The sequence below is a fragment of the Mus musculus genome, chromosome X (genome assembly GCF_000001635.26).
Source record: "Mus musculus strain C57BL/6J chromosome X, GRCm38.p6 C57BL/6J".
Lineage (NCBI taxonomy): Eukaryota > Metazoa > Chordata > Mammalia > Rodentia > Muridae > Mus > Mus musculus.
Genome location: NC_000086.7, coordinates 136,326,231 through 136,398,319, shown reverse-complemented (window position 1 = coordinate 136,398,319; position 72,089 = coordinate 136,326,231). Strand labels below are relative to the sequence as shown.

The following is a 72,089-nucleotide window of genomic DNA, read 5'->3' as shown; positions in this document are numbered from 1 at the left end:
ACAGCAGATGCTGGCAAGGATGTGGAGAAAGAAGAACACTCTTCAATTGTTGGTGGGATTGCAAGCTTGTACAACCAACCACTCTGGAAATCAGTCTGGCGGTTCCTCAGAAAATTGGACATAGTACTACTGGAGGATCCCACAATACCTCTCCTGGGCATATATCCAGAAGATGTTCTAACTGGTAAGAAGGACACATGCTCCACTGTGTTCATAGCAGCCTTATTTATAATAGCCAGAAGCTGGAAAGAACCCAGATGCCCCGCAACACAGGAATGGATACAGAAAATGTGGTGCATTTACATGATAGAGTACTACTCAGCTATTAAAAAGAATTAATTTATGAAATTCCTAGGCAAATGGATGGACCTGTAGGGCATCATCCTGAGTGAGGTAACCCAATCACAATAGAACTCACATGATATGTACTCACTGAGAAGTGGATATTAGCCCAGAAACTTAGAATACCCAAGATATAAGTTACAATTTGCAAAACACATGAAACTTAAGAAGAATGAAGACCAAAGTGTGGACACTTTGCCCCTTCTTAGAATTGGGAACAAAACACCCATGGAAGGAGTTACAGAGACAACGTTTGGAGCTGAGAGGAAAGGATGGACCATCTAGAGACTGCCATACCCTGGGATCCATCCCATAATCAGCCTCCAAACGTTGACACCATTGCATACACTAACAAGATTTTGCTGAAAGGACCCTGATAGAGCTGTCTCTTGTGAGGTTATGCCAGGGCCTAGGAAACACAGAAGTGGATGCTCACAGTCAGCTATTGGATGAATCACAGGGCCCCCAATGGAGGAGCTAGAGAAAGTACCCAAGGAGCTGGGGGAATCTGCAACCCTATGGGTGGAACAACAATATGAACTAACCAGTACCCCCCGGAGCTCGTGTCTCTAACTGCATAAGTATCAGAAGATGGCCTAGTCGGCCATCAGTGGAAAGAGAGGCCCATTGGTCTTGCAAACTTTATATGCCTCAGTACAGGGGACGGCCAGGGCCAAGAAGTGGGAGTGGGTGGGTAGGGGAGTGCGAGGGAGGTCATGGGGGACTTTGGGGATAGCATTGGAAAAGTAAATGAAGAGAATACCTAATAAAAAAAGAGCCAAAATTGGTGAATTAGAGAAGGTGAAATCATTAAAAGAATAAAAACTCACCAGACTGTGGAGGTCTCCATGGGAATATCGTCAAGGCTATGGAGGAACATTGTTGTCATGGTCATAGATGAGCCCTCTTATTATCCTCAGGATCCTATGGAGGTATCCATGGAAACGCGTTCTAGGTTATAGCATTCTAGGTCCCAAGAGACCCAGAAGAGAAGAAAAGCTGTGGAGATGCCGGGAATCGAACCCGGGACCCCATACATGCAAAGCATGTGCTCTACCGCTGAGCTACATCCCCAGCTCTAGTAGCAGTCTGATTTCAACCTATATCAAGACACAATGATTGAAGCAACATCTATAGCGCCTGAAAGGATTCGCATCGCATCTTTGAGCATGATTTATCACTTCTAGTTTACTATTTTGATGCGATGTTTAGATTATTTGCTCGATGAGAAAAAAAACCCGTTTTCAATGGAGATTAAGTGATATCAATAACAAGAAATTTTGTGCTCTGGAAAACATCACAGCCTTACTCTAAATTGAGGGTATTATGCCAAACTTATTATAATGTGTTTCTGCAGGCTTAGGAAGGTCATACCAAGGTGGGGCAGAGTTTGGGAAGATGGTATTGCAAGGTTGGTACAGTGAGGCTGGGGCTGCCTTTAGGCCTGTGTGCCTCCCTTCAGAGCTGCCTACCAGGAGCTCTCTGAGTCCCAGCACCCACGACAGCTGGAATGAAGGATAAAACTATTTCTTCAGCAAAAATGTACATTTATAAAGGTACCGACGAAGAATAACCCTTGAAATCAGTCAGTGTCATGGGGACAAGCATACAGAAGTGCCTTGATCCAGTCCCTGAAGGAACCAGTCTTTTGTCCTCCCCCTAGCTCATAAGAACTCCTGTGAAGCCTTTTCTTTCACTACTGTGTTTACTGTCTGTTCATTTGGCAGTTGAGTCGCTGACATCCAGGGTGTGGAGTTATGCTGATGGCATTAATGCTATCTGGTTGGATAGCACAGGGCCACAAAAGGAAGGGCATCTCAGAGAGGAGATGGCTGTGACAGGCGTCATAGTTGCAAACATCCTCTTATTGGGCGTTTGGAGACTGGGGTCCCTGCATTGGTACCTTTATAAATGTAAATTTTTGCTGAAGAAATAATTTTATCCTGCAATCGAGCAGCCGTGGGGTCTGGGACTCAGAGAGCTCCTGGTAGGCAGCCCTGAAGGGAGGCACACAGGGCTAAAGGCAGCCCCAGCCTCACTGAACCAACCTTGCAATTCCATCTACCCAACCTCTAACGCCACCTTGGCCTGACCTTCCTAACCCTGCAGTAACACATTGTAATTAATTTGACATAGTACCCTCAATTCATAGTAGGTCTGCCATGTTTTTCAGAGCACCAAATTTCTTCTTATTGATATCATTTTCTTTCCAACGAAGATAGATTGTTTTCTCATAGAGTAAATAACATAAGATCCAATAAAAATCCTAAACTAGAGGCCATAAATCATACAGAAAGTTGTGCTCCAGGTCCTTTCGGGCTCTATAGATGTTGCTTCAGTCATTGTATGTTGATATAGGCTGAAATCAGACAGCTGTTAGGGCTGGGGATGTAGCTCAGAGGTAGAGCACATGCTTCGCATGTGTGTGGTCCCGGGTTCGACTCCCGGCATCTCCAGAGCTTTTCTTTTCTTCTGGGTCTCTTGGGACGTAGACTGTCATAACCTAGAACACATTTCCATGGATACCTCCATAGGATCGTGAGGATAATAAAAGGGCTCATCTATGACCATGACGACAATGTTCCTCTATAACCTTGACGATATTTCCTCCATAGTCTGGTTAGTTCAGCCTGGTCATGCCTCAAACAAGTCGGTTTTTTTTTTTGTTTTGTTTTTTTGTTTTGTTTTTTTAAGCTATGGTAGCTTTTGTTCTCTTAATGATTTCACCTTCTCTAATTCACCAGTTTTTGTTTTTATTTGGTGTCTTGTCTGTGAAATCTTCACCTAGAACTCAGTGACAGAGATTTCCCTTTGTACATTCTATTAGAAAGTCTCTAAGCATACACAATGATCGGTATATGATACATAGATTTTAACTTATGTTTGTTTTAAAATATTTATTAGTTCATTTTATGTGAGTGCTCTCCCTTCATGTGCACCACTATGCCAGAAGAGTGAACCAGATCCCCTTATAGAAGGGGTGAACCACCAAGTGGTTGCTGGGAATTGAACTCAGGACCTCTGAGAAGAGCATGCAGTACTCTTAACCACTGAGCCATCCTCCAACCCACAATATATATTTGTAGGTATGCATATATGCTTACCTGAGTACTGTTCTCTGACACATAATCCTTACTGCACAAGTTTGATTTGAGCGTGGGATGCACAGAGAAATATTGGGTACAAGTTGGCAGTTGTCTGTACATGTGTGAGTGTCTGTAGGACTGCTGATTTCTGTCTTTCCTGACTTGTCAACCTTGATTCCAATACCATTCTGGCTCAGACACCTTAGGTCTTTATGGAGGTCTCTCTTCACACAATCTTCTTCTCGGACTTTGCTTTGTTTCTTGCTTATTTTCTCTATCTATTTATCTGTGAAGTTTGTAATTAGACACCCAAGTAAAATAAACATTATAGCATTTATTCATGTTACATTGAATATGTAGAACAGTTTTGAAAGAATAGATATCACAGCAATAATGAACACTCAGACCCATGAACAGGTACATTCTGCATTTATGTATGTAGTAACTCAGCAATGTTCTGAGCCTTTCTTATGTATAGTCAATATAGGTATAAACATCCAGGTTGCTCACAAATAGTTGACAATTTTCATTCAAGTGTTCCTGGTATTATTTTTAAACTACAAGTACTATTTGTGGCCTTCTCTGTGATGCGAAAATTCAATTTTCTGTGAACTGTCAGAAACCAAATGTCAATGATACTCATGAATGATCTGCATGGATTACTCGATGATGGAGACTTTACTTGATTGATGTTCATTGCAGTTTGCCCCTGTTCCTTAAGAACATGTAGAGGCTACTGAGTCTACTGAAGGAAATGAGAGACATGTCCCAGAGACAAGTACACAGGCCATTTCACCAGACTCCCCCTAAAAGAACATGATTGAGTAGCTTTCAGCATCCTGTGTATAACACTCATTGGTGAATTTGTTACAGGATGTGGTTTGCCTTCTTGGCCCCTCAACCAACACCTTATTGGATACCAGGGAGCTAGAGTAGAGAGAGGGAGAGACATTGTGTATGTGGGAACAGGGATTCCTAGAAAGAAGCTGGGTCTGCAAAGATTGATTGTCTGATTGGAACTTCAGTGGTGTGGATACAATGCAATGTTGCAGTCCTAACTACAGTTTATGTGTGCTTTCTTTAGCTCAGAAGAACCCCTTCCCTGGCCCCTCTGTGTTGGAATAACCTAGGACCTTGTCACTTTCATATAAAGTTGGACATGTCCTACTGTCAGAAATTTTTCTTTTAATTGCACATAATATTACCTAAACAAAACCACAGTTTTCTACCTAACAAAAGAGGACAAGTGTCATCAGATAGCAGCTAATGCCAACAGCATAGTTTGGGCCTGCTTAACACTTGCATCAATGTATACAAGAAGTGATTGATTTGTAGCTAATTTGCTCTGTGACTATAATTACTTCCTCATATAATTGCTTCCATATTGTACCATGGAATTTGTAATAACCTACATCTGTCTCACTCATAATTTCTCCCTCATATTTGACTCCAGAATAAACTTTTCCTTTGAGCTGAGAGCTGTGTTTTGCATCAGCATTTGTAGGTGTGTGATTGCTCACATTATTGTGTGTGTGTGTGTTTGTGTGTGTGTGTGTGTGTGTGTGTGTGTTTGTGTGTGTTTGTGTGTGTGTGTGTGTGTGTGTGTGTGTGTGTGTGTGTATGTGTCTAAGGTTTCCAGGAACATTCCCTATGTGGGACATAAAGGGTTAAATGATGACCTAATGGCATTCACAGTTAGCTGTAAGCTTATAAGAGGACCACATGTTGCATAGTGTTCTCTTCCCTCTGTATTACTTAGCCAATGTCATTACCTTGATTCCTCACTGACTCCAGTGGTGTTTGGAAGAGATAATAATATCATCATGAAAGTTATTTAGAACATGTATTGCTTTAATTATAGATTTTTAATGTTATAGTACTGCGTCTTAAATGCTGATCTTATATTACTGCATCTTAAATGGTGATCTGGCCTTTGGTAAACTGCTTGTTTATTCTACATAATGATTTAGAGCATGATGATTCAGAGTGCCCACTTTTCCATACAATTATCTCCTCATTTTGGCATTCTATATTTTGATGTTGAATTTGTCCCAGTACTGTCCAATGGAATTCATCCAATTTTCACCAGATACCTCTGGAGAATTTCATGAGTTTGAAAGTTGCACTCTGAGCCTGTGTATAGGATACAGACAGGGAGGGTACCAGGAAAAGAAAAGGTCTCATTTCCACTGTATGTTTCATTCCCTGGCATTGCTGTGTGTCTCTGCAGGGTTGTGTGATGAGCTAGGAAGAGAAAGGCATCGTGTATACCTTCCACTGAAATAGTCTGCTGCGACAAGACACCATCATTCCCTCCTCTGGGTTTTAGATGCTTTTTCCTCCTGATTTCCTCTACGTCATGTGTTTATTTCTCTGTGTATTACCATCCAGTGTGACAGAGAACGGTTTGATCTCTGCATCCCAGAAGCAGGAGCTCATTGGGGAGAATGCAGCATCCTATACAGTCTCCCAGCCAGATAGAGTGAAAAGAAATGTGGATGCAGGTTACTTTCCTTCCACCATACTTATCTACTCAATAGGTTAACTATATCTTTAATGCTCATCTGAAGACTTTTGAGGTTCAGTGGGATTCCATGTGTAAAAACACCCTGCCATCTCAAACAGATGGAGGGGCCAATGCACTTGGAATTAATTTTATTATATCATGATTCCCAAAACTCATAGATGTTAGATTAGTGGTCCTCACATGTGGTGCATGTGTGCTGCATTCCCAGGTCTTTCTGGTGTCATTGTCACTATTGTTCTTTCACAATCCTCCCATGGAGAGGTGAGTTTGTGCTACACAGGCTTATGCCCCAGGAGGGTAGCACTTCCAACAACTTCCTTAGGGAACTTTTGAAAATGCTAAAGTAACACACACACACACACACACACATACACACACACACACTAACACACACACTAGTTAATTTGAAATTGACCTGGCTACTTCAAAGTCTAGACACTCCTAAACCTTCCCCTGCTGCCCTGGCCCAATCAGGGAAGTAGCCAGTTGACACCCAAAATTATACATGGCTGGTTGGCTTTATCTCCTGAACCTCCTATGTCCATACATACATCCTTCTCTTTTCCCCCTAAGTCATGGTAATTCCTTTCTTCTCCCTCCTACTTCCTAGCCCTGACAACACTATGGCTGATGACCAATTTCCATCAATTTGTCGCTGGCATCTATATTGATCAATTAAAACCCAACTGGAGACAAGGACATGTAATTTTTTGACACACATATTCCTGATTGAGCCAAATAATTAGATTAAATCTCTAATACCCAGCATAATAGTAAAGCCTCCAATTTATATAATCTGTAGGTTTAGAGGATTACATGAGCCTTCAACAAAGTTACTCTACATCTATAGATGGCCACACCACATCACATTACATCACACCACACAGCACCACACCATAGCATACCACACCACACCAAATCATATCATAACACATTACACCGTAACACTCCACAGCACAGCACAATCACACCCCTGCATATCACAACACAATACAACACAACACACCAACTCACATTGAAACACAACACAGAACACCACACCACACCATACCACATTATACCAATCACATCACAACACAACACAGTACACAAAAGCACTTATACTTCTTGCCCAAGCACCACACACATTGATACAAAGAGGAAATAATATTTGCAGATTGTTTATGCTTTTCCTTCTTTCTTTATTTGGTACTATCATCCAAATGTTTCTCTTTTCCCTCTATGCACTTGACTCCTTTTTGTGAACTTCCTTTAGTCCTGTTTACCAGTATGTGCCATGTTAGCAAACAGGTTTTCCCAGTGATTTTGTCTTTTTATCCCATTATAATCCTACAGAACAATTTATCTACACATAGACACAAGTTTGATAGCTGTTTTATCTCAACAACTACAGTGCCACATTCTGTAGACTATGTGACATCTTGAAATAAATTGGTTGTCGTGTGTGTTTTGTGTGTGTGTGTGTTTCTTCTACAAAAAACAGAGTGCTGCTTTCAATATGATTTCAATATGTTTTTCTTTGATTCCATTTTCTGGAGTTTGACTCTGTTATCCATATCTTTTCAAAGATTTCTTTGGGTTCATACTGTATCTGATTTACTCAAAAATTTTAGACTTATCTCTTTTATTCTGTTGTGTGTTCTTCCACAAATAGATGCAGCTTCTGCTTTCATGTTACATTCTTTTAGAGAAATTTTTTATACATTTTATACGAGTACACTGCAGCTGTCTTCAGACACACCAGAAGAGGGCAACAGATCCCATTACAGATATTTTTGAGCAACCATGTGGTTGCTGGAAATTGAACTCAGGACTTTTGGAAGAACAGTCATTGCTCTTAACCACTGAGCCATCTCTCCAGCTCATGTCATGTATTTTATTGACCTCTCTGTTTTCATCCTCCTCAAACCTTCTATTCTTTTGTTTATGAGCCATTTTCTGGATTCATGCCCTGCACACACACACACACACACACACACACACACACACACACACATACACACACATATGCACACATACATAGGCACAAACACAGCCACACTCACAATGCACATATAGTACTTGATTCAATAAATGAGAGAAAACATGGGAGAGTTTACCTTACTTACTGTGTTTGTTTCATTGAGCTTCTTGAAAGGGTAGGCCTTATGCTACATTTATTTGTGTGTAAGATGATTATTCTTTGAATATCTCTCAGGTTTTTCCTTATATAGAGTTTCTGCCGCTGTGACGAAAACACAGTGGTCAAAAGCATGTGGGAAGGAAAGGTTTTGTTTGGCTTAGTCTTCCATATCACTGTTCTTCATCCAAGGATGTCTGGGCAGGAAATCACACACAGCAGGAACTTGGAGACAGGAGCTGATGCAGAAGCCATAGAGGGGAGCAGCTTACTGGCTGAATCACATGGCTTGCTCAGTCTGTTTTTCTTTTCTTTTTTTTTTATTACATATTTTCCTCAATTACATTTTTAATGCTATCCCAAAAGTCCCCCCCCCACCCCCACTCCCCTACCTACCCATTCCCATTTTTTGGCCCTGGCGTTCCCCTGTACTGGGGCATATAAAGTTTGCCTGTCCAATGGGCCTCTCTTTCCAGTGATGGCCGACTAGGCCATCTTTTGATACATATGCAGCTAGAGTCAAGAGCTCCAGGGTACTAGTTAGTTCATAATGTTTTTCTATAGAAGCCAGGACCACCTTCCATCAGTCACTCATTAAGCAAATGCTCTAGAGGCCTGCCTACACAATGTTCTTAGGGGAAGCATGTTCTCAGTTGAGGCTCTGCCCTCTGTGATGACTCTACCTTGTATTCAGGTGACACAAAACCAGCCAACACACTTGTGTATGCTTTATCTCTTCCTTTAGTGTGTATCCTTCTGTGGTTTGGTTTTCTTTTAAATCTTCTTCTAGCTGGCCCAGAACTTAGTATGGAGACCAGGCTCACTTTGAATATTTTATGATCTTCCAGCCTCTGCCTCCTGGTGGTTGAGGTCACTATAGCCACACACCATACTTGGGGTATATTCTTTTTGAGGTGTTTTATTCTAACACACTCATTTCCACTTTTATATTTATATTGTTTCTTATTACATATAGTGGATAACTTGGTTTTCTTTTAATCTTAAGAGTACCCTATCATTTTGTAAAGAAGAGCTTATTAAGTAGACAAGTGTAAACTATGTTTGATGTCAGGAAGGAGGGAAGAGAGGGGTAAGAGGAACAGAGAATGTTGGAGTTAGGGTCCAAGCAAGCAGGAAGGTGCAACAAATGAGTCAGTAAGTGGCTGTGCTGGAGGTAGATGAGGGCAGTCTGATGCCCTTCATGATAGGAAGGAGAACTCCAGAGTGACAGAACAGGCAGGCTCAGGTTTTTCACTGGTATCTGAAAAAAAAGAAAGGGATAAAAATCCTTTCCCAATCTGATGGTGGCCTTTTTGTCTTGTTGACAGTGTCTTTTGCCTTACAGAAGCTTTGCAATTTATGAGGTCCCATTTGTCAGTTCTTGATCTTACAGCACAAGCCAGTGCTGTTCTGTTTAGGAATTTTTTCCCTGTGCACATATCTTTGAGGCTATTCCCCACTTTCTCTTCTATTAATTTCAGTGTCTCTGGTCTTATGTGGAGATCTTTGATCCACTTAGACTTGAGCTTTGTACAAGGAGATAAGAATGGAACAATTCGCATCCTTCTACATGATAACTGCCAGTTGTGCCAGCACCATTTGTTGAAAATGCTGTCTTTTTTTTTTTTTTTTTACAGGATGGTTTTAGCTCCCTTGTCAAAGTTCAAGTGACCATAGGTGTGTGGGTTCATTTCTGGGTCTTCAATTCTATTCCACTGATCTACCTTTCTGTCACTGTACTAGTACCATGCAGTTTTTATCACAATTGCTCTTCAGTACATCTTAATGTCAGGCATGGTGATTCAACCAGAGGTTCTTTTATTGTTGAGAATAGTTTTTGCTATTCTAGGTTTTTTTTTTCCAGATGAATTTGCCAATTGCCCTTTCTATCTCAGTGAAGAATTGAGTTGGAATTTTGATGGGGATTGCATTGAATCTGTAGATTGCTTTTGGCAAGATAGCCATTTTTACTATATTGATCCTGCCAATCCATGAGCATGGGTGATCTTTCCATCTTCTGAGATCTACTTCAATTTCTTTCTTCAGAGACTTGAAGTTCTTGTCATACAGATCTTTCACTTCCTTAGTTAGAGACACACCAAGGGATTTTATACTATTTGTGACTATTTTGAAGGGTGTTGTTTCCCTAATTTCTTTCTCAATCCATTTATCCTTTGTGTAGAGAAAGGGGTAATATCCAATATATACAAAGAGCTCATGAATCTGGACTCCAGAAATTCAAATAACCCCATTAAAATGGGGTTCAGAGCTAAACAAAGAATACTCAACTGAGGAATATTGAATGGCTGAGAAGCAACAGAAAAAATGTTCAACATCCTTAATCATCAAGGAAATGCAAATCAAACCATCCTGAGATTCCATCTCACAGCAGTCAGAATGGCTAAGATTAAAAATTCAGGTGACAGCAGATGCTGGCAAGGATGTGGAGAAAGAGGAACACTCCTGCATTGTAGTGGGATTGCAAGATTGTACAACCACTCTGGAAGAAAGTCTGGCAGTTCCTCAGAAAATTGGACATAATTCTACCGGAAGATCCAGTAATATGTCTCCTGGGCATATATCTAGAAGATTTTCCAACTGGTAATAAGAACAAATGCTCCGCTATGTTCATAGGAGCCTTATTTATAGTATCCAGAAGCTGGAAAGAACACAGATGTCCCTCAACAGAAGAATGGATACAGAAAATGTGGTACATTTACACAATGGAGTACTACTCAGCTCTTAAAAACAATGGATTTATGACATTCTTGGGCAAGTGGATGTATCAGGAGGATATCATCCTTAGTGAAGGAACCCAATCACAAAAGAAGTCACTTGACATGCACTCACTGATAAGTGGATATTAGCCCAGAAACATAAAACACCCAAGATACAATTTCCAAAACACAAGAAATTCAAGAATAGGGAAGACCAATGGGTGGATACTTCATTCCTCCTTAGAATAGGGAACAAAATAACCATGAGCCCTTCCAGCCCACTCCAGCACTGGGGTGCCTTACCCGCGGAGTCTCTGGACACCCGCAAGGAACCACACAGGATTCCCCATGGGATGCTAAGACCTCTGGTGAGTGGAACACAGCGTCTGCTCCAATCCAATCTCGCAGGACCTGAGACTGCATTAATTAAGGAAGCAGATAACCCAGCCTGATCAGGGGCACAAGTCCCTTCCAGTTCACTCCAGCAGCGGACTTCATTGTGCGTGGAGTTTCTGGACACCCCCAAGGTCCTCACAGGAAACTTCACGGGATCTTAAGACCTCTGGTGAATGGAACACAACTTCTGCCAGGAGGCAGGTTTGAACACCAGATATCTGGGCACCTTCCCTGCAAGAGGAGAGCTTGCCTGCAGAGAGTACTCTGACCACTGAAACTAAGGATAGAGCTAGTCTCCCAGGTCTGCTGATAGAGGCTAACATAATCACCTGAGGAACAAGCTCTAACCAGAGACAACTATAACAACTAGCTCCAGAGAATACCAGATGGCGAAAGGCAAACGTAAGAATCCTACTAACAGAAATCAAGACCACTCACCATCATCAGAACGCAGCACTCCCACCACACCTAGTCCTGGGCACCCCAACACACCCGAAAACCTAGACCCGGATTTAAAAGCATATCTCATGATGATGGTAGAGGACATCAAGAAGGACTTTCATAACTAACTTAAAGAAATACAGGAGAACACTGCTAAAGAGTTACAAGTGCTTAATGAAAAACAGGAAAACACAACCAAACAGGTAGAAGTCCTTAAAGAAAAATAAGAAAACACATCCAAACAGGTGATGGAATTGAACAAAACCATACTAGACCTAAAAGGGGAAGTAGACACAATAAAGAAAACCCAAAGTGAGGCAACACTGGAGATAGAAATCCTAGGAAAGACATCTGGAACCATAGATGCGAGCATCAGCATCAGAATACAATAGATGGAAGAGAGAATCTCAGGTCCAGAAGATTCCATAGAGAACATCGGCACAACAATCAAAGAAAATACAAAACTCAAAAGGATCCTAACTCAAAACATCCAGGAAATACAGGACACAATGAGAAGACCAAACCTATGGATAATAGGAGTTGATGAGAATGAAGATTTTCAAATAAAAGGACAGCAAATATCTTCAACAAAATTATAGAAGAAAACTTCCCAAACCTAAAGAAAGACATGCCCATGATCATACAAGAAGCCTACAGAACTACAAATAGACTGGATGAGAAAAGAAATTCCTCCCGACACAAAATAATCAGAAGAACAAATGCACTAAAGAAAGAATATTAAAAGCAGTAAGGGAGAAAGGTCAAGTAACATATAAAGGCAGGCCTATCAGAATTGCACCAGACTTTTCACCAGAGACTATGAAAGCTAGAAGAGACTGGACAGATGTTATACAGACACTAAGAGAACACAAATGCCAGCCCAGGCTACTATACCCGGCCAAACTCTCAATTACCATAGATGGAGAAACCAAAGTATTCCACGACAAAACCAAATTCACACATTATCTTTCCACGAATCCAGCCCTTCAAAGGACAATAACAGAAAAAACCAATACAAGGACGGAAATCACGCCCTAGCAAAAGCAAGAAAGTAATCCCTCAACAAACCAAAAAGAAGACAACCACAAGAACAGAATGCCAACTCTAACAACAAAAATAAAAGGAAGCAACAATTACTTTTCCTTAATATCTCTTAATATCAATGGACTCAATTCCCCAATAAAAAGACATAGACTAACAGACTGGGTACACAAACAGGACCCAACATTCTGCTGCTTATAGGAAACCCATCTCAGGGAAAAAGACTTTTACTACCTCAGAGTAAAAGGCTGGAAAACAATTTTCCAAGCAAATGGTCTGAAGAAACAAGCTGGAGTAGCCATTCTAATATTGGATAAAATCGAGTTCCAACCCAAAGTTATCAAAAAGACAAAGAGGGACACTTCATACTCATCACGGGTAAAATCCTCCAAGAGGACCTCTCAATTCTGAATATCTATGCTCCAAATGCAAGGGCAGCCACATTCATTAAAGAAACTTTAGTAAAGCTCAAAGCACACATTGCACCTCACACAATAATAGTGGGAGACTTCAACACACCACTTTCACCAATGGACAGATCATGGAAACAGAAACTAAACAGGGACACATGAAACTAACAGAAGTTATGAAACAAATGGATTTAACAGATATCTACAGAACATTTTATCCTAAAACAAAAGGATATACCTTCTTCTCAGCACCTCATGGTACCTTCTCCAAAATTGACCATAGAATTGGTCACAAAACAAGCCTCAACAGATACAAAAATATTGAAATTGTCCCATGCATCCATCCTATCAGACCACCATGGACTAAGGGTGATCTTCAATAACACCATAAATAATGGAAAGCCAACATTCACGTGGAAACTGAACAACAATCTTCTCAATGATAACTTGGTCAAGGAAAGAATAAAGAAAGAAATTAAAGACTTTTTAGAGTTTAATGATAATGAAGCCACAACATACCCAAACCTATGGGACACAATGAAAGCATTTCTAAGAGGAAAACTCATAGCTCTGAGTGCATCCAAAAAGAAACTAGAGAGAGCACACACTAGCAGCTTGACAACACATCTAAATATTCTTGAAAAAAAAGGAAGAAAATTCAACCAAGAGGAGTAGACAGCAGGAAATAATCAAACTCAAGGGCGAAATCAACCAAGTGGAAACAAGAAGAACTATTCAAAGAATTAACGAAAGGAGGAGTTGGTTCTTTGAGAAAATCAACAAGATAGATAAACCCTTAGCTAGACTCACAAGAGAGCACAGGGACAGCGATCTAATTAACAAAATCAGAAATGAAAAGGGAGACATAACAACAGATCCTGAAGAAATCCAAAACACCATCAGATCCTTCTACAAAAGGCTATACTCAAGAAAACTGGAAAACCTGGATGAAATGGACAAATTTCTAGACAGATACCAGGTACCAAAGTTAAATCAGGATCAAGTTAACGATCTAAAGAATACCATATACCCTAAAGAAATAGAAGCAGTCATTAATAGTCTCCCAGCCAAAAAAAAGCCCAGGACAGATGGGTTTAGTGCAGAGTTCTATCAGACCTTCAAAGAAGATCTAATTCCAGTTCTGCACAAACTAATCCACAAAATAGAAGTAGAAGGTACTCTACCCAACTCATTCTATGAAGCCACAATTACTCTGATACTTAAACCACAGAAAGATCCAACAAAGATAGAAAACTTCAGACCAATTTCCCTTATGAATATCGATGCAAAAATACTCAATAAAATTATCGCTAACTGAATCCAAGAACACATTAAAGCAATCATCCATCCTGACCAAGTAGGTTTTATTCCAGGGATGCAGGGATGGTTTAATATATGGAAATCCATCAACGTAATCCATTATATAAACAAACTCAAAGACAAAAAACACATGATAAAAGTCTTGAAAAGATCAAGAATTCAAGGCCCATACCTAAACACGATAAAAGCAATCTACAGCAAACCAGTAGCCAACATCAAAGTAAATGGTGAGAAGCTGGAAGCAATCCCACTAAAATCAGGGAGTAGACAAGGCTGTCCACTTTCTCCCTACCTCTTGAACATAGTACTTGAAGTCCTAGCCAGAGCAATTCGACAACAAAAGGAGATCAAGGGGATACAAATTGGAAAAGATGAAGTCAAAATATCACTCTTTGCAGATGATATGATAATATATGTAAGTGACCCTAAAAATTCCGCCAGAGGACTCCTAAACCGGATAAACAGCTTCGGTGAAGTAGCTGGATATAAAATTAACTCAAACAAGTCAATGACCTTTCTCTACACAAAGAATAAACAGGCTGAGAAAGAAATTAGGGAAACAACACCCTTCTCAATAGTCACAAATAATATAAAATACCTTGGCGTGACACTAACTAAGGAAGTGAAAGATCTGTGTGATAAGAACTTTAAGTCTCTGAAGAAGGAAATTAAAGAAGATCTCAGAAGATGGAAAGATCTCCCATGCTCATGGATTGGCAGGATCAACATTGTAAAAATGGCTATCTTACCAAAAGCAATCTACAGATTCAATGAAATCCCCATCAAAATTCCAACTCAATTCTTCAACGAATTAGAAAGAGCAATCTGCAAGTTCATCTGGAATAACAAAAAACCTAGGAAAGCAAAAACTCTTTTCAAGGATAAAAGAACCTCTGGTGGAATCACCATGCCTGACCTCAAGCTGTACTACAGAGCAATTCTGAAAAAAAAAAACAAAAACAAAAAACTACATGGTACTGGTATAGCGACCAATAAGTAGACCAACGGAATTGAATTGAAGACCCAGAAATAAACCACACACCTATGGTCACTTGATCTTTGAGAAGGGAGCTAAAACCATCCAGTGGAAAAAAGACAGCATTTTCAACAAATGGTGCTGGCACAACTGGCAGTTGTCATGTAGAAGAATGTGAATTGATCCATTCCTATCTCCTTGTACAAGGACAAATCTAAGTGGATCAAGGAACTCCACATAAAACCAGAGACAGTGAAACTTATAAGGAAGAAAGTGGTGAAAACCCTTGAAGATGTGGGCACAGGGGAAAAATCCTGAATAGAACAACAATAGCTTGTGCTGTAACATCGAGAATTGACAAATGGGACCTCATAAAATTGCAAAGCTTATGTAAGGCAAAAGACACCGTCAATAAGACAAAAAGGCCACCAACAGATTAGGAAAGGATCTTTACACATCCTAAATCAGATAGGGACTAATATCCAATATATATAAAGAACTCAAGAAGGTGGACTCCAGAAATTCAAATAACCCCATTAAAAATGGGGCTCACAGCTAAACAAAGGTTTCTCAACTGAGGAATACCGAATGGCTGAGAAGCACCTGAAAAAAATGTTCTGCATCCCTAATCATCAGGGAAATGCAAATCAAAACCACCCTGAGATTCCACCTCACACCAGTCAAAAGGGCTAAGATCAAAAATTCAGGTGACAGCAGATGCTGGCAAGGATGTGGAGAAAGAAGAACACTCTTTGATTGTTGGTGGGATTGCAAGCTTGTACAACCACTCTGGAAATCAGTCTGGCGGTTCCTCAGAAAATTGGACATAGTACTACTGGAGGATCCCACAATACCTCTCCTGGGCATATATCCAGAAGATGTTCTAACTGGCAAGAAGGACACATGCTCCACTGTGTTCATAGCAGCCTTATTTATAATAGCCAGAAGCTGGAAAGAACCCAGATGCCCCGCAACACAGGAATGGATACAGAAAATGTGGTGCATTTACATGATAGAGTACTACTCAGCTATTAAATGAATTAATTTATGAAATTCCTAGGCAAATGGATGGACCTGGAGGGCATCATCCTGAGTGAGGTAACCCAATCACAATAGAACTCACATGATATGTACTCACTGAGAAGTGGATATTAGCTCAGAAACTTAGAATACCCAAGATATAAGTTACAATTTGCAAAACACATGAAACTTAAGAAGAGTGAAGACCAAAGTGTGGACACTTTGCCCCTTCTTAGAATTGGGAACAAAACACCCATGGAAGGAGTTACAGAGACAAAGTTTGGAGCTGAGACTAAAGGATGGACCATCTAGAGACTGCCATACCCTGGGATCCATCCCATAATCAGCCTCCAAACGTTGACACCATTACCTACACTAACAAGATTTTGCTGAAAGGACCCTGATAGACCGGTCTCTTGTGAGGCTATGCTAGGGCCTAGGAAACACAGAAGTGGATGCTCACAGTCAGCTATTGGATGAATCACAGGGCCCCCAATGGAGGAGCTAGAGAAAGTACCCAAGGATCTGGGGGCATCTGCAACCCTATAGGTGGAACAACAATATGAACTAACCAGTACCCCCCGGAGCTCGTGTCTCTAACTGCATAAGTATCAGAAGATGGCCTAGTCGGCCATCAGTGGAAAGAGAGGCCCATTGGTCTTGCAAACTTTATATGCCTCAGTACAGGGGACGGCCAGGGCCAAGAAGTGGGAGTGGGTGGGTAGGGGAGTGCGGGGGAGGGCATGGGGGACTTTGGCGATAGCATTGGAAAAGTAAATGAAGAGAATACCTAATAAAAAAAAGAGCCAAAATTGGTGAATTAGAGAAGGTAAAATCATTAAAAGAATAAAAACTACCATAGCTTTAAAAAAAAAACAAAACAAAACAAAAAAAACTTGCTTGAGGCGTGACCAGGCTGGACTCACCAGACTGTGGAGGTCTCCATGGAAATATCGTCAAGGCCATACAGAAACATTGGAACATTGTTGTCATGGTCATAGATGAGCCCTCTTATTATCCTCAGGATCCTATGGAGGTTTCCATGGAAACGTGTTCTAGGTTATGGCACTCTAGGTCCCAAGAGACCCAGAAGAGAAGAAAAGCTGTGGAGATGCCGGGAATCGAACCCGGGACCCCATACATGCAAAGCATGTGCTCTACCGCTGAGCTACATCCCCAGCTCTAGTAGCAGTCTGATTTCAACCTATATCAAGACACAATGATTGAAGCAACATCTATAGCGCCTGAAAGGATTCGCATCGCATCTTTGCGTATGATTTATCACTTCTAGTTTACTATTTTCATGCGATGTTTAGATTATTTGCTCGATGAGAAAAAAACCCGTTTTCAATGGAGATTAAGTGATATCAATAACAAGAAATTTTGTGCTCTGGAAAACATCACAGCCTTACTCTAAATTGAGGGTATTATGTCAAACTTATTATAATGTGTTTTTGCAGGGTTAGGAAGGTCAGGCCAAGGTGGGGCAGAGTTTGGGAAGATGGTATTGCAAGGTTGGTACAGTGAGGCTGGGGCTGCCTTTAGGCCTGTGTGCCTCCCTTCAGAGCTGCCTACCAGGAGCTCTCTGAGTCCCAGCACCCACGACAGCTGGAATGAAGGATAAAACTATTTCTTCAGCAAAAATGTACATTTATAAAGGTACCGACGAAGAATAACCCTTGAAATCAGTCAGTGTCATGGGGACAAGCATACAGAAGTGCCTTGATCCAGTCCCTGAAGGAACCAGTCTTTTGTCCTCCCCCTAGCTCATAAGAACTCCTGTGAAGCCTTTTCTTTCACTACTGTGTTTACTGTCTGTTCATTTGGCAGTTGAGTCACTGACATCCAGGGTGTGGAGTTATGCTGATGGCATTAATGCTATCTGGTTGGATAGCACAGGGCCACAAAAGGAAGGGCATCTCAGAGAGGAGATGGCTGTGACAGGCGTCATAGTTGCAAACATCCTCTTATTGGGCGTTTGGAGACTGGGGTCCCTGCATTGGTACCTTTATAAATGTAAATTTTTGCTGAAGAAATAATTTTATCCTGCAATCGAGCAGCCGTGGGGTCTGGGACTCAGAGAGCTCCTGGTAGGCAGCCCTGAAGGGAGGCACACAGGGCTAAAGGCAGCCCCAGCCTCACTGAACCAACCTTGCAATTCCATCTACCCAACCTCTAACGCCACCTTGGCCTGACCTTCCTAACCCTGCAGTAACACATTGTAATTAATTTGACATAGTACCCTCAATTCATAGTAGGTCTGCCATGTTTTTCAGAGCACCAAATTTCTTCTTATTGATATCATTTTCTTTCCAACGAAGATAGATTGTTTTCTCATAGAGTAAATAACATAAGATCCAATAAAAATCCTAAACTAGAGGCCATAAATCATACAGAAAGTTGTGCTCCAGGTCCTTTCGGGCTCTATAGATGTTGCTTCAGTCATTGTATGTTGATATAGGCTGAAATCAGACAGCTGTTAGGGCTGGGGATGTAGCTCAGAGGTAGAGCACATGCTTCGCATGTGTGTGGTCCCGGGTTCGACTCCCGGCATCTCCAGAGCTTTTCTTTTCTTCTGGGTCTCTTGGGACGTAGACTGTCATAACCTAGAACACATTTCCATGGATACCTCCATAGGATCGTGAGGATAATAAAAGGGCTCATCTATGACCATGACGACAATGTTCCTCTATAACCTTGACGATATTTCCTCCATAGTCTGGTTAGTTCAGCCTGGTCATGCCTCAAACAAGTCGGTTTTTTTTTTGTTTTGTTTTTTTGTTTTGTTTTTTTAAGCTATGGTAGCTTTTGTTCTCTTAATGATTTCACCTTCTCTAATTCACCAGTTTTTGTTTTTATTTGGTGTCTTGTCTGTGAAATCTTCACCTAGAACTCAGTGACAGAGATTTCCCTTTGTACACTCTGTTAGAAAGTCTCTAAGCATACACAATGATCGGTATATGATACATAGATTTTAACTTATGTTTGTTTTAAAATATTTATTAGTTCATTTTATGTGAGTGCTCTCCCTTCATGTGCACCACTATGCCAGAAGAGTGAACCAGATCCCCTTATAGAAGGGGTGAACCACCAAGTGGTTGCTGGGAATTGAACTCAGGACCTCTGAGAAGAGCATGCAGTACTCTTAACCATTGAGCCATCCTCCAACCCACAATATATATTTGTAGGTATGCATATATGCTTACCTGAGTACTGTTCTCTGACACATAATCCTTACTGCACAAGTTTGATTTGAGCGTGGGATGCACAGAGAAATATTGGGTACAAGTTGGCAGTTGTCTGTACATGTGTGAGTGTCAGTAGGACTGCTGATTTCTGTCTTTCCTGACTTGTCAACCTTGATTCCAATACCATTCTGGCTCAGACACCTTAGGTCTTTATGGAGGTCTCTCTTCACACAATCTTCTTCTCTGACTTTGCTCTGTTTCTTGCTTATTTTCTCTATCTATTTATCTGTGAAGTTTGTAATTAGACACCCAAGTAAAAAACACATTATAGCACTTATTCATGTTACATTGAATATGTAGAACAGTTTTGAAAGAATAGATATGACAGCAATAATGAACACTCAGACCCATGAACATTCTGCATTTATGTATGTAGTAACTCAGCGATGTTCTGAGCCTTTCTTATGTATAGTCAATATAGGTATAAACACCCAGATTGCTCACAAATAGTTGACAATTTTCATTCAAGTATTCCTGGTATTATTTTTAAACTACAAGTACTATTTGTGGCCTTCTCTGTGATGCGAATATTCAATTTTCTGTGAACTGTCAGAAACCAAATGTCAATGATGCTCATGAATGATCTGCATGGATTACTCGATGATGGAGACTTTACTTGATTGATGTTCATTGCAGTTTGCACCTACTTCCTTAAGAGCATGTAGAGGACACTGAGTCTACTGAAGGAAATGAGAGACATGTCCCAGAGACAAGTACACAGGCCATTTCACCAGACACACCCTAAAAGAACATGGTTGAGTAGCTTTCAGCATCCTGTGTATAACACTCATTGGTGAATTTGTTACAGGATGTGGTTTGCCTTCTTGGCCCCTCAATCAACACCTTATTGGATACCAGGGAGCTAGAGTAGAGAGAGGGAGAGACATTGTGTATGTGGGAACAGGGATTCCTAGAAAGAAGCTGGGTCTGCAAAGATTGATTGACTAATTGGAACTTCAGTGGTGTGGATACAATGCAATGTTGCAGTCCTAACTACAGTTTATGTGTGCTTTCTTTAACTCAGAAGAACCCCTTCCCTGGCCCCTCTGTGTTGGAATCACCTAGAATCTTGTCACTGTCAGAAAAAGTTGGACATGTCCTACTGGCAGAAATTTTTGTTTTAATTCCACATTATATTATCTTAACAAAACCACAGTTTTCTACCAAAAAAGAGGACAAATGTCATCAGATAGCAGCTAATGCCAACAGCATAGTTTGGGCCCGCTTAACACTTGCATCAATGTATACAAGAAGTGATTGATTTGTAGCTTATTTGCTCTGTGACTATAAGTACTTCCTCAAACTGCTTCCATAGTGTCCCATGGAATTTGTAATAACCTACATCTGTCTCACTCATATTTTCTCCCTCATATTTGACTCCAGAATAAACTTTTCCTTTGAGCTGAGAGCTGTGTTTTGCATCAGCATTTGTAGGTGCGTGATTGTCCACATCCTTGTATGTGTGTGGATATGTCTCTGAGGTTTCCAGAAACATTCCCTACTTGGGACATAAAGGGTTAAATAGGAAAGAACCCAGATGCCCCTCAACAGAGGAATGGATACAAAAAATGTGGTACATTTACACAATGGAGTACTACTCAGCTATTAAAAAGAATGAATTTATGAAATTCCTAGCCAAATGGATGGACCTGGTGGGCATCATCCTGAGTGAGGTAACCCAATCACAAAGGAACTCTCACAATATGTACTCACTGATAAGTGGATATTAGCCCAGAAACTTAGGATACCCAAGATATAATATATAATTTGCTAAAAACATTAAACCCAAGAGAACGAAGACCAAAGTGTGGACACTTTGTCCCTTCTTAGAATAGGAAACAAAACACCCATGGAAGGAGTTACAGAGACAAAATTTGGAAGTGTGATGAAAGGATGGACCATCTAGTGATTGCCATATCCAGAGATCCATCCCATGATCAGCTTCCAAACGCTGACACCATTGCATACACTAGCAAGATTTTGCTGAAAGGACCCAGATATAGCTGTCTCTTGTGAGACTATGCCAGGTCCTAGCAAACACAGAAATGGATGCTCACAGTCAGCTATTGAATGGACCACAGGGCCTCCAATGGAGGAACTAGAGAAAGCACCCAAGGAACTAAAGGGAACTGCAACCCTACAGGTGGAACAACAATATGAACTAAGCAGTACCCCGGAGCTCTTGTCTCTAGCTGCATATGTATCAAAAGATGGCCTAGTCAGCCATCACTGCAAAGAAAGGCCCATTGGACTTGCAAACTTTATATGCCCCAGTACAGGGGAATTCCAGGGCCAAAAAGTGGGAGTGGGTGGTTAGGGAATTGGGGGGGGTGTGGGTATGGGGGACCTTTGGGATAGCATTGAAAATGTAAATGAGCTAAATACCTAATAAAAATGGAAAAAAGGGTTAAATAATGAGTTGATGGCATTCACAGTCAGATGCAAGCTTACATGAGGACCACATGAGGCATAGTGCTCTCTTCCCTCTGCATTACTTAGCCAATGTCATTACCTTGATTCCTAACTGACTCCTGTGGTGTTTGGAAGAGACTAATAATATAGGCATGAAAGTTAGTTAAAGCACTTATTGCTTTGATGATAGCTATTAAGTGTTATAATTTTATTATTGCGTATTTAATGGTGATCTGGACTTTGGTGCCTTGCCTGTTTATTCTCCATAATGATTTAGAGCACGATGATTCAGAACACCCATTTTTCCCCCGTCACACAGTTATCCCTTCATATTGTCATTCTATGGTTTGATGTTGACTTTGTCCCAGTATTGACCAATGAAATTCATTCAGTCTTCATCAGATGCCTCTGGAGAATTCCCTGAGTCTGAAAGTTGCACTCTGAGACTGTGTATAGGACACAGACAGGGAGGGTACCAGGAAAGGAAAAAGGTCTCATTTCCACTGTATGCTTGATTCCCTGGCATTGCTGTGTGTCTCTGCAGGGTTGTGTGATGAGCTAGGAAGAGAAAGGCATCGTGTATACCTTCCACTGAAATAGTCTGCTGCGACAAGACACCATCATTCCCTCCTCTGGGTTTTAGATGCTTTTTCCTCCTGATTTCCTCTATGTCATGTGTTTATTTCCCTGTGTACTACCATCCAGTGTGACAGAGAACGGTTTGATCTCTGCATCCCAGAAGCAGGAGCTCATTGAGAAGAATGCAGCATCCTATAGAGTCTCCCAGCCAGATAGAGTGAAAAGAAATGTGGATGCAGGTTAGTTCCCTTCCACCATCCTTATCTACTCAATAGGTTAGCCATGTCCCTCATGCTCATCTGCAGACTTTTGAGGTTCACTGTAATTCCTTGTGTAAAAACACCCTGCCATCTCAAAAAGATAGAGGGGCCAGGGCACTTGGGAGCAATTCTATTATATCGGGATTCCCAGAACTTAAAGGTGTTAGATTAATGGTCCTCACATGTGGTGCATGTGTGCTGCATTCCCAGGTATTTCTTGTGTCATTGTCACTATTGTTCCTTCACAATTCTCCCATGGAGAGGTGAGTTTGTGCTACACAGGCTTATGCCCCAGGGGGGTAGCACTTCCAGCCACTCTCGTTCAGGCAACCATTGAAAATGCTAAAGCAACACACACACACAGAGACACACACACAGAACCACAGACACACACACGCACACAGTCATACACACACACATATACAAATACATTATGTGCACAAGTGGATTTGCTTCTGTGTGTTGAGTGTGTTGCCTGCATGTGTGTGTTCCTGCTTAGACTCATAGTAGCTTCTACAATTTCACCAAGTCTATACTTTATATTCACCTTAGACCAGTATTGGGTTCCAATCTCGGGTGTATATTAAATATGTCTGAGACATGAATTTTTATATGCAATCAGAATATACTCAAGTGTAAGATCTCCCAAACAGAAGAGTTAAGGAAGGTCCCATCAAGTCCAGTTCCCAGCCTATGTTCTCTCCCTCTCCACCATAGTCCATCAGGCCTGACTCACACTGATGCAGTTCTCATGAAAGCCACGAGGTGGGAGCAAAACTAAATTCTTGCATTTTAATGAGTAGGGTTGATGCTTTACAGAGTATCAAATATCCTAAGTTAATGTATCTCTGGTGTGTTTGGAAGCTTCAAGGGTGTACTAGAGAAGTTCCGTTTGTGGATCACCACAGATCTACTACTCAACAACTCTCTTCATCGCTGCTCAGTGTAAAGTGAGCAATTCAAACTGTGTAAACAGTGCTCCTTCATAGAGAATATGGTGTCTGATTATTCAGGGGCATTTTGTAAAGAATATTCATACTTGGACTGAATTGTCTGGAACTCAGATGAGTTTTCCGAACATTCTATAAAGCATTAATTGCCAGGGGTTCTTTTCTCTCTTTCCCAGAACTTGCCTCTAGTTTGTCAGGCAAGATGAACTTTTTAGGTACAGAAAAGTACTCTTCAAAACACCAATAGAGAAATGCAAACATCAGTCCAGCCAGAAAAGCTTGGATCTACATTGTGGTCCTGCCTGCAAAATATGCTAGGGCATCTGTGGCATAGTCCTGTGGGGGCAACAACCAACATCTGAAGTGACTTAAGGCCCACTCCAACAGATGGACCTACACCTGACACTTCTTTGGTGACCACGACCAGAGACTAGATAGCCCAGGGACCTAGAGTAAAACTAGATACTATTTGTCATAACCGAAAGGGGAGGGGATAAAATGAATCTTTGGGTACCGTCATGTAAAATACTTTTCATTTCTGCAGGCCTAATTGTGACATTCATTCTGCTGCATTTATTCAGACCTGGCTTGTACACTGACAAACTATGTAGACAACCCTGGTTTATAAAACATAACCCAGCAGAATGTGTGGTGACAATAATTTGGTAATACTCTGTTCTGGCCGATATTGAAGCCACTTCTTTGTGTTTGGATTATATCGTCGGTTTAGAACATGATCTCATGTTTGCATTGCATGTGCTAGGCCTGTTTATAGTTGCCTTCTCACGTCATTTCTGGTGGCATAAACACCGTATTGTGATGGGGCTGCTGTTAGTCTCCTGTTCATTGCTTCTGGGGTCTTGTGATGAATGAGACTGTTAGCTCAGGTCTGACCCTGTGTCTCTCAGGGTTAAAGTTTTCTGATATAGAGCTGAATGTCTCTATATACAGACACTTAGCTTCTCTCTCCTGTGGAGTCACTGCTGGTCTAACTAGGTAGGTGTCTTAGTTAGGGTTTTACTGCTGTGAACAGACACCATGACCAAGGCAACTTTTATAAGGACAACATTTGATTGGGGGTGGCTTACATGTTCAGAGTTTCAGTCCATTGCATTCAAGGTGTGAGCATGGCATTGCATTGTCCAGGCAGGCATGGTGCAGGAGGAGCTGTGAGTTCTACCTCTTCATCTGAAGGTGCTGGTGGAAGACTGACTTCCAGGCAGCTAGGGTGAAGGATTAAATCCCGTGCCCACACTGACACACTACCTCAACAAGGCCACATCTCCTAACAGTGCCACTCCTTGGCCCAATCATATACACACTATTGCAGTAGGTAAATAGTAGCGAGCTGCCAATTAAAAGGACTGCAGTTAAGATAAACATAGAAGAAGCAGATTGGGAATGCTCCATTCCATGGTCTTCACAGGCACCTAAGAGGACAAGGAAATGAGAAGAAATAGAAGTGTTCCCTAAGAGGATGTGCATTCCCTCAAGTAGCTTTAATGTGACGGATGTGCTGTCTGTGGATAGATAGGTTACACACGTTATTAATATACTACCATATTACCTAGCTTTCCTTACTAAAGCATACACTCATTCTCAAGTTGTATATTTCTCTAGGAGGAAAGAGGCAAATTAAAAAGTCTGGAAACAGTGAAGCCAAGCAAGAGATGAGAGCATCTCCTAAACCTTAGATCTAGATTACCTTTCTTGCTGAGTCTAGAAACACAGCTGGTTAAACACAAGTAGCCTACGGAGATAATGATGTGTGATTTCCTAAAGACATTTCAAGTCATAAACAACTGACATGCTTATGGGGAGCAGACTTCTTCTTAATAAGTAAGCCTTAGGCTTACTCTATTAGCACCTCCCGTCTCCTCCTAAATCTGCAAACCACACATTGCAAAATTCCCTAAGAAGTTCATTCACAAATGGGCTATCTTTAAGAGTAAAATAAAAAGGTATCTTGTGCAGTTGTGCTTTAGTTTTAAACGCCACATACATTTTATTCTTTGCTTTACACCTTGCAGTGTATGACATGCCTTGAGACATATCACTTCACACTCCACACACACACAAATATAAGCATCATAATGACACTTAAGGGGCACTCCCTTTTAAAAGCAATGCCCATGAAGTTCTTGTGCTTACTGCCCTCTGCCTCTGTGACTATCTCTCTTAGTACTTCATAGATTTCATAATGTTGCTTCACTGTGGCTGAGGCTCTTTCAGAAATTGTTTTCGAAGATGGAATCAGTGACCTAGATTTATATGAGAGAAATTCCCTGCAGAGAAGGAAACAGAACTGCTGCTTGGGCTGACTATCTACTTATGCAGACTAGAAGGGCTGTAGACATTTGAATATGATTAATGAATAAGCTCTCTCTCTCTCTCTCTCTCTCTCTCTCTCTCTCTCTCTCTCTCTCTCTCTCTGTGTGTGTGTGTGTGTGTGTGTGTGTGTGTGTGTGTGTGTGTATGTGTGTGTGTATGTGTGTTCTATTTGCAAATCCAAAGATTACCTGGAGAAGTGGCAGGAAGAGCTACTCACCTGGAGCATAAACAGGTGTAACACAAACTCTCCTTCTCATGGAAGTATTGGGAAGGAACATTATTGACAATGACAACAGAAAGACCTTGGAATGCAGTACAATGCACCACATATGATGACAACTAATCTAACACCTGTAAGTTCTGGAAATCCAGATATAATAGAATTATTCCCAAGTGCCTTGGCCCCTCCATCTGTTTGTGATGGCAGGGTGTTTTTACACATGGAATCACAGTAACCTCAAAAGTCTGCAGATGAGCACGAGGGATATGGCTAACCTATTGAGTTGATAAGGATGGTGGAAGGGAACTAACCTGCATCCACATTTCTTTTCACTCTATCTGGCTGGGAGACTCTACAGGATGCTGCATTCTTCTCAATGAGCTCCTACTTCTGGGATGCAGAGATCAAACCGTTCTCTATGACACTGGATGGTAGTACACAGAGAAATAAACACTTGAAATAGAGGAAATCAGGAGGAAAAAGCATCTAAAACCCAGAGGAGGGAATGATGGTGTCCTGTTGGAGCAGACTACAACTGTGGAAGGTATACACGATGCCTTCCTCTTCCTAGCTCATCACACAACCCTGCAGAAACACACAGCAATGCCAGGGAATGAAACACACAGTGGAAATGAGACCTTTTTCCTTTCCTGGTACCCTCCCTGTCTGTGTCCTATACACAGGCTCAGAGTGCAACTTTCAGACTCAGGAAATTCTCCAGAGGCATCTGATGAAGATTGAATGAATTTCATTGGTCAATACTGGGACAAATTCAACATCAAAATATAGAATGACAATATGAGGGGATGATTGTATGGAAAAGTGGGCACTGTGAATCATCATGCTCTAAATCATTATGTACAATAAACAAGCAATTTACCAAAGGCCAGATCACAATTTAAGAGGTAGTAATATAACACTAAAAATCTATCATCAAAGCAATAAGTATTTTAAATAACTTTCATGACGATATTATTATCTCTTCCAAACACCACTGGAGTCAGTTAGGAATCAAGGTAATGACATTGGCTAAGTAATGCAGAGGGAAGAGAGCACTATGCCACATGTGGTCCTCATAGAAGATTGCATCTGACTGTGAATGCCATGAGCTCATTATTTAACCCTTAATGTCCCACATAGGGAATGTTCCTGGAAACCTTAGAGACATACACACACACACAAGGATGTGGACAATCACACACACCTACAAATGCTGATGCAAAACACAGCTCTCAGATCAAAGGAAAAGTTTATTCTGGAGTCAAATATGAGGGAGAAAATATGAGTGAGACAGATGTAGGTTATTACAAATTCCATGGTACAATATGGAAGGAGTTTGAGGAAGTACTTATAGTCACAGAGCAAATAAGCTACAAATCAATCACTTCTTGTATACATTGATGCATGTGTTAAGTGGCCAAAACTATGCTGTTGGCATTGGCTGCTATCTGATGACACTTTTCATATTTTGTTTGGTGGTTTTGTTAAGATAATCAAATGTGAAATTAAAAGAAAAATTTATGCCAGTAGGACACGTCCAACTTTATCTGACAGTGACAAGATGCTAGGTGATTCCAACATAGAGGGGCCAGGGAAGGGGTTCTTCTGAGCTAAAGAAAGCACACATAAACTGTAGTTAGGACTGCAACATTGCATTGTATCCACACCACTGAACTTCCAATTAGTCAATCAATCTTTGTAGACCCAGCTTCTTTCTAGGAATACCTGTTCCCACATATATAATGGCTCTCCCTCTCTCTACTCTAGCTCCCTGGTATCCAATAAGGTGTTGGTTGAGGGGCCAAGAAGGCAAAGCACATCCTGTAACAAATTCACCAATGACTGTTATACACAGGATGCTGAAAGCTACTCAATCATATTCTTTTAGGGTGTGTCTGGTGAAATGGCCTGTGTACTTGTCTCTGGGACATGTCTCTCATTTCCTTCAGTAGACTCAGTAGCCTCTACATGCTCTTAAGGAAGTAGGGGCAAACTGCAATGAACATCAATCAAGTAAAGTCTCCATCATCAAGTATTCCATGCAGATCATTCATGAGTATCATTGACATTTGGTTTCTGACAGTTCACAGAAAATTGAATATTCGCATCACAGAGAAGGCTCCTTGAATGAAAATTGTCAACTATTTGTGATCAATCTGGGTGCATATACCTATATTGCCTATCCATCAGAAAGGCTCAGAACATTGCTGAGTTACTACATACATAAATGCAGAATGTACGTGTTCATGAGTCTGAGTGTTCATTATTGCTATGATATCTATAGTTTCAATTTTTCTCTACATATTCAATGTACCAAGAATTAGTACTCTAATGTGTATTTTACGTGGGTGTCTAATTACAAACTTTTTAGATAAATGGATAGAGAAAATAAAGCAAGAAACAAAGCAAAGTCAGAGAAGAAGTTTGCGTGAAGAGAGACCTCCATATAGACCGAAGGTGTCTGAGCCAGAATGGTATTGGAATCAAGGTTGACAAGTCAGGAAAGACAGAAATCACCCTTCACACTGACATTCACACATCTACAGACAACTCCCTATTTGTACCCAACATTTATTTGTGTATCCCATGCTCGAATCAAACTTGTATGTAGGCTGCAATGAGAAGTGAATAAATTCTTGCTGCAACCCTCCCTCCCTCAACCCCAGGCACTGTAATTATTGGCATATGTTCCATGAATGGCTTCCAGGACAACGAATATTTGACAAATATGAACAGTCACTTCAGTGCAGAAAGGATTTTGTGTCAGAGAACAGTACTGAGGTAAGCATATAGGCATACCCACAAATAAAAATGGCTCAGTGGTTAAGAGTACTGAATGCTCTTCTCAGAGGTCCTGAGTTCAATTCCCAGCAACCACCTGGTGGTTCACCCCTTTTATATGGGGATCTGCTTCACTCTTCAGGCATAGTGGTGCACTCGCATAAAATAAATTAATTAATATTTTAAAAAATATATAAGTTAAAAAGCTATGTATCATATACCAATCATTGTATACAAATGTAAGCTTAGATAATTTCTAACAGAATGTACAAAGGAAAATGTCTGTCACTGGGTTATAGGTGAAGATTTCATAGACAAGACACCAAATAAAAACCAAAATTGGTAAATTAGAGAAAGCGAAATCATTTAAAAACAAAACAAAAGAAAACAAAACAAGGATACCCACGATATAAGATACAATTTCCTAAACACATGAAACTCAAGAAAAATGAAGACTGAAGTGTGGACACTATGCCCCTCCTTAGAAGTGGGAACAAAACACCCATGGAAGGAGTTACAGAAACAAAGTTTGGAGCTGAGATGAAAGGATGGACCATGTAGAGACTGCCATATCCAGGGATCCACCCCATAATCAGCATCCAAACGCTGACACCATTGCATATACTAGCAAGATTTTATCGAAAGGACCCAGATGTAGCTGTCTCTTGTGAGACTATGCCGGGGCCTAGCAAACACAGAAGTGGATGCTCACAGTCAGCTAATGGATGGATCACAGGGCTCCCAATGGAGGAGCTAGAGAAAGTACCCAAGGAGCTAAAGGGATCTTCAACCCTATAGGTGGAACAACACTATGAACTAACCAGTACCCCTGAGCTCTTGACTCTAGCTGCATATGTATCAAAAGATGGCCTAGTCGGCCATCACTGGAAAGAGAGGCCCATTGGACACGCAGACTTTGTGTGCCCCGGTACAGGGGAACGCCAGGGCCAAAGGGGGGGAGTGGGTGGGTAGGGGAGTGGGGGTGGGTGGGTAAGGGGGACTTTTGGTATAGCATTGGAAATGTAAATGAGCTAAATACCTAATAAAAAATGGAAAAAAAAAAAAAAAAAAAAAAAAAAAAAAAAAAAAAAGAAAACAAAACAAAACAAAACAAAACAAAAAACTGCCATAGCTTTAAAAAAAAAAACTTGCTTGAGGCATGACCAGGCTGAACTAACCAGACTATGGAGGTCTCCATGGAAATATCGTCAAGGTTATAGAGGAACATTGTTGTCATGGTCATAGATGAGCCCTTTTATTATCCTCACGATCCTATGGAGGTATCCATGGAAATGTGTTCTAGGTTATGACACTCTATGTCCCAAGAGACCCAGAAGAAAAGAAAAAGCTCTGGAGATGCCGGGAATCGAACCCGGGACCACACACATGCGAAGCATGTGCTCTACCTCTGAGCTACAACCCCAGCCCTAGCAGCTGTCTGATTTCAGCCTATATCAACATACAATGACTGAAGCAACATCTATAGAGCCCGAAAGGACCTGGAGCACAACTTTCTGTATGATTTATGGCCTCTAGTTTAGTATTTTTGTTGGATCTTATGTTATTTACTCTATGAGAAAACAATCTATCTTCGTTGGAATAATAAGAAATTTTGTGCTCTGAAAAACATGGCAGACCTACTATGAATTGAGGGCATTATGTCAAATTAATTATAATGCATTTCTGCAGGGTGAGGAAGGTCAGGCCAAAGTGGGGTTAGAGGGTGGGTAGATGGAATTTCAAGGTTGGTTCAGTGAGGCTGGGGCTGCCTTTAGCCCTGTGTGCCTCCCTTCAGGGCTGCCTACCAGGAGCTCTCTGAGTCCCAGACCCCACGGCTGCTCGATTGCAGGATAAAATTATTTCTTCAGCAAAAATTTACATTTATAAAGGTACCAATGCAGGGACCCCAGTCTCCAAACGCCCAATAAGAGAATGTTTGCAGCTATGACGCCTGTCACAGCCATCTCCTCTCTGAGATGCCCTTCCTTTTGTGGCCCTGTGCTATCCAACCAGATAGCTTTAATGCCATCAGCATAACTCCGCACCCTGGATGTCAGTGACTCAATTGCCAAATGAACAGACAGTGAACGCAGTAGTGAAAGAAAAGGCTTCACAGGAGTTCTTATGAGCTAGGGGGAGGACAAAAGACTGGTTCCTTCAGGGACCGGATCAAGGCACTTCTGTATGCTTGTCCCCATGACACTGACTGATTTCAAGGGTTATTCTTCGTCGGTACCTTTATAAATGTACATTTTTACTGAAGAAATAATTTTATCCTTCACTCCAACTGTCGTGGGTGCTGGGACTCAGAGAGCTCCTGGTAGGCAGCTCTGAAGGGAGGCACACAGGGCTAAAGGCAGCCCCAGCCTCACTGTACCAACCTTGCAATACCATCTTCCCAACCTCTGCCCCACCTTGGTATGACCTTCCTAACCCTGCAGAAACACATTATAATAAATTTGACATAATAACCTCAATGTATATTAAATCTGTCATGTTTTGCAGAATACAACATTTCTTGTTATTGATATCATTTAATTTCCATTGAAAATAGACTCTTTTCTCATAGAATAAATAACCTAAGCATCCCATCAAAATACTAAACTAGAAGCGATAAATCATACACAAAAATGTGATGCAGATTCTTGCAGGCCTCATGAAGCTTCACTCACTATGTATTGATATAGGCTAAAATCTGTCAACCCTTTAACCCTGTGGCTAGTTTAGTGGTAGAGCCTTTGCTTTGAAAGCATGGTTTCCTTTGTATGATTCCTGGCATTTGCAAGGTTATATTTTTCCCTCTCTGGATCTCTTTCTACAGCACAACACATTTCTATGGAGACCACAATAGCTTCCCGAGAATGATAAACAAGATCATCTATGACATGACAACAACTTTGCACTATGACCTTGACTATATTTCCACGGAGACCTCCATAGTCTGGTGAGTCCAGCCTGGTCATGTCTATAGGGATGTTTTGTTCACAGCTTGACAGAATGTCTGCTTTCAGGCTGCTGGGAGTTTCTCTTATGGGCATGTTTCTCAGGTGAATCATAAGAAGAGTGAGAGACTTCTGCTTAGAGAGAAAGGAAGGGAGGGATGGGCAGAGCATTCCTACTTACTGAGAAGAGAGAGGGAAGGAACATTTGTGGTTGTCATGGAAACCTGAGGTCTTTGTGCACACTCTTTTCAATGGCCAACCAAAGGATGTAGTGCAAGCTGCATTCTCTGTAGCCAAGCTTATGGGTTCCCGGAGGTGAGCAGTTGAATCTCTCCGAGGGTGGAAAGACAGATGCAGGGATCCTAGACCCATGTAGGCTCCCTCCCACTTAGGGATTTATGGCCAATGTGTTGCGTGCAGCAGGAGACGGACTTGGGACCATTCTTCCTCCTCAGAGGGAGCTGCTATGTACTAGGGTGCACTGGAGCCATTGCAGGAGAAGGGACTGAGGATAGGGAGATAGGACAGAATATAGTGTGCACTCTCTGACCCCAGTGTTCCCTGTGTGAAACAGGTATGAGAGGTGAGACATTCATTAACTGGAAAATTCTGAACAGTAGTCTATGATTGTCCTTTATAGATGGCTCAGATCACTATTTACATTTGTAGTTGGCTAGAGGGCTTTCTTTTTCTTCACTATTTTGTTGTTGTTGTTGCTGTTGCTGTCATTTTGTTTTGCTTAGTTGTCTTTTGTTCCTTTTTTAATTTGCAGTTTTGCTTTGTTTTGAGACAACATTTCACTATGTCCTAGCCTGGCTTAGAACTCTAAATGATCCTCTGGCTTCAGCTTCCTGGTGACTAGATTACAGTTGTGGGATACTGTATGGTTTGGATAATCAGAAATTTTAAGTTGCCATCTTTTGTGGTACCCACTCTACCACATGACCCTGATTCTCCACAGAAGCCCCTGTCACACTGCTGTCTGCACAGCTACTGTCTTAATGTTGCTGACAAATCTCTTATGAAATGAATAGTTTTATTCAATGTCCCAGTGCACAATGGCACACCTGAAGCCTTTAACATTTTTCTTTTTTTAATTTTATTTAAACTTTTTTCACATTCCAGTTTGTCTTCCCCTCCTGGTCCACCCTCTCTCTGTTCCACATCCCATACCTCCTCCCCACAAACCCCACCTCTGTCTCCATGAGGATGCCCCCAGTACCCCACCCCAACACACCAGACCTCCCCAGTCCCTGGGTCCTCCAGTCTCTTGAGGGTACATCATCTCTGAGTGAACCTCCAGTCTCTTGAGGGTACATCATCTCTGAGTGAACCCAGACCCGGCAGTCCTCTACTGTATGTGTGTTGGGGCCTCATATCTGCTGGTGTATGCTGCCTGGTCTTGTAACTTTCACATTTTTCAATTTCTGTATTCTGCTTGACTTTTGGAAACTTTTCTGCAAGTTTCATAGAAATTTGCTATTGGACATGAACTTTTCAAACTTTTCTCCTATTCACGGACTTAAATCTCATTTTTAAAAATTATTGAACTTTTTATATTTTAAGGATTTCACCTTCTCCAGCTTTCCAACTTTGTTTTTTATTTGGTGTCTTGTCTTTGAAATCTTCACGTAACACCAAGTGACAGTGCTTTTTCTTCTCTGTATTCTATTAGACATATTATGGCCTTATTCATATAAAATGGTTATTGCTTTTATATGTTCCCTTGCTGCTTTTAATATTCTACCAATGTTTAGTGCATTTGATGTTTTGATTATTATGTGACGGAAGTCGTTTCTTTTTTGGTCCAATCTATTTGGAGTTCTGTAAGCTTCTTTTATGTTCATGGGCATCTCTTTCTTTAGGTTGGGGAAGTTTTCTTCTATAATGTTGTTGAAGATATTTACTGTCCCTTTAAGTTGGTAACCTTCACTCTTTTATATAGCTATTATCCTTAGGTTTAGACTGTGTCTTGGAGTGGCTGGATGTTTTGGGTTGGGAGTTTTTTGCATTTTCTTTGTTGTGTCAATGTTTTTGATGGTATCTTCTGTGCCCGAGTTTCTCTCTTCTATCTCTTGTATTCTGTTGGTGATGCTTCTATCTATGACTCCTGATGCCTTTCCTAGGTTTTCTATCTCCATAGTTGTCTCTCGTTGTGATTTCTTTATTGTGTCTACTTCCATTTTTCAGATCCTGGATGGTTCTGTTCAATTCCTTCACCTGTTTGGTTGTGTTTTCCTGCAATTCTTTAAGGGCTTTTGGTGTTTCCTCTTTAAGGACTTCTACCTGTTTACCCTTGTTCTCCTGTATTTCTTTAAGGTAGTTATTTATGTCCTTCTTAAAGTCCTCTATCAGCATCATGAGATGTGATTTTAAATCCAAATCTTGTTTTTCCAATGTGTTGGGGTATCCAGGACTTACTGTTGTGGGAGAACTGGGTTCTGATGATGCCAAGTAGCCTTGGTTTCTGTTGGTAAGAGTCTTGTGTTTGCCTTTCGTCATCTGGTTATCTCTAGTGTTAGACATTCTTGCAGTCTCTGGCTTGAGTTTGTCCCTCCTGTGGGTCTGTAAGCCTGTGTCAGCATTCCTGGAAGACCAGCTCTCCCCTGCCCGGACCCATGCACAGAGGACTGCAGAAGAGCTCCAGCTGCTGGGTGCAGATGGTGGCTGGAGGGACCCTGTCCCAGCTGCTCTATCTCTTCTGCCACCTGTGTGCTCCTGGCTGACCCTGCCTTAGACAGTCACTGGAGAGAAAACTGAAACATAAATTCAAATCATAAATTTAACAAGAACTGTATACCTGAGAGTTTTGGCATATGTATCCATTAAGACTAGATCTTCACTCTTAAATTCTTTGAGTCATAATGTATTCAACCATAGAATGGGTATAGGTTGTATATGATTGTCTTAGACAGGGTGAAGGAGTTGGAGGAGAAACAAATGTAATCTTTAGGAGTGCTTTGAAAATCTGGTGTAATTTGATAACTATAAATTGTTATATGATGTTGCTATTTGGTTCTCTTCTCTAGATTTTCAGCACCAGACTAAGAATCTCCAATGTGTTTACTTCAGTCAGTTCTAGGGTAGATACCATGAATATTCCAAATTAGTTTGGGATGCAGGGGTAACTTGAAGACTACCCGCATTCCATCTCAGGAATGCAAAAGTCTTGGAGGACATTATATACTCAGGTTTCCAAAATTACTTGAGACCTGGAATGTTTTGATTAGAATCTGCTGCACCTAAATGCAGATTGATATCCTGTCTTTTCCACTTGAACACCATTTTGTGGAGGGGTCATTTGACATATTCAGGTGAATGGCCTTGAGTATTTGGCTCTGTTTTCATTTCTTCAGGTTGCTTATGTTACTGGACTGTGTTCATGTGGATCCCTTCCTCCTTGGTTTCTTCTTAAACATATGTATTTGTTGTAACTATGCCTCCCTTGCTAAATCAAAGTTTCTTCTCATGTAAATCATAGTTATGTGTGTTATTCTAGTTGAAAGTCTATTTTGTTCAATATTAGGATGTCTACTCCAGCTTGTTTCTTGGGACCATTTGCCTGGAAATTAGTTTTCTAATTTTAAGACTGAGTTCTGAGATTCCTAACTGTAGAAGAAGAGGACAAATGGGTCCAATGGAGGACTGAAAGTACAACTGACTAAAAAACTCAATGATACAATAGAAACAGATATATAAAAGTTGGGGCCTAAGACAGATGCAAATAGCACTTAAAACAAGTAGAATGCCTAGAAACAGACATTTATCTAGGACTATTGACTCTTCTGAGTCTCCTGTTGTTCCATATCAATTGGGGGATTTTCTTTCGATTTATGTGAAGAATGAGATGAGGATGTTGATTGTGATTTCATTGAATCAGTGAATTGTTTTGGTAGGAAGGTCTTTTTTCACAGGGTTAATTCTACCAAGTTATATGCTTGGGAGGTGTTCAAATTCTAGTACCTTCCTTAATCTCTTTCTTCACACATTTAAAGTTTTATTGTAGAGGATTTTTTCCCTTTTGTGTTATGTATACTCTAAATATTTTATTTTATTTGAGAAACTGGGAAGAGGAGCATGTCTATGATCCGTTTCTCAGCATGCTTGTTACTCATAGGTATTAAGACTGTTGAATTTTATAAGTCAATTCTCTATCACAACACGTTATTGAAAAACAGAAAAAATAGTATTAAATTGGATCATTACCTTTACCCTTTTAAGAATTTGGCCCTATATGACCTTGTATGTTCCAAAACATTTTGCGTTTCTTTGCAGATTTTACTGAGTTTTGATGCTTCCTCTTAAAGTGTGGAAACTTGTCAAACAAATAGTTTAATAAAAGCTTATACAATGTCACACATTAAAAAAAAACTAGCTATTCATTATCTGTCACTAGTTCTACAGGTTCCTGGAGACTTAAGAACCATAACTAAGTTGTCACTGAAATTTTTTTATAAATAAACCCAGTCGATATTTTATTTTCTGTCCTTGCACCTAAAATTAATTGTTACTTTTGTTTTACAACCTTTCTTAATTGTTTTAATCCTCTGGAAATGTGTTCATAGCTGTAAGTAACTGCTTTGTATCTCTGAATGAATTAACTTGTGACAAGTGGAGACTGACAGAGTTCTCATTGCAGTTTTAATATCAGAAAGGATTTTAATATCAATTCTGTTGTAAAGGCACAAAACCTGCACCAGGAAGTCTGCACATATATTATAGCTTTCAGGTTTGTCTTGTTATGGGACGTCTGAGTGTGTGGCTAGGTGGGTCTCTGGTTCTTGTGCCTACACTTGGGTTCTTCACTTCTGTTGTCTTGTCCATTTTCTATGTGATAGTAGTGTTTTATCTTATTCTAAGTTACTTTTGGTATGTTTTGATATGATCACCTAGAAGCCTGTGCTTTTATAATGAGAGACAGGAAGGCAGTGGATCCAGATGAGAGGGACTATGGAGTGGATCTGGGAGGAATACAGCGAGTGGAAGCCTAAATTAGGACATTTTAGGAGAGAAAAAGTGAATTTATTTCGAATAAAAGGGGAAATTTTAAGGAAATCCTCCAGAGTGAAATATAATGCAAAAAAATGATGACTCACAGAGATATACTGACACATATTATCTCAGCACTAGGTCGTATGAATATCAGCAGTTATCCACCACTACCTAAGCACTTGGTTCCCATTGGCAATGTCCTGCTACACCTTAACTCTTCCCTACACTGACCTTTCGTCCCCTCTCTCCTTTTGCTTCTGTCTTCACTTTTTTAGTTGCTCTCACTCTACCTAAACGTCTCTGCCAGTACTTGGTGTCTTTCTTCCAAGTCACTGAATCTTATTTGGATTGCATTCTTTGTAGCCTTTCCAAAATGGGTGAAGTTGAGCAGTGTCCTTAGGCTGCACACTTTCTCCCTACCTATTCAACATTGTACTTGAAGTCCTAGCCAGAGCAATTAGACAACAAAAGGAGATCAAAGGAATAAAAATTGGAAAGGAAGAAGTTAAAACATCACTATTTGTAGATGATATGATAGTATATATAAGTAACCCCAAAAACTCCACCAGAGAACTCCTAAACCAGATAAACAACTTCAGTGAAGTAGCTGGATACAAAATTAACTCAAAGAAATCATTGGCCTTCCTATACACAAAGGATAAACAAGCTGAGAAAGAAATTAGGGAAACAACACCCTTCACAATAGTCACAAATAATATAAAATACCTTGGCGTGACTCTAACTAAGCAAGTGAAAGATCTGTATGATAAGAACTTCAAGTCTCTGAAGAAAGAAATCAAAGAAGATCTCAGATGTACAGATCTTCCATGCTCATGGATTGGAAGGAATAATATAGTAAAAATGGGTATATTTCCAAAAGCAATCTATAGATTCAATGCAATCCCCATCAAAATTCCAACTCAATTATTCACTGAGTTAGAAAGGGTAATTTGCAAATTCATCTTAAATAACAAAAAGCCTAGGGTATAAAAAGTATCCTCAATAATAAAAGGACCTCTGATGGGATCACCATCTCTAACCTCAAGCTGTACTACAGAGCAATTGTGAAAAAAAAATGCATGGTACTGGTACAGCAACAGACAGGTAGATTAATGGAATAGAATTGAAGACCCAGAATTGAACCCACACACCTATGGTCACTTAATCTTTGACAAAGGTGCTAAAACCCTCCAGTGGAAAAAAAGACAAATATGAGGGAGAAAACATGAGTGAGACAGATGTACGTTATTACAAATTCCATGGTACAATATGGAAGCAGTTTGAGGAAGTAATTATAGTCACAGAGCAAATAAGCTACAAATCAATCACTTCTTGTATACATTGATGCAAGTGTTAAGCGGGCCCAAACTATGATGTTGGCATTAGCTGCTATCTGATGACACTTTTTCTCTTTTGTTTGGCAGAAAACTGTGGTTTTGTTAAGATAATATAATGTGAAAGTAAAAGAAAAATTTGTGCCAGTAGGACACGTCAAACTTTATCTGACAGTGACAAGATGCTAGGTGATTCCAACACAGAGCAGCCAGGGAAGGGGTTCTTCTGAGCTAAAGAAAGCACACATAAACTGTAGTTAGGACTGCAACATTGCATTATATCCACACCACTGGAGTTCAAATCAGTCAATCAATCTTTGTAGACCCAGCTTCTTTCTAGGAATCCCTGTTCCACATATATAATGGCTCTCCCTCTCTCTACTCTAGCTCCCTGGTATCCAATAAGGTGTTGGTTGAGGGGCCAAGAAGGCAAAGCACATCCTGTAACAAATTCACCAATGACTGTTATACACAGGATGCTGAAAGCTACTCAATCATATTCTTTTAGGGGCAGTCTGGTGAAATGGCCTGTGTACTTGTCTCTGGGACATGTCTCTCATTTCCTTCAGTAGACTCAGTAGCCTCTACATGCTCTTAAGGAAGTAGGGGCAAACTGCAATGAACATCAATCAAGTAAAGTATCCATCATCAAGTAATCCATGCAGATCATTCATGAATATCATTGACATTTGGTTTCTGACAGTTCACAGAAAATTGAATATTCGCATCACAGAGAAGGCCACAAATAGTACTTGTAGTTTAAAAATAATACGGTGGAACAACATTATGAACTAACCAGTACCCCAGAGCTCTTGACTCTAGCTGCATATGTATCAAAAGATGGCCTAGTCGGCCATCACTGGAAAGAGAGGCCCATTGGACACGCAAACTTTATATGCCCCAGTACAGGGGAACGCCAGGGCCAAAAAGGAGAAGTGGGTGGGTAGGGGAATGGGGGTGGGTGGGTATGGGGGACTTTTGGTATAGCATTGGAAATGTAAATGAGCTAAATACCTAATAAAAAATGGAAAAAAATAATACCAGGAATACTTGAATGAAAATTGTCAGCTATTTGTGATCAATCTGGGTGCATATACCTATATTGCCTATCCATTAGAAAGGTCAGAACATTGTTTAGTTACTACATACATAAATGCAGAATGTACCTGTTCATGGGTCTGAGTGTTCATTATTGCTGTGATATCTATTCTTTCAAAACTGTTCTACATATTCAATGTAACATGAATAAGTGCTATAATGTTTATTTTACTTGGGTGTCTAATTACAAACTTCACAGAGAAATGGATAGAGAAAATAAAGCAAGAAACAGAGCAAAGTCAGAGAAGAAGATTGTGTGAAGAGAGACTTTCATAAAGACCTAAGGTTTCTGAGCCAGAATGGTATTGGAATCAAGGTTGACAAGTCAGGAAAGACAGAAATCAGCAGTCCTACTGGCACTCACACATGTGCAGACAACTGCCAACTTGTACCCAATATTTCTCTGTGCATCCCACGCTCAAATCAAACTTGTGCAATAAGGATTATGTGTCAGAGAACAGTACTCAGGTAAGCATATATGCATACCTACAAATATATATTGTGGGTTGGAGGATGGCTCAGTGGTTAAGAGTACTGCATGCTCTTCTCAGAGGTCCTGAGTTCAATTCCCAGCAACCACTTGGTGGTTCACCCCTTCTATAAGGGGATCTGGTTCACTCTTCTGGCATAGTGGTGCACATGAAGGTAGAGCACTCACATACAATAAACTAATAAATATTTAAAAAACAAACATAAGTTAAAATCTATGTATCATATGTAATATCAGTGTATTCAAATGTAAGGTTAGAGAATTTCTAACAGAATGTACAAAGGAAAATCTCTGTCACTGGGTTATAGGTGAAGATTTTACAGACAAGACATCAAATAAAAACCAAAATTGGTGAATTACAGAAGGTGGAATCATTTTTAAAAAAAACTATTATAGCTTTAAAAAAAAAAACTTGCTTGAGGCATGACCAGGCTCGACTAACCAGACTATGGAGGTCTCCATGGAATTATCGTCAAGGTTATAGAGGAACATTGTTGTCATGGTCACAGATGCGCCCTTTTATTATCCTCAGGATCTTATGGAGGTATCCATGGAAATGTGTTCTAGGTTATGACACTCTATGTCGCAAGACACCTAGAAGAAAAGAAAAGCTCTGGAGATGCCGGGAATTGAACCCAGGACCCCATACATGCAAAGCATGTGCTCTACCACTGAGCTACATCCCCAGCTATGGTAGTGGTATGATTATAGCCTATATCAAGATACAATGAACGTAACAGCATTGATAGAGCCTGAAAGGATTCACATCACATCTTTGCATATGATTTATCACTTCTAGATTAGTATATTGATGGGATGTTTAGATTATTTATACTATGAGAAAAACATCTATTTTCAACGGAAATTAAGAGATATCAATAACAAGAAATTTTGTGCTCTGGAAAACATCACAGACTTACTATAAATTGAGGGTATTATGTCAAATTTATTATAATGCGCTTCTGCAGGCTTAGGAAGGTCATACCAATGTGGGGCAGAGGTTGGGAAGATGGCATTGCAAGGTTGGTACAGTGAGGCTGGGGCTGCCTTTAGCCCTGTGTGCCTCCCTTCAGAGCTGCCTACCAGGAGCTTTCTGAGACCCAGATACCAAGGCTGTTGGAATGCAGGATAAAATTTTTTTCTTCAGCAAATATTTACATTTATAAAAGTACCAAGGAAAATAAACCTTGAATATCAGATAGTGTTAAGGGGACAAGCATACAGAGGCGCCTTGATCCCACGCCTGAAGGAAACAGTCTTTTGTCCTCCCCTAGCTTATAAGAAGTATAGTGAAGCGGTGTCTCTCACTACTGCGTTCACGGGCTGTGCATTTGTCTCCCCTGATATGTGGCAATTGAATCTCACACCCAGAGTGCAGCATTATGCTGACGCATTAAAGCTATCTGGTTGGGTAACACAGTGCCACAAAAGGACATCACAGAAAGGAGATTAACAAGTCGTACACTAGCCTAGACTGTGACAGGCGTCATAGCTGCAAAACATCCTCTTATTCTGCTTATGGAGACTGGGGATCCCTGCATCGGACCATGACCAGATGGCTTACATCCCAACCAGCATCAACAGTTCTTTATTCTCCAGTGTTGCTGTCTATGCTCAGTCGTTATTCCTTTTTAAAATTATTCTCATTTTTTAACATTCCAGTCATGGCTCACCCTCGATCCCCCTCCCACAGTTCCTTGTCCTATTCCTCCTCCCTTTTGCCTATTAGAGGGTGCCCCCTCATTCCTCCCACTTCCCTGAGGCCTCAAATCTATCAAGGATTAAACACACTTTGTGCCACTGAGGCCAGACAAGGCAGGCATTTGCTGTATATGAGTCAGGGGCCTCACATTGGCCCTGTATGCTCCTGGTTGGTGTCTCAGTCTCTACGAGCTCCCTGATGATCTGGGTTAGTTGAGTCTGCTGGTCTTCCTATAGGGTCGCTCTCTCTTTAAGCTTTTTCAATCTTTCTGTGATTTCAACCATAGGTTGAATCCAATGGTTGGGTATAAGTATCTGACTCTGCCTCATAGAGCCTCTCAGAGGACAAACTTGTCAGGCTCCTTTGTGTAAGCACACCATAGCATCAGTAATAGAGTCAGGTTCTCCTTCCAACACCAATGAAATGGATCCCAAGTTGGTCTGATCATTGGATGCATTTTCTTTAATCTCTTCTCCATTTTCTTCTCACAGATCTTTTAGACAGGAACATTTTTGAGTCAGAGTTTTTTTTTTTTACTGTATTTTTAAACCCATCTTTCTATAGGAGTTGGACACTTTGAGTTCCCTCTCACCATCGTTGGGCATTTTGCCTAAGGTCACCTTCAATCAGTCCGGAGAGTCTCATACCTCCTGGGTATATGGATGTCCCCCTAATTTTCACTACCAGAGGCTACATATTTCAATTCATTCTCTTAGCTGTCTGGGCTTCTCTCATGTCCCCTCGCATATCTGACCCTGTTCCTCCTTTCCCCTCTTCCTCTCTTCTCCCATTCAGGTCCTTCCCTCCCTCTGCCTACTTGATCATTATCTTCCTCTTTATAAGTGAGATTAAAGCCTCCTTACTTGGCCTTTCTGCATGTTACTATAGGATGTGAACAGCCTATATGTCCATAGGCTGTATCCTAGGTATTCTGTTGTCTTTGGCTAATATCCACTTATCAGTGAGTACTTACCATGCAAGTACTCTGGGGTCTGAGTTACCTCATTCACAATGTTATTTTCTAGTTTATCCATGTGTCTGACAAATTCATAATGTCCTTTGTTTAAAAAAAAACCCGAATAGAATTCCCTTGTGTAAATTAACCACATATTCTATTTCCATTCTTTGTTGAGGGACATCTGGGTTGTTTCCAGATTATGGCTATTATAAATAAGTCTGCTATGAACATGGTGGATCACCTGTCCTTGTGGTATGGTGGGGTGTCTTTTGGGTATATAACTAAGAGTAGTATGGGTGGTAAAGTAACTGAGATAGAAGAACCAACTCCATTTTTTTTCTCTTTTTTTTATTAGGTATTTTCCTCGTTTACATTTCCAATGCTATCCCAAAAGTCCCCCATACTCACCCACCCCCAATCCCCTACCCACCTACTCCCCCTTTTTGGCCCTGGCATTCCCATGTACTGGGGTATATAAAGTTTGCAAGTCCAAAGGGCCTCTCTTTCCAGTGATGGCTGACTAGGCCATCTTTTGATACATATGCAGCTAGAGACAAGAGCTCTGGGGTACTGGTTAGTTCATATTGTTGTTCCACCTATAGGGTTGCAGTTCCCCAACTCCATTTTTAAATTAGATGTTTTCTTAATTTACATTTCAAATGTTATCCCCTTTCCTAGTTTCCTCTCCAAAAATCCCCTATACCCTCACACCCGCCCTATGCCCCAACCTACCCACTCCCACTTCCTGGCCCTGGCATTCCCCTATGCTCGGGCCTAGAGTCTTCACAAGAACAAGGGCCTCTGCTCACACTGATGGCATACAAGTCTATCCTCTGCTACATATGATGCTAGAGACATGAGCTCTGGGAATACTGGTTAGTTCATATTGTTGTTTCTCCTATAGGGCTGCAGACCCCTTCAGCTCCTTGACAACTTTCTTTAGCTCCTTCATTGGAGACCCTGTGTTCGATCCAATAAATGACTGTGAACATCCACTTCTGTATTTGCCAGGCACTGGTATAGCCTCACAGGAGATAGCTGTATCAGTCTCCTGTCAGCAAAATCTTGTTGGTCTATGCAATAGTGTCTGGGTTTGGTGGTGGTTTATGGAATGGATCCCCTGATTGGGCAGTCTCTGGATGGTCTTTTCTTCAGTCTCAGCTCTGGACTTTGTCTCTGTAACTCTTTCCATGGGTATTTTGTTCCCCATTCTAAGAAGAAATGAAGTATTCACACCTTGGTCTTCCTTTTTCTTGAGTTTCATATGTTTTGTAAATTGTATCTTGGTTATTCTAAGATTATGGCTAATATCTACTTAGCAGTGAATGCATATCATGTGTCTTCTTTTGTGATTGGATTATATCACTCAGTATGATATCCTCCATTTGCCTAAGAACTTTATAAATTCATTGTTTTTATAGCCGAGTAGTACTCCATTGAGTAAAGGTACCACATTTTCTATATCCATACCTCAGTTGAGGGGCATCTGGGTTCTTTCCAGATTCTAGCTATTATAAATAAGGCTGCTATGAATATAGTGGAGCATGTGTCCTTATTACAATTTGGAACATCTTCTGGGTATATGCCCAGGAGAAGTGTTGCTGAATATTCCAGTAGTAATATCTCAAATTTTCTGAGGAACTGCCAAACTGATTTCCAGAGTGGTTATACCACCTTGCAATGCCACCAGCAGTTGAGGAGTGTTCCTTTTTCTTCACATCCTCTTTCTCTTTCTACACATTCTCTCCAGCATCTGCTGTCACTTGAGTTTTTGAATTTAGCCATTATGAATGGTGTGAGGTGGAATCTCAGGGTTGTTTTGATTTGCATTTCTCTGATGATTAAGAATGTTGAACATTTTTTCAGGTGCTTCTCAGCCATTACATATTCCTCAGTTGAGAATTCTTTGTTTAGCTCTGTACCTCCTTTTTGAAATGGGGTTATTTGGTTTTCTGGAGTCCAGCTACTTGAGTTCTTTGTATTTATTGGATATTATTCCCCTATTGTGTTTTGGTTTGGTAAAGATTCTATCCCAATCTGTTGGTGGCCTTTTTGTCTTATTGACGGTGTCTTTTGCCTTACAAAAGCTTTGCAATTTTATGAGGTCCCATTTGTCGATTCTTGATCTTACAGCACAAGCCATTGCTGTTCTATTCAGGAATTTTTCCCCTGTGCCCATATCTTCGAGGCTTTTTCCCACCTTCTCTTCTATAACTTTCACTTTGTCTGGTTTTATGTGGAGTTCCTTGATCCACTTAGATTTGACCTTAGTACAAGGAGATAGGAATGGATCAAGTCACATTCTTTTACATGATAACAGCCAGTTGAGCCAGCACCATTTGTTGAAAATGCTGTCTTTTTTCCACTGGATGGTTTTAGCTCCTTTATCAAAGATCAGGTAACCATAGGTGTGTGGGTACATTTCTGGGTCTTCAATTCTATTCCATTGATCTACCTGTCTGTCGTTGTACCAGTACTATGCAGTTTTTGTCACAATTGCTCTGTAGTACAGCTTGAGATCAGGGATGGTGAGTCCATCAGAGGTTCTTTTATTACATCAAAACATACCAAAAGTAACTTAGAATATGTTAAAACACTACTATCACATAGAAAATGGACAAGACAACAGAAGAGAAGACCCCAACTGTAGGCACAAGAACCAGAGACACAGCTATTTACACACTCAGACGTCCCATAAGATAAACCTGAAAGCTATAATATATGTGCAGGCTTCCTGGTGCAGGTTTTGTGCCTTTACAACAGAATTGGTATTAAAATCCTTTCTGATATTAAAACTGCAATGAGAACTCTGTCAGTCTCCACTTGTCACAAATTAATTGATTCAGAGATACAAAGAAGTTACTTACAGCTTTGAACACAATCCCAGAGGTAGTTAAACAATTAAGAATGATTGTAAAACAGAAGTAACAATTAATTGTAGGTGCAAGGACAGAGATAAGATATTGACTGGGTTTATTTATAAAAAAATTTCAGTGACAACTTAGTTATGGTTCTTAAGTCTCCAGGAACCTGTAGAGCTAGTGACAGATAATGAATAGCTAGTCTTTTTTTTAATGTGTAACATTGTATAAGCTTTTATTAAACTATTTGTTTGACAAGTTTCCTCACTTTAATAGGAAGCATCAAAACTCAGTAAAATATGTAAAGAAATGCACAATATTTTGTAATATACAGGGTCATATGGAACAAGGTTGTTAAAAGGGGAAGGTAGCGATCCAATTTAAGAGGGTTTTTTTCTGTTTTTCAACAATGTAATATGATACAGAATTGACTTACAAACTTTGCCAGTCTTAATACCTGTGAGTAACAAGCATGTTGACAAAGGGATCATAGACATGCTCCTCTTCCCAGTTTCTCAAATAAAATAAAATATTTAGAGTATACATAACAAAAGAGGTAAAAATCCTCTACAATAAAACTTTAAATGTGTGAAGAAAGAGATTAAGGAAGGTACTAGAATTTGAACACCTCCCAAGCATATAACTTGGTAGAATTAACCCTGTGAAAAAAGACCTTCTTACCAAAACAATTCACTGATTCAATGAAATCACAATCAACATCCTCATCTCATTCTTCACATAAATTGAAAGAAAATCCCCCAATTGATATGGAACAACAGGAGACTCAGAAGAGTCAATAGTCCTAGATAAATGTCTGTTTCTAGGCATTCTACTTGTTTTAAGTGCTATTTGCATCTGTCTTAGGCCCCAACTTTTATATATCTGTTTCTATTGTATCATTGAGTTTTTAGTCAGTGTACTTTCAATCCTCCATTGTACTCATTTTCCTCTTCTTCCATTTAGGAAGCCTTATGTATAATAGTCAGAAGCTGGAAAGAACCCAGATGCCCCTCAACAGAGGAATGGATACAGAAAATGTGGTACATCTACACAATGGAGTACTACTCAGCTACTAAAAACAATGAATTTATAAATTTCCTATTCAAACGGATGGATCTGGAGGATATCATCCTTAGTGAGGTAACCCAATCACAAAAGAAAACTGATAAGTGGATATTAACTCAGAAACTTAGACTACCCAAGATACAATTTGCAAAACACATGAAACTCATGAAGAAGTAAGACCAAAGGGTGGATACTTCGATCCTTCCTAGAAGGGGGAACAAAATACTCATGGAAGAAGTTACAAAGACAAAGGTCGGAGCTGAGACAGAAGAAAGGACCATCCAGAGACTGCCCCACCTGATCATCCACCCCATATATAACCACCAAACCCAGACACTATTGCATACGCCAGCAAGATTTAGCTGACAGGACCCTGATATAGATATCTCTTGAGAGGCTATGCCAGTGTCTGGCAAATACAGAAGTGGATGCTCACAGTCATCTATTGGATGGAACACAGGGCCTGTAATGAAGGAGCTAGAGAAAGTATCCAAGGAGTTAAAGGGGTCTGCAACCCTATAGGTGGAACAACAATATGAACTAACCCCCAGAACTGTGTATCTCGTTGCATATGTAGCAGAGGATGGACTAGTTGGCCATCAATGGGAGGAGAGGCCCTTGGTATTGTGAAGATTATATGCCCTAGTACAGGGGAATGCCACGGCCAAGACGCAGGAGTGGGTGGGTTGGGAAGCAGGGTGGGGGGAAGGTATAGGGGACTTTCAGGATAGTATTTATAGGTGAATGAAGAAAATATCTAATAAAAAAAAGAAGAAAGGGAACAAAAGACAACAAAGCAAGAGAGAACAACAACAACAACAATATAGGGAAGGAAGATAAAATCCTCTAGCCAGCTGCATATGAAAAAAATCATCTGACACATCTATAAAGGAAAATGCTATACTACTGTTCAGAATTTTCCACTTAATTACCATCTCTCATACCTGTTTGACAGAGGGAAAACTGGGGTCAGAGAGTGCACACTATATTCTGTCCTATCTCACCCTCCTCAATACGCTCCCCCGCAATGGCTCCAGTGCACCCCAGAACCGAGCAGATCCCCCCCGAAGAAGAGTAATGTTCCCAAGTCTGTCTCCTGCTGCACGCAACACACTGGCCATAAATCCAGAAGTGGGAGTGAGCCTACCTGGGTCTGGGATCCCTGCATCTGTCTTCCCACCCTCAGGGATGTTCAACTGCTCACCTCTGGGAACCCATAAGCTTGGCTACAGAGAATGCAGCTTGCACTACATCCCTGGGTTGGCCATTGAAAAGAGTGTGCACAAAGACCTCAGGTTTCCCTGACAACCACAATGCTCTTCCCCTCTCTCTTCTTAGTAGGTAGGAATGCTCTGCCCATCCCTCCCTTCCTTTCTCTCTAAGCAGAAGTCATTCGCCCTTGTTACCTATAACCTGAGAAAGCATGCCCACTAGGAAACTCCCACTGGCCTGAAAGCAGCGATTTGCTCAAGTTGTGATCAAAACCTTCCTATAATTGCTAGGCCCCGGCATAGTCTCACAAGAGACAGCTCTATCTGGGTCCTTTCAGCAAAATCTTGCTGGTGTATGCAATGGTGTCAGCGTTTGGAAGCTGATTATGAGATGGGTCCCCAGATATGGCAGTCTCTAGATGGTCCATCCTTTCGTCACAGCTCCAAACTTTGTCCCTGTAACTCCTTCCATGGGTGTTTTGTTCCCAATTCTAAGAAGGGGCAAAGTGTCCACACTTTGGTCTTCGTTCTTCTTGAGTTTCATGCGTTTAGCAAATAAGTTTTGGTTTCTCTGTATTGTTATTGGGAACTAGCAAAGTAAAGAAATATAACCATCGAAAACAAACAAACAAAAAACAACAACAAAAAAAAAAACCTTCCTATAGACATGACCAGGCTGGACTCTCCAGATGATGGAGGTCTTCATGGAAATATCTCCAAGGTATAGAGCAACATTTTTGTCATGTCATAGATGAGCTCTTTTATCATCGTGAGGAGGCTATGGAGGTCTCCACGGAAAGACCCAGAGGGGGGGAAAGAAAAACCTTGTAGATGTTGGGAATTGAACCCGGGACACTATGCCTGCAAGGGCACAGGCGCTACAACTGAGCTACATCACAAGGACAGCCAACAGACTGATTTTAACCTATATCAAGACATAAAGGTTTAAGCCACATTCATAGGACCTGAAAGAATCTACATCTCATCTTTGTTTATGATTTATGGCTTTTTAGTTTAGTATTTTTATGGAATTTTTAGGTTATTTACTATAAGAAAAGAATCTATTGAAAATGGAAAGAAAATGATATTAATAACAAGAATTTTGGTTCTCTGCAAAACATGTGAGACCTACAATAAAGTCACTGTATCATGTCAAATTCCTTATAATGTCTTTCTGCAGGGTTAGGAAGATCAGGCCAAGATGGGCCAGAGGTTGGGAAGAGGGCATTGCAAGGTTGGATACAGTGAGGCTGGGACTGTCTTTAGCTTTCTGTGCCTCCCTTGGGGGAAGGCTACCAGGAGCTCTCTGAGACCCAAACTGTACAGCAGCATGAATATAGGATGAAATTATTTCTTCAGAAAAAAAGTACATTTATAAAGGTACCGAGGAAGGATAAACTGTGAAGATCAGACAGTGTTATGGCGACAAGCATACAGATGTGCCTTGATCCCACCCCTAGAGGAAACAGTCTTTTATCCTTGCCCTTAGCTTATAAGAACTGCAGTGAAGCCCATTTTCTTCACTACTGTGTTCACAGGCTGTGCATTTGGATCAGCTGCTATTTGGCAGCTTGAGCCACTGAAGTCCAAGGTGCAGCATTGTGTTGATGTCATAAAGCTATTTGGCTGGATAGCATACGGGCACAAAAAGAAGTAGACCTCAGAAAGGAGATTAACACACAGTGCAATAGCCTAGGTGATGGCGAGAAGACTGTGACAGGCATCATAGCTGCAGACGCCCTTGTATTCTGCTTATGGAGAGTGTGGTTTCTGCGTCTGACCATGTCAGATGTTTCACATTCAAACCCACAATCTAGGGTCCTTTGGTCTCCAATATGGCTGTCGATGTTCAGTCATTTCTTCTTATTCCACATGGCACAAATATATGTGTTGTGTGGAACTTCTCATCCAGCATTGTGAACAGGCTGGTTCAAGAGCAGTTTGTGCCTGTGTGCCTGTCTGAATGTTTCCCTCCAATTTTGTCAATTATGTGTGTAAAGTTGCCACAGGAAGATAAGGACCTACAGTTGGCACATTGGGAACAATCATGACAATTCATGCTGCCATCTGCACCAAGATCTCGGAGGGGAGGCTCACTATCGTCTTCCTCCCCGTTTTCACCTTCACGGTAGGCAATGCCTTAAAAGCCATCATTGCCATGGATACACCTGGGGTGATCCTGGGATGGAAACTTTTGACTCTGGAGCTGCATCATGGCGAGCTCTCTTAGGATATGGTATATCATGTATTGTCATGAATTCATTTGGAAGAACAGGGAGCCTCTAGTGAAAGTCTGGTATAAAATATACTTCTTTGTCTGGTGCCCCCTGTCAGAGGCCACGACATGGAATTGTTGAAGGAACATCATGATTGGAAAGAGCAAGTGTTGCTTAGGAGACTGTGCTCTCAAATCTGTCTTGCACCCTTTACCCAAAGGCCATGAGTGATGCCTGTTGAAGCTTCATAACTGTTTGGGAAATGTTGATCCAGACCCTTGCTCCTCAGAGACTGTGGGTGTTAGACAATCACTGGTGTATTGTGCTAGGGAAAGAACAGTTGATAGTATTTTTTATTAGATATCTTTCATTTAAATTTCATGGAACTGTTCTTGCAAATATTATTTTGTATTTTAAGGATGATATAACCTAGAAAAATTTATCCTAGATAAATTTGTGATAACTGTGTTGCTGGATCACAGCATCTTTCTGGATGCTGAAAGACATCTATAGACTACTCAATAATACTGCCAAATTATTATTATTATGCAAAAATGCTATTATAGATACTGTTTAGAAAATAAGGACAAAACAATAATCTCTTAGAGTACAGATGCAAGTTGTATTTTAAATACTTTTATCTGTGTTTGACTACATTCAAAACACAGACACATTTGGACTCCTGAATGTAGCACCTATGGCCTTAAACAATTGCTTTGTCTGTCACAGTTAGCAAGTTGGGTTCCTATAAAATTTTCATATTTGGAAAGCTTTTGTAAGGTCATATAATTCTCCTGAAGCCACAATAGTCTAATGGCTCACAGAAGTGTCAACACATGGGCCATTCACTTTCAGTCCAATGATTCCGCTGGAGCACAATTGCACAGAATGATTTTGAAACCCTTAGTCAAGTTGATTCTTTGAAAAGTCTTTGTACAGCAGTTGATACACTGACAAGTGTGGAACGTAAAACCATGCCAGGAACTTTCGAAATGTAGAGCAGGTTGAGACCCAGAGACTCGGTGGGCACACACCTGAGGCTTAGGTGATTCCCAGCTCCCTGCCAGGCTCCTGACATGCCATGTAGCTCACATAAAAGAAAAGTGTTCTATGATCATGTAGGCACACACAAAAATTTCTCCATGCTAATGAGGTACCTAGAGGCCTGGAGGGCTTAGCCAATAAGCTTCCCTTCTCAGACATTCCTCCCTGCAAAAAGTCTTCAATGTCAGTCCCATCCTGAGAAGTGGAGTATGGTTTTATACATCTATTTTCTGTCATGAAAATAAACTGTTTAGAACTGTGGACTGTCTCTCCATTAAGATCCACCATGGGGAGCCATGAAGAAGACCTTCCGAGTTGCAGCCTAGTCTCCTGTAGAAGGTCTCTCTGTGTACCCAATCACAACAGCCCCCAATCCTGCATTCACCAAGACTGCACCTGCCAAGATAAGGACAATCACCCCACATGAGACAAGCTGGAACTCCCACTCCCCTTATCTCCTGACCCCAAGCTAGGCATTGTCCCCAGCCCTCTGGCCCTGGCTCTGTTCTCTGCCTTTCTGTAACTCCCAACAGTGCCTGGATGTCCAAGTGTCTAAGATCCCAATGTCCCTGGCCTTGTCGCAGGCCCCAGGGAACTCTGAACCCCCTCTGACTTTCCCACATCTCAGACTGTACTTTTCCCACACCTGCAGTGGTGCCTTGGCACTTCCCTACAGCCCAAGACAGGCCCTGGAGGAGATTACAGATAAGTGCAATCAAACTCCCCAGGTTCTGCCTCCCCAAGAGGCTGTGCCCAGTGGTAGAGCAGACTTGGGCTCACAACCCTACAGAAAATAAGGGATAAGAGGAGAAAAGTCTTCAGGGGAAAATAGAAAAGCATCATAAAGTACATAACATATAAAATCATAAGTGGGTGTGTAGCAGTTACTGTTTTATTGCTGTGATAAAAAACCATTACCAAGGCAAGTGGTTAAAGGATGGATTTATTCAATTTATAATTCCTGAGGGATGAGAGCTCATCAAGGTGAGGAAGTGCCTATGGCAGCAAGCAGTAGACATGGTTCTCTGAGCTCACATCTCAAATGACATCAGGAAGCCAAGAGAGTGAATTTGAAAAGCTGAGTCTTTTAGCTTTTAAAACATGACCCTAATGACATATTTTCTTTAGCAAGGCCATACCTCCTAAGACTCCCCCAAACAACCACCAACTGGGGACCAAGTATTCAAATGCCTGAGAACAGGGGAGACATCTCATTCCAACCACCACTGGATAACTATTGAAGGAAGAAAGAAACCACTAGGTGGAAGTCATGGGATCTGGGATGTCAGCAGAGGAGGATAAACAATATGGAAAAAGGAAGGCTGGAGTGATGGCTTAGCAGTTAAAGGAACTGGCTGCTATAACAGAGGACCTGTGTTCAATTTCCAGATCCACATGCAAGCTGACAACTATGTGTAACTCTCCTGTCCAAGTAGGATCTAACACGCTCTTCTGAATTTTACAGGAACCAGACGTGTATGTGGTGCACAGACATATGTGCAGACAAAAGAGCCGTGGGCATAGAAATAAGTAAATATGTAAGGAAAGGCATGAATGAAAATGACATAATGAATCTCTTTGTATGATAACTTTTAAGCCTAGTGAAGTATGTATACTGATCAGCATATGCATATTTCTGTAGATTCTGTGTTTTTTCTGTTAGTGATTTCTGTTTTAATTCTTCCATATTTAATAAAACAAACTATGTTTATTGATTTGCATATGTTACCATTTGCATTTCAAAATGAAATGTGGTATATTTTAGAGGAGATTCTGTGGGGTGCCAAGAAGAATGTGTGGTATATCTACTAATAAAATATTCTGTAGGGGTCTCTTAAGTCCATTCTATATATAGTCTAGTCTAGCTCTGATGTTTCTTTGTTCGTTTTAATTTGAATGATGTGATGTTTTATTTGGATTGTCAAAAGGACCTATAATCATGAAGAAAAGGATCCTGTGGACATGCCTTTGAGGGATTATCTAGATTAGCTTTGCCTCTGGGTGTGTCAGTCAGGGATTTCTTTTGGTGGGGGGTGGGAATTGGCTTAACTGAGGTAGGCAAACTCACCCTAAATGTGGGAGTCACATTTTATGACCTGGGTTCCTGGGCTGAATTAAAAAGTGAAAGGGGTTGTAAGTAGGAATATTCATCTCCCTCTGCTTCCCAATTGTAGATGCAGAATTACTAGCTGTCTAAAGCTCCTGTTCCCATCACTCTCTGCTGTAATGGACCACACTATAGAATGGTGAGCCAAGTTTAAAACCTTTATTTTTTTTTGTTTGTTTGTTTTCAAATTTTTTATTTGGTATTTTCTTCATTTACATTTCAAATGCTATCCCGAATGTCCCCCAAATTCTCCCCCAGCTCCCCTACCCACCCATTTCCACTTCTGGGACCTGGTGTTCCCCTGTACTGGGGCATATAAAGTTTGCAAGACCAAGGGGCCTCTCTTTCCACTGATGGCCGACTAGGCCATCTTCTGCTACATATGCAGGAGCTCCGGGGTACTGGTTAGTTCATATTGTTGTTCCACCTATAAGGTTGCAGACCCCTTTAGCCCCTTGGGTACTTTCTCTAGTTATCCCATTGGGGGCCCTGTTTTCCATGCAATAGCTGACTGTGAGCATTCACTTCTGTGTTTGCCAGGCATAGCCTCACAAGAGACAGCTATATAAGGATCCTTTCAGCAAAATCTTGGTGGCATATGCAATGGTGTCTGCATTTGGAGGCTGATTATGGGATGGATTCCCGGGTGCGGCAGTCTCTAGGTGATCTATCCTTTTGTCTCAGCTCCAAACTTTGTCTCTGTAACTCTTTCCATGGGTGTTTTGTTCCCAATTCTAAGAAGGAGCAAAGTGTCCACACTCTGGTCTTCGTTATTCTTGAGTTTCATGTGAAAAACCTTCATTTTTATGTTGCTCTTGCCAGGGTATTTTAGTACAAAAAACAGACAAGGAACCAACACAGGAAGCCTTGCTAATGAAGAAAAATGAAATATCACTACTGATATTGAAATTGTTATTGAAATTACTAATTGTTATTGTACCAGTACCTATATGACTTTTTACATTAGTGTTTATTATATGAAACTGAGAGTCCAAAGATTTGGAATCTTCATGTTCATAATAGTTATATGTTCTTGATAGATTAGTAAAAATTCTTTTTACTAATTAACATTTAGCTACTATCTTTATTCTCTTTAATTTTGATTGAAAGTCTACTTCATCACATATCACAATAGCTACTGGCTTATTTTCCATAGATACTCACTTGTTAGATTGCCTTCCATCCTTTCACTCTTTGTCTATAAGTGGCTGTGCCAATCAATTGTGTTTCTTTCAGACATCAGAACAATTGCTCCGATTTTCAGCCCTGCCAGCTAGTCTTCATTTCTTTACTTGTGTGTAGAACTCGTTTATGTTTAAAACTATCATTTAGAGATGTTTAGGACTGACGGGATGGCTCAGATGTTAAGAGCACTGCCTGCTCTTCTGAAGGTCCTGAGTTCAATTCCCAGTAACCACATGGTAGCTCACAACTATCTATAATGAGATCTGGTGCCGTCTTCTACCCTGCAGGATACATGCAGGCAGAATGCTATACACATAATACACACACACATATACATATACATGTATATGTGTGTGTATACACACACACACACACACACACATATAATGTGTTTAAATTTCCTTGTGATTTTGTTGGTTCTCTTTTTTTTAGATTTTTTTTCTGCTTATTTTATCTTTTATTGGAATTGATGGACTTCTTCATAGTTCTCTGTTCTCATAATCCTCCAATAAAACCTATTCTTCTTGTGCTTTCATGATGAAAACTGTCATCCTTTATGCGTTTGCTTGAAATGTCATTAATACTTGGTAAATAATAAAAGATATCTCTGGTAGATATGGTCATCGCGGTTGATAACACCCTCACTCTTAAAACATTAAAGATGATGTTCTGTGCTTTTTCTACCTGTAAAGGGTTCCAGTGAGAGATTTGGTGTTACTGTGATTTTTCTGCCTTGGCATGTCACTCTTTGGTCTTATTGACCTAAAGCTCTTAATATTCTTTCCTTGATGGTATTTTTAAAATTTTGAGTATTCTATACAATGGAAAGTTTCTTCTCTATGGAATGCTAAGTGTCTCTTGACATTAGTATTCAGTTGTCAGGGACTGGCCAGGAATCATGGGACTTTACTAATACTGGTGTGTTTACTGAAGAGACTGCTTAGGTTACAGGCATTGTCTGTAAATTCTTGTATTGGGGACCTCCCATTAGATTGTATCTGTAATCCCCTCCCTTTTACAGGCATATCTACTATCACCTTTCCTTGAAGAAAGGAGTTCAGTGTTACGTCCTCTTTGGAAGAAGACGAAGGTCTAAGGCCACATTCCTCAGAGAAACAAGAGATCATGTAGAATAGAAACAAATACCCAACTAGGCAATAATAAATGTCCCAAGCTAACCTGTTCAAAGTAGGACTACATGGGAAATACACAGTGAGTCATAACTCTGCATCATAGTCTAGCATAGTCCTACCTCCATGGCTCTGAGGCAGGCTTGACAGCAATGTGATCATTCTTCTGAACAGGTTAGGTGGTGGTGCCTAATCCTTTGCCTTCCTCAAACTTATCAACTACATAAGTGTGGGCCCAGAGAATGGAACATTTCCTTTTCTTCATGGCCACCTTGAAGGCTAGGGTGAAGTGTATGGGCTCATTTATTTTTTACTTTTCTTCCAGAAAGCCCTAATCATAGTGGTCTATGTTGTCTTCACTTGCAAAGGTATATGCCTGGACACCTAGATCAGACAGAAAAGGTCTTAGGTCATTTGAATTAGAAGGGTAGAATTTTTGGTCCCAAAGGACAGAGAAATGTTATGACATTTACTTGGTCAAAGGAGGTGGTTCTAGAAATGATAATGAAAGTCATAGAATACTATAGTGTGTAGGTGTTTTTCTTAATGAGCTATGCTAAATTCGTCTAGATTCCAGCATTGGCAGTCTTGAGCACTCTGTTTGGTCAGCCCCAAACAGCCATCTTGTCCTGATTCTTATGGCCAGTCTGTTACTAAGCCACTGTCCTGGTCAAAACCTCACCCCAAACTAGCTCTCTTTCCTCTTGTTTCCTCTTGTTAAGCTGACTGGGCCAGTCTTTTCTGAAATGTCTGGAGGTGACACTTACAAATCCCAGGCCATCCACCCCATGGCCAACAGTGGATATGCTCTCTTCAACCTGTGATCCTCTGTGTTTACCTCTCCCCTGGAGCTCTGTCCTTTGATTAGTCTTCCCATTCCAAAGCCTGGCTGAATCCTCCCCAGCTATGTTCTTTCACTCGGGACCACCTAAGTGCTGCGAATGGAAAACACTAGACATTCTTAGTTTAAATTCAACAGATGACACAACTGCTGGCTGTGGAATCTATAGTCCTAAACTCATCAACTATTTTATGTTAGTAATCTTCTGGTGGCAGAGGTTGCCACCGGGTCTAACAATTCCCCATCTACATCTTGGCTCTTCTTGTTCCCCACCTCACCATAAAAAAAGGCTGTTTTCCTCCCGAGTCCCCTCTTCCTCTCTCTAATCCTGAAGGCCCGCCTTCTCCTCTTTGACAACAATTGACATCTTTTAATCTTTATTAGCCAATCAATTAATGAGGGGAGATTCCCCTACAGAATACCACCTTTTTCTGTAGCTCCCATCATCTGAAGATTTTGTGTTAAGCCACTTTAAGAGAAAGGGAAATTGAGAATTGTGCCCACTTTGGCATAGCATGAAGTTTTGAGGAACACTTGTGGATGAAACCCACCTAGTGAAAAATGACATGGGCTGAACTGTTTTTAGAATACAAGGTTTTTAAGATTTGTATAAATAACTTATCTGTTATAAAGATAATTAACCCAGCTAAACCACAAAACCATCAACTCAATTTATCTAAATTCCATTTTACTAGTAAAACAAGTAAAATCTGATTTACCAATCTTTACATAGAACTGCAGAGGAAGCTGAAAAGCAAGGCCTACTTTTAAAAAATAATGCATCAAATTATGAGTTTTGGGGTCCTTTGACTAGTGACCTATGGTTGTGGTATCTCTTTTCATACTCATGGTGTAAAGCCCAGAAGGCAAGGCTCTGACCTTTTTAATGCTCATCTGTAATAATCCTGTTTATTTAAAACATAGCCACTTGTGAACATTTACAGTGGGACTATCTACATCATTTCCTTTTTTTTTTCTATATTTCAGCACTTCCCGTAGCCCCATTCCAAGCAAAGAAAATTTCATAATTCTTTTTTTTTAACTAGGCAAAGAATTTTATTAACCCTTTCCAAACCTTATTCCCATGCTTCTTCAGCTTTATTTGCCGCAAAGAATGAATTAGGTATAAGCGAAAACTGAAAAGAGCTGCAGTGTCCGGGGGGCTCGGGCTTAACAATATTAGAGATCTAGATTTTATCAGATCCATAATGAACCAAAAAATTTAAAAAGCAGTCATGATATAAAATAGCAGCTCCTGTAATTTCTGCGAGGATCACTTTCTTCAGAAGTTGCTTCAATTCAGTTGGCCTCATTCTTAGAAGCCTCATCAAAATTCTCCACCAGATCTGGAACTTCATCATCATCAACCTCTCCAGTAGCAAGTGGCGCTTTTCCATCCACAGATTGTTTGGGCAGAGCTTCAGCCAGGCTCCTTAAACTAGTCAGACCGTCTGCACTGAGCTGGTTGGGGATGCTGGGAAGCATTTCTGTCCGCTGCCTTGTCTCAGCATGGCCTGTAATGGTGAAGGTGTTTGCTGCCAGAGATGCCTGAACTTTAGGGTTGTTAAAATGGATCACAGTTCGTTGGTTTGTAAACATGTTCACCTCTTCAGTACCAGAGATATTGTTTACTCCTAACTTCTCTAAGGAGAACTGCAGTTTTTATCGTCTGCTGTAGCTGTTCTCTGAACCACCTTCTTCTTTCTACGAGCAGTTCCTTTCCCACCAAGGCGCACTTGTGCCTGCAGTTTGGTGAGTTTCTCCTGGTTCATGATCGTTTCTTTCATCTTGTCGGAGTGGAAATGTCGCTGTGCGGGGAACTAAGGTTCACGCTCAGGGGGTCTCAGGCAGACCAGAAGGCGCACACACGCGGGGACACAAGAGGGCAGCTAGAGAGAGGCCGGAAGTAACGCCTTCATAATTCTTTTAAAGTGCATACTGTTATTTTTTCTTGATGTTATTTAGTTATATACATTTTTGATCCCATGAATATTTATTTTCCTTGCAAAAGTATATCATCAAAATAAAGAGATGTCTGAGGTTGCTTCAGTGTTCAAGTCTGCTTGTTTTCTTTCTTTTTTCCAGCTTTTGTTCAGTTATCCTAAAGATGACTATGTTTTATAAATACCCATGACCGTCCCAACAGTAAGGCAGCTACACTTCTTCCTGGGAAGAAGAGACTGTGGGAACGGTTGCTGAGGCTGCTTCTCAAACTGCACTTTCCCAACAAGAGCCTCCCATGAAGTTCCATGGGATACCACACAGATGGGGCAAGATGGAAGTGGGTTTAAATACATTTTGCTTTAAATTGCCAGAGAAGACAAAGATGATATGTTTGGTCACCCACTGCTCAAGTCAGTGTACAACATGACCGTGACCATCCGACATGCCTGCTGTTTCCTGCAGTGCCTCGCATACAGCAGCTGCATGTCTTCTCATAGCACTGGCACCAAAGGACAAAGGACAGGAGGAGGAGGAAGGGGAGAGCACAGTTTCATTTCATTTATGCTTTCTACCTTACGGCATTGCTTTTCTCAGGTCAGGCTTAAAAAAGGAACATGATTGTGCTTGCTAAAAGGGAAAAAGGACATTAGTTAACAAAAGTCTATTACACTATATGTATAAAAATATAAGAAGATAATGGAAAAATCAAAGCAGATGTGAGAGATCTGTACATTAGGAAAGGCTTGCTGAGTGCACTATGGATTGTACAGACACATGGCTTTATCTCACACCTAGATGCTGGCTTCACGTCCTCAGAGAAGACCGAGGATAAGGCCAAAAGTACCCCAGATTTGGGACATTTCCCACATCTACTGGCACTATGTGGCAGCAGAGGTTGTAGTCAAGCCTTGTTCTTTTTTTGTGTGTATGTAGTATTTCACCAAAAGCTTTAAAAACACACAAAAAAATGATCATCCTGTTCCTTCCTCCCAGCAAGATCAGTGGTGACAAGAAAGGAGAAATCCTGGGAACACCTAGGCATTGAAATGGTGACACTGGACATGGACACTGGACATGGACAGGCAGCAGGCAGCCCTGTCTCTCAGGTCACTTTTCAGGTGATGAGTGTCACTGCCCATGACATTAGACTGAGGTATCTTTAGCTCTGTGGGCTGACACTCAACACAGCACACCACTGTCTCATCACACCTTCAACTTGACTAACTACTATGTGGCAGTGAAACTTCCCTGATGACAGGCGATGTTCTTGAACTTTAGATATGGTTTCAGAGGAATTGTGGCCTTTGGCTCAGAAATGCTGAGGCATCTCACACTGTTCACAGTGGGTTAAGGCTGTATGATTCAGAAGCAGACAGGCAGTGCAATTCCCCTGAGCACCCTTCTTATCCTCTGTGTCTTGGATCTCTGGCGTTTTGATGGTGAACCTTGGATCTTTGGGTTTTGGTGGCACAGGGCCTACAAATCCAATACTGTCATAAAAGTTATGAATAGTGCTGGGGTGAAAATGTGGTCCTTGGGATTGGAAAAGATCAATTTCTTTGGTTAAGCAGTCAATGTCAATCTGGAGTTGTCTATTACAATTTCTCAACTGGTGCATTTCTTTGAGTGAAGGTATTTGGGATATGGAATTTGATCTCTTCAGGTACCTTTGAGTTAGATTATTTTGCATCTCATTGACCTCAGATTTGAGTTTATCCAGCTTTTTCTTCTGCATCTCGAGCTCTCTTTGAAGCTGTTCCATCCTGGCCTTCTAGTGCACCAGCAGGGCTTCTGTGCAGGCAACATCATCAGATCCCATACTCAGTTTCTGGGCTCTGCTTATTCTTTCCACATGTGCTGAAGGAGGGTCCATGAGGTGCTGAATGTTCTCTGCTTCTACATAATGGTCAGGATGATTTAGAAGATATATAGGTTCAAAGTGGGAGAGACCATCCCTGGGTGGTGTATGCCTGTGTATCTGTATGCATTTTTAGGTGTGTGTGTGTGTGTGTGTGTGTGTGTGTGTGTGTGTGTGTGTTATATTAGAACTGCTCATTTAATGACTAAGAAGCAGAGAAAGGAGAACCAGGGGCAATTTATTGTCTGTCAGATCATGCCCACAGTGATCTACTTGGTCCAACTAAGCCGTACTTCTAGATGTTTCCATTAACCCCCAATCTTACCATCAAATTATGAATCATGATTAATCATCATTAATTAATTTTGTGATAATGGCAGAACTTTCATGGTCAAATTACTTCTCAATAACTAAATCCAGTAGTTGGTGACCAAGACTTTAAAATGAGTATTTGAAGTAGGCATTTCAATCTATACTGCCACATATAAACTAAACAGCAATACCCTTATTTGGTTCAGTATATTAACATCTATGAAAAGGGCAAGATTTGTGTACTCTCTTTGCATCTAAATCTCTTCTGCATATTTATCATCTGATATAGTCAAGAATGTGAATAATTTAGATATAAGGATTGACATCCATAGAATCCCCTCTCTTTACTCCTCAATCTTAGGAAGCAAGACTAAAGAGACAGGAACTTAAAAGGGACAGAAAAGAGAGAGAGAGAAGCATGGTAACCAGTAGAAACAACACATGCACATGAGTGCACATGTGCATGCATACCTGCATGCATGCTCACATGCGCATGCGCGCGAGCACACACACACACACACACACACACACACACACACACACACACACACTTTTAGGGAATTTATGGTCACAATACTAGGATTCTCTCAAAATTGTTTTCTAAGTGAGCTTGGAATACACATTAGGATCATTTGATCTAATAGCTACAGAAAATCACCCTGTGCACTGTGGCCATATACAATTTGAAATGGTAGCAGCTAGACATAGACAATAGAGATAGCAGAGAATATCAGAATTGGTTAGTATTGTAGCATGGGATATGAAAAGGGATTTTTGTTGTTATATATATCAAAACGATCATTCACCATGATCAAGTAGGCTTCATCCCAGGGATGGTTCAATATATGGAAATCCAACAACTTAATCCACAACATAAACAAACTCAAAGGAAAAAAACCACATGACCATCTCATTGGATACTGAAAACGCCTTTGACAAAATACAACACCCCTTCATGTTTAAAGTCTTGGAAAGAACAGGAATTCAAGGCACATACCTAAATATGATAAAAACGATAGACAGCAAACCAACAGCCAACATCAAATTAAATAGAGACCAACTTGAAGCCATCCCACTAAAAACAGGGACAAGACAAGACAAGACACTGTCTTCCCATTTAATAATACAGTACTAGAAGTTATAGCTAGATCAATTAGAGAGCAAAAGGAGATCGAAGGGATACAAATTGGGAAGGAGGAAGTCAAGGTATCACTATTTGCAGATGATATAATAGTATACATAAACAACCCCAAAAATTCTACCAGAGAAATCCTACAGGTAATAAAAAAATAAACTTAAGCAAAATGACTGGATATAAAATTAACTCAAACAAATCAGTAGCCTTCCTCTACACAAAGGATAAACAGAATGAGAAAGAAATTAGGCAAACAACACCCTTCAAAATAGTCATAAATAATATAAAATACCTTTGTGTGATTTTAACTAATGAAGTGAAAGGGTTGTATGACAAGAACTTCAAGTCTCTGAAGAAAGAGATCAAAGAAGACCTCAGAAAATGGAGAAATCTCCCATGCTCATGTATTGGCAGGATTTATATAGTAAAAATTGCTATCTTGCCAAAAGCAATTTACAGACTCAATACAATCCCCATCAAAATTCCAAATCAATTCTTCATAGATTTAGAAACAGCAATTCTCAAATTCATTTGGAATAACAAAAGACCCAGAATAGTGAAAAATATTCTCAGCAATAAAAGAAATTCTGGTGGAATCACCATCCCTGAACTCAAGCTGTACTACAGAGCAATAGTGATAAAACCACATGGTATTGGTACAGTGACAGACAGGTGGATCAATGGAACAGAATTGATGACCCAGAAATGAACCCACACACCTATGGTCACTTGATCTTTGACAAGGGAGCTAAAACCATCCAGTGGGGAAAAGACAGCATTTTCAACAAATGATGCTGGCACAACTGGAGGTCAGCATGTAGAAGAATGCGAATTGATCCATTCCTATCTCCTTGTCCAGCAGCGAGATAGAACCTGATGAGACCACCTCCACCAGATAGATATGGCCCCCATTTTAGAGATGAGGACATCCACACATCTCAAAATCTTTAACCCAGAATTGTTGCCATCTAAAGGAAACACAGGGACAAAAAAATTGGAGCAGAGACTGAAGGAAAGGCCATCCAGAGACCACCCACCATGGGGTCCATGCCATCTGCAGACACCAAACCTCAACTCTATTGCTGATACCAAGAAGTGCTTGAACACAGGATCAGAAATGAATATTAATAAATAAATATCATAATCATAGGAAGGCTCCTCAGTAACAGAAAATGGAACATTCTTAAACCAATGGAACTTGGTAAGAAGATGTGATTCAAGTGCTAGTTTAATAATATCCTCATATGACATCCAGGAATATGCATTCAGGGAAATTGCAACCACTGAGGGGAAGGCAGAAGTATCTCCTGGCATGAGTCCTGCCTTTGACAGAGCATAATTCTACTTTCTGGAAAGTGATACTTTTTTGTCTCCAAACCATGATCTAGTAATGCATCTCAGAAACAATATAAAACTTTCCATCAGACATATATGCAGGCATCATACTTCCCACGGCTTCACAGCTGGTTGATGGGCTGTAAGTGTACACGCCACAGTCTTATCTCTTCTTGGGGAAGGAGTGGCAATACCCACATTTAGTGTAGGTTTATGTGTGAGACATCCCAAAAGCTCACTCATTGCACAGTACACTCTGCACGTTTTCTCCCCACAACCACTTAAGTTATTTATCTCTGTATCTCTGGCCCTTATCAGGTTCACAAAAGGGTAAGCACTTATACAGAGGCACACATATCTAAGAAGAGGAAGCAATGGGAGGGTATATACATGTGATAAATATGAAACATAATGGTGCTCTGTTAATTACATGCAGTCTTCTGAGAAAGTGAGATTACAGTTTAAGTACTTGCCTGTTAAATTCGATATAATAACCAAAGTATGCATGATCTTAACATTTGGTCTGATGTGACAATTTCTTTTAGTTTAAGGATTTCTTTTTATTGTTCGGCTTTTTAAACATGTGTATGCATGATTTCTCTGTGTGTATGACTGAGCATAATGTGTGTCCCTGGGGCCTTCACAGTTCAGAAGAGAACTTCTTAAATGCCCTTGGAACTGGAGCTACATACAATTGGGAGCCACCAAATGTGTATACTGGTAAGCAAACTGTGGTCCTCTGGAAGAACAGAAACTGCTTTTCATAGATGAGTCACATCTCCAGCCCTTTGTCGTAGTTTAAAATATATAGGTGGAACAACATTATGAACTAACCAGTAACCCGGAGCTCTTGACTCTAGCTGCATATGTATCAAAAGATGGCCTAATCGGCCATCTCTGGAAAGAGAGGCCCATTGGACATGCAAACTTTATATGCCCCAGTACAGGGGAATGCCAGGGCCAAAAAGTGGGAGTGGGCGGGTGGGGGAGTGGGGGGGAGGGTATGGGGGACTTTTGGGATAGCATTGGAAATGTAATTGAGGAAAATACCTAATTAAAATATTAAAAAATAAAATATATATCTTTATTGCTTTTCAGATAAATTTACTTGAGACCATCTCAATTTTGTTGACTTTATGACTAATACCTACCCCGATATTTGCGATATGAGTTTGGCTAAGAAGTTATTGCCTGGGGATTAAGCTCAGGGCTAAAACACTTGCCTTGCCAGGTGTGATGGTTTATATATCCTTGGACCAGGGAGTGGCACCATCTGAAGGTGTGGCCTTGTTGGAATAGGTGTCACCTGGTTAGAATGGGTGTGTCATTGTGGGTGTGGGTATAAGATCCTCACCCTAGTTGCCTGGAAGTCAGTCTTCCACTAGCAGCCTTTGGATGAAGACATAGAACTCTCAGCTCCTCCTGCACCATGCCTGCCTGGATACTGCCATGCTCCCACCTTGATGATAATGGACTGAACCTCTGAACCTGTAAGCCAGCCCCAATTAAATGTTGTTTTTTTAAGACTTGCCTTGGTCATGGTGTCTGTTCACAGCAGTAATACCCTAACTAAGACAGAAGTTGGTACTGGGAGTGGGGTATTGCTGTGATGGGCCTGACCATGCTTTTATTTGAAAGAATGTGGATTTTTGGACTTTGGATTTGGAACTCAGTAGAATGCTTTAAATGGGGCTTAATGGGTCATCTTAGTAGGAATATGGAAGACTTTATTGCTGGGAGTGATTTGAACTGTGTTGACCTGGCCCAAGAGATTTCAAAGGAGAATTTCAGTATATGGCATAAAGACTGTTTTTGTGGTATTTTGGTGAAGAATGTGGCTACTTTTTACCCTTGTCTGAAAAGTCTGCCTGAAGCTAAGGTGAAGAGACTTGGATTAATTGCATTAATTACATTGACAAAGGAAGTTTCAAAAAAGCCCAGCAGAGACTTTGTTCTTTGGTTAAATCTCACAAAGAGAAGTTTGAACAAGCATAGCAAACTTAGAAAGGCAAAATATAAAATATATGGTTCGAGTATTAAAGCCATACCACGAAGTGAAATGGAGCAAAATCCTGTGTTCTAGTAAATAACAGATTAAGGGAGTGGGACCTTGGGGCAAGACCCTACCCAGCTGAATTCAGAACCAGGCATGGTGGTGCACACCTTTAATCCCATGAGACAGGCATGCTGATCTCTGCATTCAAGGTCAACCTACAGAGCAAGAACCAGGATAGCCAAGCTTAGGCAGTGGAGGATTTAGAAAACATAAAGCTAGTGATAATGTAGTACAAGGGGATCATGTTCTAGTTCCTGAAAGCAGCAGAACTCGGCAGCTTCAGCCATGTGGCTCTGGCTCTAGAGTTATGAATGGAAGGAACTACTGGGAAAATTGATGCTGGATAAGTGGAGCTAAGGAATTAGCAGCCTGTAAGTCATTCCAATAAATTAGTCTATGAATGTATGTATGTATATGTATGTATGTACATATGTAAATATGTATGTATGTATTATGTATGCACAAACATATTCATTCTGTTAGTCCTGTGACTCTTGAGAACCATGACTAATACAAATGGCTACAGGAAAACAGGACTGGCAAGATGGTTCAGTCCGTAGACACACATGTAATCAGTCCTGAAGACTGGGTTCAATTCCCAAAGCCCAAGAGTGGAAGTTCAAAGTTTGAGAGCACTGACTACTCTTCCAGAGGTCCTGAGTTCAATTCTCAGCAACCACATGGTGGTTCACACTCATCTATATGGAGATCTGGTGCCCTCTTGTGAAATGGTGGTGTACATGCCAATAGAGCACTCACACACCAAATAAATCACAATTTTTTTAAAACAAATATAAATTAGGGACTCCTTTGTATCATATGCAAAAATATTTTAAAAAGACAGATACACTGTCTAACAGAATATACAGAACAAAATCTCTGTCACTTGGTGGCAGGGAGAGGGATGAAGATTTCACAAAGAAGACACCAAATAAAAACCATAATTGGAGAACTGGAGAAAATGAAACACTTAAAATCTGAAAACGATTTCTATTCTAAATGCATGGTGAAAAAAAAAAGAGTAAGTCCATGACTATGAAAAAAGTTGAAAAGCTCATATACAATAGAGAATTTCTGTGAAACTTACAGAAAAACTTCCAAAAGTCAATTAGAAAACAGAAATTGAAAAATGTAAAAGGTTTCAGGTGTGCCATTGTGCACTGGGATATTTAGTAAGGTTGTTCACTTTGTAAGAGATTTATTAGCAACATTAAGACAGTAGGTGTGCAGACAGCAGCATGGTGGGGGCTTCTGTGTAGAATCAGGGTCACGTGGTAGAGTGAGTACCACAAAAGATGGCAACTTAAAATTTCAAATTATTCCAAAGTACATTGTGTACAATAATTGTAATCTCATTATGGTAAAACATTTAGTTCTAAGACAACAAGGAAACAGTGAAACACCGTCTCAAAACTAAACTAAACTTCAACCTAAACATGAAGACTAAAAAGTATAAGGAGGAGGACATAGACAAAGATGATGAGGAGGAAGGAGAAAGAAAGAGAAAGGGAGGGAGGGAGGGAGAGTGGGAAGGCAAGAGAGCAAGAGAGCAAGAACTAGGGAGCTAGAGAGAGAGAGAGAGAGAGAGAGAGAGAGAGAGAGAGAGAGAGAAAGAGAGAGAGAGAGACTGCATATGTAAACAGTCAGTCATCTGAGCCATCTATACAGGACAATCCTAGACTATTGTTTAGAATTTTCCACTTAATTCCCACCTCTCATACCTCTTTCACACAGGGAATACTGGGATCAGAGTGCACACTATATTCTGTCCTATCTCCCCATCCTCATGCCCCCCCCCATGCAATGGCTCCTATGCACCCCAGTACAGAGCAGCTCCCTCTGAGGAGGAAGAATGGTCCCAAGTCCCTCTCCTGCTGCTAGCAACACACTGGCCACAAATTCCTAAGTGGGAGGGAGCCTACCTGGGTCTGAGATCCCTGCTTCTGTGTTCCCACCCTCAGGGAGATTAAAGTGCTCACCTCTGGGAACCCATAAGCTTGGCTACAGAGAATGCAGCTTGCACTACATCCTTTAGTTGGCCATTTTAAAGAGTGTCCACAAGGACCTCAAGTTTCCATGACAACCAAAATGCTCCTCCCCTCTCTCTTCTCAGTAAGTAGGAATGCTCTGCCCAGCCCTCCCTTCCTTTCTCTCTAAACAGAAGTCTCTCACTCTTGTTATGATTCACCTGAGAAAGCATGCCCATAAGAGAAACTGCCACCAGCCAGAAAGCAGTGATTTGTTCAAGCTGTGAACAAAACATCCCTATAGACATGACCAGGCTGCACTCTCCAGACTATGGAGGTCTCCATGGAAATATCGTCAAGGTTATAGAGGAACATTGTTGTCATGCTCATAGATGAGCTCTTGTATCATTCTGATGTGTCTTTTGAGGTCTCCATGGAAATGTGTTCTAGGTTATGCCACACTAGGGATCAAAGGGGAAAAGAAAAGATCTGGAAATGCCAGAAATCGAACCCAGAACCCCATACATGTAAATCAAGAGCTCTGACATTGAGCTACACCTCCAGATCTACTAATACTCCAGCTATAGCCTATATCAGTATACAATGAGTGAAGCAGCATTTATAGAGCCTTAAAGGATCTTCATAACATATTTCTGTATGATTTATGGCTTCTAGTTTAGTATTTTTTATGGGATGTTTACATTATTTATTCTATGACAAAAAAATCTACTTTCAATGGAAGGAAACGATATTAAGAACAAGAAATTTTGTGCTCTGGAAAACATGACAGACCTACTATAAATTGAGGGTATTATGTCAAATTTATTATAACGTGTTTCTGCAGGGTTAGGAAGGTCAGGCCAAGGTGGCGTTAGAGGTTGGGTAGATGGAATTGCAAGGTTGGTTCAGTGAGGCTGGGGCTGCCTTTAGCCCTATGTGCCTCCCTTCAGGGCTGCCTACCAGGAGCTCTCTGAGTCCCAGACCCCACGGCTGCTCGAATGCAAGATAAAATTATTTCTTCAGCAAAAATGTACATTTAGAAAGGTACTGATTAAGAATAAACCTTGATGATCAGTCAGTGTCATGGGGACAAGCATAAGAGGTACCTTGATCCTGCCCCTGAAGGAACCAGTCTTTTGTCCTCCCTCTAGCTCATAAGAACTCCTGTGAAGTCTTTTCTTTCACTACTGCGTTCATAGTCTGTTCATTTGGATTCCCTGCTATTTGGCAGTTGAGTCACTGACATCCAGGGTGCAGAGTTATGCTGATGGCATTAAAGCTATCTGGTTGGATAGCACAGGGCCACAAAAGGAATGACATCACAGAGGGGAGATTAACAAGTCCTACACTAGCCTAGGTGACGACTGTGACAGGCGTCATAGCAGCAAACATCCTCTTATTCTGCTTATGGAAACAGGGGTCCCTGCATTGGATCATGACCCAATAGTTCACATCCCAAGCAGCATCAATGGTTCTTTGTTCTCCAGTGTTGCTGTCTATGTTCAGTTATTTATTTATTTTTGCTAATCACACTGCCTGTATTATGAAAGTAGATTTAAAAAATAGACAACTTAAAGCAATATGGTGATTACAGATTAATATACAGACACTCTTAAGAACGTGGATTTAGGTTATAACCCCAAATCATGACCTTTCAATTTAATTAACTGCCACATCTCAAGTCACTGGTACATGGTGGAGAATTATCTAACCCAATTGTTCACATTGTTGTAGCAGTATTAAGTGAGCTCCCTATTTTTAGAATATAGGAAATGGAGGAAGTACACTGGAGGTCACTGCAAGTACTATATAAGGTATTAATTATGAGTGAAAGCACTGAGTTGTGCACTCTTTTCATCTAATTTACCTTCTCTAAGACTTTTAATGTAGTAGTTTATGAATTTAAACACTACCATGTGTTTAAAATGTTCCACATTTTAGGATTAATGGCAACGCAATGGAAAATACTTGACCTTTACAGGAACTTTCAACTATACTGATGGCTTTTCAATAGTGACAGACTTGTATTGCTGCATACATAGTTTTTAGTATGCTTCTGTGTCCTTGCTACTCAGACACTAAATTTTATTAACATGTAATCCGTTATGCCCCAAACTAAAGACCAACTGTCAGACTGGTTTTATTTTCCTTTACAACTTAGTAAATACTTGATGACTGCACATGGGGTAAGGCTGCTCGGTTGTTCAGAAAGACCCCAGTGACGGTGTTTTCCTGACAGTGTGTGGTCTTCAGTATTGAGTGGAATGACGTGTATGAGTGATGTCACTGTCAGACCAGCAAGACCGCATTTATGCACCGGTCGTTCTCAGGATTGTTGGTAACTTGAGCGTACTTTCCCCAAATCACCTTGCCCCCTTGTGTCACAAGGCCTAACTCGCTCACATTCACTTCAATAACTGTACCTTTGGTGATCGCCCCCAGGGTTGTATATAATGGGGATGATGGATTCTTTTTCACACCGAGAATAGGCAGGTAAAAGGTAGCTTTCAGCTCAGGGTGTGTGACATGGGCTTTTTTGAAACGTAGACCCATAGGCCTAATGAATCTTTCATATTTAGGTGGTTTTCTTGTAAAGCCATCAACCAACAAAGCATTCTCTTCCATGCCTTCTGTTTTCTTTTTCCTGTTTGAATAACTTTCAATACTTCTGTTTCTCCTTGGGCACGAACTTTGGGTAGAGGAACCTCCCATTTTCCCGCCTTTTCTTTCCCTTTCTGCTTAATCATGTTAGAAAGTACATTTGCTCTCGACTGCCCTTCTCTGTCCAGCAGATAGGCGGGGACGGTCCCTGCGGACGCTTCTCATCATCCTTCCGCTTGGTGTTTCTCTTCTCATACATCTTAATAGTCATTTTCATTTGTATTTTCTCGGCATGGCGCTGTTTATGGTAGAGCTTAGCCTTCAGGCCAATCTTTTTTTTTTTTTTCCTTCTTTGAACGTTCATGGACCTCCCGACCTTCTTTCTTTCTCTTTTTCTCATGGTAGTCCAAACAATATTCATATCGTTTGAGGTACAATTCAATATATTCATTTTGTGGCATGATGACAGCCGTGGAGCACCGGTCCACGACCTCCCTGGTCTCAAAAAATTCTTAATTTCTGGATGTCACTGGTCCAAGAGCCTGCCTCTTTCAGCCCGGGATGGGAAAGAGTTGTTTAAAAAGAAAATCTTTGTATTTAACTTTGGACTTCCCCAATGCAGTATTTCCCTTTATAAAACCCTTCCCCTAGACCTTGGGGCTACTCTCCTATCCTGCTGTATCAGGAATGTTTGTGGCCTGAGTTTAAGTTGAATAAAATCTCTCATGTGTTTCCATCAGAATTGTGGTTCCTGGGAGTATTGTGGACCTGGGAGTCTTTTGGGGGTTTTCATGTTCTGGGCACAACACTGGGTCTTCAGGTAGAACTATTTCCAGTTTTCTGAGGAATTACCAGATTGATTTCCAGTATCAGTATTAGGAACCAGCTCCTAATCCCACCAGCAATGGATGAGTGTTCCACTTTCACACATCCTCCCAGCATCTGCTGTCACCTGAGTTTTTAATTTTAGCATTTCTGATTGGTGTAAGCTGGAATCTCTTACACCAAGGGTTGTTTTGATTTGCATTTTTCCAATGACTAAGGACAGTGAACTTTTTTAAAGTGCTTCTTGACCATTTGAGATTCCCCTGTTGTGAATTCTCTGTTTAGTTCTGTGATCCATTTTTTAATTGGGTTATTTTGTTTTTATGGAGGTTAACTTCTTGAGTTCTTTCTATATATATTGCATATTAGCCTTCTGTAGGATGTAGGGTTAGTGACGATTTTTTTCCAATCTGTAGGTTGGTGATTTAATGTATTGATGGTCACTTTTGCCTTACAGAAGCTTTTTGTTTCATGAGGTCTCATTTGTCAATTTTTGATCTTAGATCCAGAACCACTGGTTTTCTGTTTAGGAAATTTCTTCCTTTGCCAATGAGTTTCAGGTGCTTTATCACTTTCTCCTCCAGCAGATTCAGTGTATCTGGTTTTATATTGAGGTTCTTGATCCACTTGGACTTGAACGTTGTGCAAGGTGATACATATGGATCTATTTTCATTCTGCTACATACAAAGGGAAAGTTAGAGCAGCACCATATATTGAAGATGCATTTTTCAACTTCATGGGTTTTTTCTTTGTCAAAGTTCAAGTGTCCATAGTTGTATGGGTTTGCATCTCGGTCTTCTGCTCTATTCCACTGATTGACCTGTGTGTCCTTGAACCAACACCATGTGGTTTTTATTACTAGTATTTTGTAGTAGAACTTGAGGTCAGGGATGCTGATTGCTCCAGAAGTTCTTTTATCGTTGAGAATTGGTTTGGCTGTCCTGGGTTGTTTTTTTTCCATATGAAGTTGAGAATTGATCTTCCATTGTCTGTGAAGAATTGTGTGTTAGAATTTTGATGGGGATTGCATTGAATCTGTAGATTGCTTTTGGTAAGATGGCCATTTTCACTACGTTAATCTTACCAATCCATGAGTGTGGGAGATATTTGCATTTCTGAGGTCTTCTTGGACTTCTCAGGCATTTCAATTTCTGTCATACACATCTTTCACTTGCTTGCATAGAGTTACAAGATATTTTATACTATTTATGGCTATAGGGAAGAGTGTTGTTTCCCTAATTTCTTTCCTAGGCAGTTTGTCATTTGTATAAAGGAAGGATACTGATTTGACATAATTTTATATCCAGCCTCTTTGCTGATATTGTTTATCAATGGCAGTAGTTCTATGGTGGAACTTTGGGGTCTCTTACATGTACTATCATATCATCTGCAAAGAGTGAAACTTAGACATTTTCCTTTCCAATTTGTATCCCCTTGATCTCCTTTTGTTGTCTGATTACTCTAGCTAGAACTTTGAGTACCATATTGAATAAATAGGGAGAGAGTGAGGAACTTTTTCATGTCCCAGATTTTAGTGGGCTTGCTTCTGGCTTCTCTTCATTTAGTTTGATGTTGGCTGTTGGTTTGATGTATATTGCTTTAAGTATGTTTATGTAGGTGTCATGAATTCCTGATCTCTCCAGGACATTTAACATACAGGTGCGTTGTATTTTGTCAAAGACTTTTTGAGCATCTAATGAGAT

At 40.6% G+C, this 72,089-nt stretch overlaps 6 non-coding genes and 6 pseudogenes across 6 annotated transcripts; 5 read left to right on the top strand and 7 right to left on the bottom strand.

Annotated features, from left to right (window-relative positions):
• Positions 1-1,344: 1,344 nt before the first annotated feature.
• On the bottom strand, positions 1,345-1,416 carry n-TAtgc7. The gene has a single exon. It is a non-coding gene; the product is annotated as a tRNA-Ala (tRNA).
• A 1,310-nt stretch (positions 1,417-2,726) lies between these two features.
• On the top strand, positions 2,727-2,798 carry n-TAcgc6. The gene has a single exon. It is a non-coding gene; the product is annotated as a tRNA-Ala (tRNA).
• A 14,703-nt stretch (positions 2,799-17,501) lies between these two features.
• On the bottom strand, positions 17,502-17,573 carry n-TAtgc6. The gene has a single exon. It is a non-coding gene; the product is annotated as a tRNA-Ala (tRNA).
• A 1,309-nt stretch (positions 17,574-18,882) lies between these two features.
• n-TAcgc7 lies at positions 18,883-18,954 on the top strand. Its single transcript has one exon. It is a non-coding gene; the product is annotated as a tRNA-Ala (tRNA).
• Positions 18,955-30,527: 11,573 nt separating this feature from the next.
• Positions 30,528-30,599, bottom strand: n-TAcgc4. The gene has a single exon. It is a non-coding gene; the product is annotated as a tRNA-Ala (tRNA).
• A 10,047-nt stretch (positions 30,600-40,646) lies between these two features.
• n-TAtgc2 lies at positions 40,647-40,718 on the bottom strand. The gene has a single exon. It is a non-coding gene; the product is annotated as a tRNA-Ala (tRNA).
• Positions 41,042-41,768, top strand: Gm14999 (predicted gene 14999; annotated as a pseudogene).
• Gm14994 (predicted gene 14994) lies at positions 49,018-50,135 on the top strand (annotated as a pseudogene).
• On the bottom strand, positions 57,575-58,227 carry Gm7973 (annotated as a pseudogene).
• Positions 59,609-60,255, bottom strand: Gm4917 (predicted gene 4917; annotated as a pseudogene).
• Positions 67,846-68,475, top strand: Gm14997 (predicted gene 14997; annotated as a pseudogene).
• On the bottom strand, positions 69,052-70,144 carry Nsa2-ps2 (NSA2 ribosome biogenesis homolog, pseudogene 2; annotated as a pseudogene).